Source organism: Schistocerca americana, chromosome 6 (assembly GCF_021461395.2).
Source record: "Schistocerca americana isolate TAMUIC-IGC-003095 chromosome 6, iqSchAmer2.1, whole genome shotgun sequence".
Lineage (NCBI taxonomy): Eukaryota > Metazoa > Arthropoda > Insecta > Orthoptera > Acrididae > Schistocerca > Schistocerca americana.
The window spans coordinates 437799593-437871681 of NC_060124.1; positions in this window are offsets into that span (position 1 = coordinate 437799593).

Sequence of the window (72089 nt, forward strand, 5' to 3'; positions counted from 1 at the left end):
CTGATCACTGAGATAGCACCGACTTACTATCGATATAAATCGTCCAGGCAACAGCAGCGCCATCTGGCGAGCAATGAGCGCCAGTCAGATATAAACACGGCGCATGTAGTATTAGGGAACGTGCTCTACCTGTGTAAAATGGGAAAGGAGCGCGATCTTTTTGAGTCTGACCGAGAGCAGATTATGGTGACCCGGAGGCGCGGTACGAGCGTATCGGCAACTGCACAACTTGTCGGGTGCTGTGGTGAGTATCTTCAATACCTGGTGAAACCACATCCATAGGTCGTGCAGTCGGGTGGCCACCACTCATTACACATGTCGGACATCGTAGGCTGGGCAGACTGGTAAAACAGGGCAAGCGGCTAACTGTGGCAGAACGAACATCAGACTTTAATGCTGGGCAGAGCACACTGCACCGAACACTTCCAACGGTGTGTCTCCGCAGCCAAAGATCCATGCATTTTCTAATGTTAACACCACGACTACGACTGAAATGGACATATAACCATAACCGCTGGACGTTTTCACAGTAGCAGAGCGTTGCGTAGTCTGATAAATCCCGATATCTTCTTCATCACACGGGTGGGAGTGCGCGAATCCGTCGTCTTAATGGCCAGAAGTGTGATTGAGTGGTTCGAGGAAGACAGTGTCGAGTTCCAGTTGATATGCTGGCCCTCAAACTCTCCAGATCTGGACTCGATCGATCACATCTGGAAGGTGATTGAATGGGGCGTCGGAGTTCATTGCCCCCTTCCCGGAGTTTCCTGGAATTAGGTGACCATTGTGTGCAGATGATCTTCCAGCTCCCTTCAGCGAATTACAAAGGCCTCATTGCTTCCATACGACGATGCGTCACCACTGTTATCTGTGCCAAAGGTGGGCTTACTGGCTGTTGGGTAGGTGGTCATAATGTTCTGGCTCATCAGTGTACATCTTAGGTTATGGTCTGATATTTGGCTCTACACAAGCGCTTATTAATGCATCAGCATCTCACGTTTGTAATCGCTAATGTCACGTTTACATTAACCCACGATGTTGCAAAGAAGCTTCTAAACATATCACTTGGACAAATGAATTCCCGAAATTTACTCTACATTACTTGTTTCTTGGTGTTGTAATTTTTTTGTCTGTGTGTTTCTGCTTTTTCACCTTCCTAACAAGTTAGGTTAGATTAAAATCGAAAAAATAGGGAACTAATAGAAGAACTGAAAACCGGTTGACCTTTGAAATTGCTTCCGAAACCTTTACTTGCTAAAACCTTTCAAATTCCAAGATTGCATATATATTTCTTTGTATAAAAAAACCGGCTTCGACAGACTATACCGCCACCTTCAGATCTTGAAAAAATAGTTTTGTTGTGAAACACGTTCATTTTAAGTTGAACACACTTCATATCAAAAAGATGTTTCAGGATCTGAAGATGACTGTGAAGATTGTCGAAACCGATTGTTTTAAATAAATGAATGTATATGTTATCTTCGCTTTTGAATGATTTTAGAAAGTTAAACTGATAGATCCTCAGAATAAGGAAATTTCGACCTTACTTGCCTTTACTTAGGTTTTACCTTCCACGAATAAGAGTGTCCACACGTGTCAGCACTGCAGGAGTCAGCTGCGTGCGGCCGGCCAGCACCCGGGAAGTCGGACAGGTTTGCGTAACATCGTTGCAGTAATGACCGATGCCTCTCCCAGCGAGTCACCGTGCTATTGTTCACTGCCAGATCTCCGGAGTATTCTCCAAGCATATATGAATATGTGCGATGCTCTGGTTTTCTGCCAAAAGAAACTCAATGACAGCTATATGATTGGAATGCCATTTTGAAGGATACGTATAGCACCCTTACTTAACGTAACTTCATGAAACTATAGAGGATGAAGCGGGAATATTCAACGATGTTCCACAACACATTCGCTTTTTTTCATTCACAATTGGCCGAGATCACGGAGAAAGAAGTGTTGCATACCCTTCGTAATTTAACTTTAGCTGGGACACGACACGCTCGTGTACAACCGGCTACTCTCGCTGACCTTCTCGAGTGAAGTGCCATTTACACGGTTTCCGTATTTGAAAACTTTGGGGAGTTGGTGATTTTCATCAATACTTGTTTAGTGTTAGTATTGATGTTGTTATTGCTGCTGATACTAATAATGATGATGCCTGTGGCAGCTATGGTGATGCTAGAAAGCGGAATGGAAAAGTGCTTGCTCCTAGCTTAAGGGGCTCCGGAAAGGCTCAAAATCATGAAAAGTTCAATTTTGCGTTTTCTGAATCTGCAGACTATTACCTTTTAATAGATATATAATTTATTCAATTCTGAAGACTACAACTATTTTTAAAACTTTTTTGAAATGTGTTCTACATGGGCGTGACCCACTGTGGCGCTGTTAAACTGCTGTCAAATGGTGTTATTATTAACGTCCGTGTTCATCAGGTACATTTTAGTGATGTGAGATAAAGTATGCGTTGTGGCTAACCTGTGATGGTTCAATATATATCGCTGGTGTGATTGTCGATTGTTTCATGTTTATTTACTCTGTCGTTATCTCGAAAATATTCGTAATTAATTCTGTTTCTTGAGTCTCTGTTTTGTTGAAGTATAATAATGAGTAAAAGTAAAGTTATTAGAAATCCTCTGAAGGCTTTTAAGAAAAGGAGAAATGTTGGAAAGCCAAAGGTATGTGTTATTACTGTAAACAATAAAGACGATAACCAAGTGAGTGAACCTAACCTCTCAAGTACACCTGCCCAAAGCAGTCAAAGTGGGAAAGAAAATACTTCACAGAAGAAGCTTGGTTCAATGAGTGAAAACTACGAATGTTTTATGGGCGAATCGGATGTGAATGAAATATTTGGTATGTCGGTTCTCAAAGGAATTATTTCAAACTGTGTAAGATGTATTCATTGTAGTGAAGTTGGTCTGGAACTCTCCATAATAAAGCACGTAGGACTTGCTAGTGAAATACAACTGAAATGTGATAAGTGTTCATACATGACCACCTTTTGGAACAGTGTTGCAGTAACTGCAACTGAAGAAAATGGTAGCAAAATCTACGAACACAACAACGAGCGATGCTTGCTTTAGACAAGGAACGCCTTCGGGCTGCAGACAGGGCTGTAAAGAGTCTAGAAATACAAGCAAGAGTAAACAGGAGGAGGAACAAGAGGAAGCTGGAGGAGGAGTTTGCAGAGGATGAAGATAATCCATCCTGTGGACCTGGAATGCACTAAAAAGTTAATCCAATCTTTGTCGCTCGATTCCCAACATTTTTATTTTCTCATACTAATTACATGTTTTCTAAGGATCTTCCAAACACATTTGTTTCAAACTTTCAGTAAATGTTACACAGTACCTTCTGCATAATTTAACACAGCCTTTTTCCAAAAAACTGTATATTTTTGAATATATAAATAAAAAATTGCAAAAAAATGTTGTGAATTTTCATTACAATTGAAAAAAATCATCTTTAATAACTGAACTAAAATTTTGTAAAATCCCTGTGTTAAGTTGTAGCCCATATTCCAATAAATAATCTGTAAAAAGTTCAACTTCGTAACTCAAATACTTTGTGAGGAAAGATGTAATTTATAAGCGTTATTTTAACATTGCAAGTATAGGGCGTTCCGGAGCCCCTTAATCTGCTCGATTGGGCGCCGCTGGGCTTCACGTCCCCACCGAATGCACGAGTAACTTTCAAAAATTTCACATTTCCTCTCTTCATGCGATGCTTCGGGTAGGTTTGGAATTTTTGCGAGGATATCGGCGAAAGGTTTCATAGTCAGGAATTCTACGCCACTACCTCTCTTCTCTTCGCCAATTAATTCTAGCGATGAAAATATTTTCACCAGCACTTCGAGATTATCCGTTCCGCAAGCCATGTAATTTCGTACAAGTTTGCATTAACAACGAATTCCGCGAATACGGGCTGCCGCATGTGGTGGAACCCAACTATGCGAATGACACGTGAGGAGCTTATTGAGATTGGTTCCATAACTACCAACACCAAACTCTCTTCCTGGATAAATGCTGTTCCTCTGTGACATTATAACCCAGTGAATGACTTAGGGTTATACTGTTATCAAATATTATTAGAACGTTCTATCGGAGACCGGTGCCCATATTCATCCAATGCCTGTATACAGAGAGAAGTGTGATCTCTAGCAGAGATGGGAAAAACGCTTTGGTAGCGCGTTATCATCGCGGCGTCAGCAGGCGGTGCCATTCATTAGCTCTCGCCTCAGTGCACTTGGCTGGCTCTTCCCGACTCCCTTACCGCCGCCAGCAGTGTAGAACATGGCGGATTACAGCGCAAGCCCCATTCGAATATAAGTTAAACTTCTCTTTTAGCATGTCTAAAGTTAAAAATCTGACGATGGCAATGAATCAGTAGGAGATGAGGGTGTGTTTACTTGTGCAACATCTGTCGTTTGGTATAGACGTAATCATCGAACGCTAATCACTTCTAAAAATCTTTCTCGCTGACGACTATTGAGCAGTCTCCGAAATGAATAGCTCTCTTCTGCAGTCACAATGTTGGGCATTAAAACTGAAAACCATGAAGAAGGCTGAAACATACCCTTAGAAAAATCTCTAAATGACAGTGCTGGAAAACCTCTTACGTTATTTGATTTTCAAACAGCTGAGCAAAACTGAAGGTACTCAGACATTTCTCTCTTTACTTATTCTGATCATCACTAAGCTGACATACAATATTTTTAGCGCAACGCAATCTGACTTTCAATAATCCCCGCAAACTAATGGCCCTGACTAACAATAATCTATACCTTTCATGAATCACTTACCTCACAAAAATCTTCGTTTCTCTAACTAATGCTATACAGTGAGCGCCAACACTGCCAGCTAAATAAAAGATTCCAACTACTGAAGGAACTAACTACTGATAGGCACAGTTAGCAAATGAAAGATTTTGACAGGGAACAAACAATGTATTTACCTCAATAGTGTTCAAAAAGGCATAATATATATAGCAGTTCGTGACATCCAGTCATAGAAATTTCCTTTTCCTGACGGATACACGTCCAGATCGTCCGCTCTCAAAATTCTGCCATCTCTCTCCCCACATCCACCACTGACGGCGGCTCACCTCCAACTGGACAAAGCAATGCGCTGTTCATATCCAACTGCCCAACGCTACAATAGCGAATGTTCTAACAATGCCAACCAGCCACAGATTGCACACAGCACAGTCACTGATTTTCATACAGAGCGCTACGTGGCGTTACCAACATAAAAACCTAAACAGCCCACTTACAAGGCGTACAACAAACTTCGTATTTGAAGGGTTGCCACTTCATGCTTGGTCGTGCAAATTTATAGCTTTTCAGCAAAGCCGCAAGTGGAACGTATGAGTAAAGTCACCTACTTTCTGTATACAGGCTGCCTATTTATCACCCTAAATAAAAAATTAACAAGCAATTTGTGTTTGCTTACCACAGAAACGTTAACCATCACGACTGCCTTTCTTCTATCTCCATTCGTTACTGAAGTATGAGCAGGAGCTGGACTTTCTGAAATAGCGTTCTACACTCATGCTCATAAATTGAGGATAATGTTGATACATGGTGTATTAACTCTCTGGTGGGCTGTTTTCAGGTTTAAATCACCTCGGGGTATGACCATGCGGTGCATTTGACACGCGGTCGTCGCACGGCGGCGCTGGCAGCAGTCCACATACCCTGAGGTTTGTTGGTGCATGTCAGAGTATGGTGCAACGAGTAAGTGTGCAGACGTTTTCAGACATGCTAATGGTGACTGTGTCTTGAAAATGAGGGATAGAATACTAGGGTGACTGGAGGCTGGTCAAACACATCAGGTCGTTGCACGTGCCCTCAGTTTGTCACAAAATGTGATCTCAAGATTATGGCAACGATTCCTGCAGACAGGAAACGTGCCCAGGCGCTACAGTACGGGACGTCCACAGTGAACATCACAAGAAGACCGATATCTCACCATCAGTGCCCGCAGACGGCCACGGAGTACTGCAGGTAGCCTTGCTCGGGACCTTACCGCAGCAACTGTAACTGTTGTCTCCAGTCTACAGACGACTGAACAGACATGATTTATTCGCGCGGAGACGTGCAAGATGCATTCCACTGACGCCTGGTCACAGGAGAGCCCGTAAAGCCTGGTGTCATGAACAAAGTACATGGTCATTGGAACAGTGGTCCCAGGTTATGTTGAAGGACGAGTCCGAATATAGTTTGAACAGTGATTCTCGCCGTGTTTTCATCTGGTGTAAACCAGGAACCAGATACCAACCTCTGAATGTCCTTGAAAGGGACCTGTATGGAGGTCGTGGTTTGATGGTATGGGGTGGGATTATGATTCGTGCACGTACACCCCCGCATATTTTCGACAGAGGAACTGTAACATGTCAGGTGTATCGGGACGTCATTTTTCACCAGTACGTCCGCCTTTTCATGGATGGAGCTGGTCCCACCTTCTTCCTGATGGATGATAGCGCACGGACCCACCGAGCTGCCATCGTGGAGGAGTATCTTGAAACAGAAGACATCAAGAGAATGGAGTGGCCTGCCTGTTCTCCAGATCTAAAACCCATCGAGCACGTCTGGAATACTCTCGGTCGACGTATCGTTGCACGTCTTCCAACCCCTATGGCACTGCAGGCACTCAGACAGGCAATGGTGCAAGAATGGGAAGCTATACCCCAACAGCTGCTCGACCACCTGATCCAGAGTATGCCATCCCGTTGTGCGGCTTGTGTACGTGTGCATGGTGATCATATCCCATATTGATGTCGGGGTATATGCGCAGGAAACAATGGAGTTTTGTAGCACATGTGTTTCTAGGACGGGTTTCTCAACTTTTCACCAATACCACGGAGTTACAGATCTGTTTCGTGTGTGTTCCATGTATGTTTATGCTATTACCGCCAGTTTTGTGTAGTGCCACGTTCTGTGGCACCATATTCTGCAATTATCCTTAATTTATGAGCATGAGTGTATCTCGTTAATTCAGCAATCCACTTCCTCACTCAAGACCTCTTCAAAAACGTATGACGTATTTATTTAACCATAACGTTCTAAATATTAAGACACAGTTACATGGATCTTTAGCATAATTTTGTAGTTATACTGTTACCCATCGGGACACAAGAAGTGGTAGACCATTCTAAAGTGCTCACGTTGGTACCATAGACACTGCTACGCCCGTAGAGATGTTGGATGAAATGATTCATCGCTGATACCAGACTTGTCTGCTAAAGTGAATTAAAAGAAATCAAGAAACAACGCTATGTGCAGTTAATTTCTCATATCTGGGGTTCACATTCATGCAAAATTTTGTACCGAATGTTCGGACATTCCCGTTACAAACTTCTAGCACTTGTAAATGGGAGTGAGTTCACAATATTTTGAATAGGAACGCATGTCGAAAAGTATACCACTCCTGTGCTATAGCCGCTCGAAAACATGTTTCCTATGTAGGTATGCTACAGGGTAATCATGGTGGAGGGTAGTTACGTCGGATCGGTTGGTGTCATTTGACGTCTGTCCTCTGTGATCTGGTTCGAACCTTATTCATGTGTTCTGAATGTTCGAGCAACACGGTGCAGCACTCGTTTGTAAAATACGCCGACATGACCCTTCTGGACGGCAAAGCTCACGGTAATGAAAAATCTGCTACTCGCCGTTATCAAGACCGTTCTCCACAACGTCCGACTCCATCGCATACTCTTTTCGCCACAGTTACGCAACGGTTTCGAGAAAGGGTGCCTTCACCCTCAGCAGGCGTGACTGTGGTGCTCCACGGAGACGCCACACACAAGAGTTTGGAGAGGCCGTACTGCATCACGTTGAAGAGAACCCGTCAATGAGTACATGAGCAATTTCTTTGGCTATTAATGAGTGGAATTGTAAAACAAATGATGTACTTGGTCATGCCCAGTCAATTACTTGTAAACCCGGTCAGGTTATCAACATGTTATGCAATGCTTATAGCATGGAAACGATAGATTACTGGACAAGAGACCACTCAAAATATTATCTATTCATTTCCCTCTATAAGTCCTAGACGATTGTAACTGGAATTTCCGAACACTCTGTATGTGACATCATGGACTGTTTGGCTGTAAAATTACTGGTTTATGAAATATAATATTTTCGACCGTGCTGTCACTATCAAAATCGTATTCCGTAACATGTAAAGCCTAAAAAAAGTACCTGATATACATAATTTTCGTCACAATATTGATTTTGGGTATTAGTGTTACAATTGTTATCATCTTTTACATAACTCACATCAAATCGCATCAAATCAGTATCGTCAGCGCAATATTACGTTGCGTCAAATCATAGTCGTGGACATCGTATGCAGTCGACTGATTTGCAACAAAAACCAGAACAGTCTGTGGGAGCTCTGCGACGTTTGCATTGTATTCCCGTTTCCTTAAGTGCCATCCAGTGAGAAGCTGGTTTTTAGCGATCCAAAAACTCTCTACCGACTGCGAGGCATGGGGTCTCTGATCTTGACCCATGAGCTGCGGGGCGAAGTTGAAAGCAACACGATGCATACCAAGATGCCATGTCATGATTTCACGATATGATCCAACTGAAATGTTACATTCTTCTTCAATCTCTCAGATACTCAGTCTTCTACTGGCACGCAGAGTTTCTTTGACGTTTCTGACAATAGTGTCGTCGGTAGACGTCGAAGGGTCACAATTAACTTTCGTCAGGCCATTCATAAACCGCAAGAACCATTTGCAACATCGTATACGGCTTAAGAACTCATTACCATAGGCTTCCTGCATCATTTGGTGTGTCTGTGTAAAGGTTTTCTTGAGTTTCACGCAACATTTTAATGCGGACGCGTTGGTCCTCTAACTCTGACATCTCGAAATTCGCAAACTGTGCGGCACAACGTTCTACTCAAGGCAGCACATACATCAATGAAACTTCCGGCAGTAACACATTGAAACGAAGCGTGTGCAGGGATGCATGCTACATTTTCCCACAACACAACACTGGCGCGAAATTACGAATGTCCTGGTATTTCTTGAACAGACCTCGTATTTAGCCTGTGTGACAGTCTCTCATTAGAAGTCTGAGGGTCACACAGCCTCTGAGTAGGATCAGTAGTTATGGAGACAAAGAACAGTGAGGAAGTAATTGTCATTGTACGTTTCCTCGAAAAGTATATGTTACTAGCATGCCTGTACATATTTAAAACGTATTTCCGATTATGCTGTGAAGCAAATAGCTGCTGTTTCGTTACAAATCCTGTTTTTAATCAGAAGAGGCTGGCCGGAGTGGCTGTGCGGTTCTAGGCGCTACAGTCTGGAGCCGAGTGACCGTTACGGTCGCAGGTTCGAATCCTGCCTCAGGCATGGATGTGTGTGATGTCCTTAGGTTAGTTAATTTTAATTAGTTCTAAGTTCTAGGCGCCTAATGACCTCAGAAGTTAAGTCGCATAGTGCTGAGAGCCATTTGAACCATTTAATCAGAAGCAATAGGGGCAGCTTCGTCAAATTTAAACATATCTAGGAATTTTTTTGAGGGTATGTGGGAGATCATTTTCTTAATGTGAGTACATGTCAACGTTTTCGATGACATTTTTGTATGTATGTGCTACCTGCTCTTCCGCACATGTCCGAAAGAAGCCATAACGTATACAGAGTGCTTCACTAAATGTGTTTGCCTCTGTGGGTTACGAAGTAATAGGCGACGAAAATAAATATTCCTGTAGTTCACCATTATAAACGTTACACTGTCTGCGGAGCTATGAACATAGTTTATTGTGTTATTATCCGAAGAGTTACAGCAAAAAGATACAATATTTAAATGGAACAATAGTTGTATCTATCATGCATTGGAATCAGTAACACCAACTGTGTATACATCAATTTAAATTACGTTCCTATCACTTTTAGTTTGGGAGCTACAACCGTTCAAAATTTCAGGGGCAGATACTACACGCTGTACATAATAAATGGCTGTGTGGTGGGTGATGGATGTTCTGGCGGTGGGAAGTTGATTTAAATGAGATGTTCAAATGTGTGTCCATGTTCCTGAATGCACAATGCAATGCGCCTTCTAAAGGATCTGCGGGCGAGCTGTAACATCGCCGATGTCAGGGAGCACCATGAGTCCTCGATGCGCCGTTTTATGTCATCTGGGGATGTGGGCTCAGTGACATAAACACGATCCCTTAGATAACCTCACAAAAAGAAATCTAATGGGGTTAAATCAGGCGACCTTGCGGGCCACGAATGAGGGCCATGGCGCACCAACCACCTTCCTGCAAACCTGTTGTTCAGTTCTTCCACAACAGCACGCGTAGATTGGGCTGGGTGTCCATCGTGCTGCATCCACATATGGACTCTCTTGTGTAGACACACATGTTCAAGGAGACCACCCAAACCGTCGACTATAAACGCGCGATATAGCTCACCTGTCAGTGTACCTGGGAAGTAGTGTGGACCGATGATTTCATACCCAAGGATTCCACACCATACATTAATAGAACACCTACGTTGACGGTCGACAGTTCGCACCCACCGATGATTGTCTGCGGCCCAGTGTGCACGTTATGGCGATTCACTGCGCCATAATTTGTGAACGTGGACTCTTCAGAGAACATAACATCTTTTAAAAGACTCCATTGTGAAATTACGCATGGCCCATTCACAGAATGTAATTCTCCCGCGAAAATCGTTCCCACGCAGCTCCTGGGTCAGTGACAGGCGGTACGGGAGAAACCTGTGATCGTGTACTATACGCCACACAGATGTGAGACTGACACCAGCGACTGCAGCAACGGGTCGTGAGCTGACATGAGGATCGTGGTGTACTGCAGCTAAAACAAACATCTCCGTCTCCTCACTTCTTGCAGTTCTTCGTCTGTTACTGCGGCGAATTACCAAGCTCCCAGTTTCCCGAAGTCGTTGTTCGGCACGTAAGAACGTAAAGGCTGCCGGAGCTATTCGCCTCACGGCGTACGCCATGGCAGCTTCAGTGGCATCGTGTTGGCACTCGCCGAGCATCAACAACTTGTCAACGAATGTGTATGTGATCTTCATCCGAGGTCAGTAACTGTGGTATATTGAGCTCCGTTTGTGTGGCTTCAACTGTTGGGTACATGGCCGTGGGCGACAGTCGGCAGCCTAACAGCGCATCGAGGAAGCTTCTCCCACCGTGTCACCGGCGACGTTACAACGCAGCCGCACCACATTTATAAGGCTCATTGCGTTATACGGAGCGTGTGTGGTATCTTCCCCTGAAACTCTGAAGGGTTGTAGCTCCCAAACTAAAAGTGACAGGAACGTAATTTAAATTGATGTATACACAGCTGTTATTATTGATTCCAGCGCTTGGTAGAAACAACTATTGTTCCATTTAAAAATTGTATCTTTTTGCTGTAACTCTTTGGAAAATAACACAGTAAACTATGTTCATAGCCACGCAGACAGTGTAAGGTTTCTTATGGTGACCTACTGCTATAAATATTTACATCGCCTACTACTTCGTAACTCACAGAGGCTAACACATTTAGTGGAACATCCTGTATATAAATCTGAACGCATATGCGCTTTAAAGACGAAATGATATCTTCCGTGTGGCTGCACTCACTCGTCCGAACTCTTCATCTACATCTACATCTACATCATACTCCGCAAGACAACTAATGGTGTGTGGCGGAGGGTACTTTTCGTACCACTAACTATGATCTGTAACATGTTATGCCGACTAAAATTGTCGTTAGTGACTGCAACTGTTCGCTGTCAGGAAAAACACTTTTCTGAACAAAGGAAACCGTAGTTTACCTTGCTCTGCCTACATGATCCATCCACCTAGTAACAAACAAAGCTACATTGAATTTTTTGTAAAGGCTCCCTCATACTGAACTATACGTCTCTTATACGAATTATTTCACATTTGTAGGTTTTGTAACTACTTCTCATTGGTTAGACAGAGTAGTAGTAGAAGTAAACCACAGCAGTAAAAGAGAGTCTCGTCAACCATGTGTCTTCAGTTGACCGCGCACTCTATGTTAGAATCAGAAGTTTAATTCAGAGGTGTAAAGTGTCAATAATTCCATAAATGCCGACTCAAGTGGCGTAATATGTGTGAAATGTGCACGGCTCTTTTCAGGTTAGACGGAACGACGTATCCCCGAATCGAAAGGCCATTGCAAGAGAAATGAACTGTTATAACAGGTCACATATGAAACATAGATAGAATGAGTATGTTAAAAACTGGTTATTAACTAATGAAGCGTCAGCATCAAAATTCTAGAAATCGTCTATATCCAAGAAAGTGGGTATAGAGAGTTGATTGAAATCAGAAAGCAATTAATTATTCAACCTCAAGTGGAACATAATCTGAAAAATACCCTAGAAATCGGAAATTGTAGCAAGAAGAACAAACATTACGTCTTTCAAGGTCCAGAACCAGTTACAGTGTGTGTCACTGGCGTCGGTGGATAACTGAATATATCTACGTGCTACCAGATTCGTAAACATTGCTTGTAGAGTTGCCCAAAGCTACTTTAAGGGTAACACCACAGGAATTTCCCGCTGAAACGGTATTCGTGGAGGATAGTTTAACCAACCCAGAACTGACTGAGAAACTACGAACGCGTTTTAAGGTGATGAGGGCAGATGGTAATGCGAACTATAAAAATGGTTCAAATGGCTCTGAGCACTATGGGACTTAACTTCTGAGGTCATCAGTCCCCTAGAACTTAGAACTACGTAAACCTAACTACGTACATCACACACACCCATGCCCGAGGCAGGATTCGAACCTGCGACCGTAGCGGTCGCGCATTTCCAGACTGTAGCGCCTAGAACCGCTCGGCCACTCCGGCCGGCGAACTAACTCTGAACTAATCAACAGACAACTATCTCGTACTCCGGGTGTCCACCCGCAACTATGATGGTATTTCAGTAACGGTGGTCACCAAAGGTAAAAGGATCGTTGAGAAAGCCAGAAGGGTAATTTGATTTGCTCGAACTGATTGACAGTGATTAACATCCCACTGAAGAGGCAACCTGAGAACACGTACATTGAGGCCGACAAACTTACAAGATTTACACATATTGTTGGGCCGATCTAACGTTGCAATTTGTAATATTAGAAACCAAGAACGATCGATGTGAAACAGTTCACCTAACGACCAGCTTGACAGCCACCAGCTATCCTCCTCAGAGTCTCTTGCAGGACTCAGCTGAATAGCTGAGAGAAAATATGTGATAATGGACGATGGACTCTACATCTCTAGTGTGCGACATGTGGGATTTTGGTTTAGACGGAAGGAGTGGTCGGATGGCCTTGGCGGCTAAAGCAACCGTTGAAGAGAAGTGTAGCATCTTGGTTCGGGTCCCGGTCTGGCAAAGACTTTCATATGGTCATATGTCACATGCAATTCCCACATGCAGCTGATACCCAAACTTCTAGATGTCAGAGACTTAGATCAGTTCCAAACTTTGTAGGTCGATAGAGTAACAGCGGAAACACCGATTTAGCTCGTGCAATGTGCCGTCCTCACGTAGAACATGCGTAAACGGTAATTACAAGTAACACCAGAACTACTGAGCCAAGGTAAAAGCTTATCTGTGAGTAATTGTTTCGTAGATTTTGCGTGGATGAATTGGTAGAGCGTGTGGTCATCGCACCAAAGGACTTTATGGAGTTCGTAGCAATGTTTCTTTGACAGTGTGCTTTTGGGTGCCAAAAGAATCTTGCTACAAACTCCAAAAAGTCGTTTTGCATGTAAGGAAAACGATCTTTTATATAACAGTTTCACAAGTAAACACCTAAAAATATTGTCTGCTTGTTGACTGCCTAAAGAACATTGCTATAACCTCTGAAAGACCTTTCACATGTCAGGAAAGAGTTCTCCCACTTAACAGTTTCACACGTAAACATTTAAAAATATTGTCATCAGTGGAATTTGATGAAAAGACCTTGGGTGCTACAACCTCACGTTCTACCAACTCACCTACGTGAGATGTTCAACATAGCGGTTCACAGATACGCTTTCACTGTGCTCCACAGTTCTGGTGTTATATTTAATTACTGTATACGCATGTTGATCATTCTCTATTGATGTAAAACGTCTGAGAGTCTGGAAGATTCCCACGTCAGTCTGCGAAAAATACCTGGAAACGCTAAATGTAGGGCTGAGACGATCTGGCTCAGCATAACTTGAACTATATGTACGTGGTCATGGATCTATGAACCTGTGTTATAGTATGCGCAAAATACCATGACCGCTACATGCGCAGCTGGCTGGCGAAGTGTGGGGAGAGCGGCCATGGTGGGTGATCGCTCAGAGCGCTGGGGGCAAATAACAAGCGCTGGAGGGGTAGTGCCGCCCTAAACTGAATCCTAAATATTCGTGTGTGTGTGGGGGGGGGGGGGGGTCTTCTCCACACCCACACTAGCATGGCGACCATTCAAACAGACTTATAATCACCTCTGCTTTTGTTAGTATCTAAAAAGAATTCCGCTGATTTATTTTCGTCTGGCTTGTTAATCATTTGTAACTTTTGAAGAAGCATCATGAGTGCCTAATTTTGAGTAAAAACTACACATTTCTCTGGTTGTCACGTTAAAATTTGCTTCTTCTGTGAAAATATGACAGACTTTACACCATCTCATCTCACTAACATGTTATGCAGACAATTGCGAGAAAAATCTTAAACGGTAATTTATTACGTTCATTAAGTGAGGAACTGAGGAAAAGTAAAGTAAGTAGCTTATGAAAAACCACATCCTTGCTACAAAAAAAAAAAGTGTAATATCTTCATATATGTTGTTCCAAAACCTGTAGCATTTCTTCTTCCGCCAGCTATCGACGGTCCTTAAAATTACATTCTTTCAACGTAAAAGTCTGTATGTATTGGAATAATGAAGTTTTCCGTAATAACGATATGCTAAAGTATTCTCCACTTTGCGTGCTATCATATGCCAAAACCTCATGTCGATACCTGAAACCGCTCATGAAATATGAGAAATGTTATCGATATTTAACACTGGCCTTATCGCCGACGCGGCGCTATCCCAAATGTGTGTGCTACTAGCTCGACAACTTTGGTTCCGCTGTTTTTTCTCGAAGTTCGGGGATTTATTGTGAAAAACGTACAAAAAAATTATGATTCATAGTATCGCCCAATGCTGACCATTACATTCTCCCATCTTTCGGATAGCGAAAGAACTGGGCGTCTTTTGTGGGGGTCCATGAATCGATTCTATTTTGCGCTTGTTCATATGATCGGAAGTGCTAGTCAGCGAGACTGTATGCCACTGATCGACGAAGGTGGTAGAGAGAGCAGCGAATGGAGAATACGGCGGGAGGGATAGGACTTCTCATTTCAACGTTTCCATGTATATTTTGACGGGTTTTGCGACATGGAGTCGACCACTGACCTGCTGCAAAATTACTTTTACGTGTCTATCGCTGTATTGTGGCCGTTTGTGTTCCAGTGCTGGGCTCGAACGCATCAACTGCTTTCGATGATGATGTCCTGTGAGCGTCTGTTTCAGTAGCTACGAAAACGTTCTGTCTTCACCGCCATGCCGGTCTCCGACATCAAAATCACCGTTCTGAAGGCGTTGAAAACATTCTCCGCACGTTCTTCCTCTAATGGTTCCCTCACCATTGATCTTACCCAGCATTTTAAGAGCCACAGGCGCAGATTTCTTCATGTTAAAGCAGAAAATTAAAACTTCCCGCAAACGACGAGTAATGGGTACGGAAGTTGACGTACTTAATCGAGAATAACCTTATGATGCAATCACAAGTCAACTAATGTTTTTATGACATTATGTTTACAGACGCCTAAGCTTATTGTATTACACCTTTGACCAACCACCTAAACCGCAATTGCCGCTACTGCCGTCTATTGCAAAACGGCGGAAGCAAAGCTGTAGACCTAATACACCAGGTCACTTTTCTCGAGATTGGTGACGACCTAATCCTAAATAAAAATTCAATATGTTAGCTAAATGCAACATATAATGTAATGTGCAGCAAATGCAAGATTATCACGACCTCTATTTTTCATTGCACATATTTCCGAATTTCAAGAAATGTCTTACTTACACGTAAATATTACAATTACTATGACAATTAACGAAATGACATATACGTCGTCATGAACCTGACATATAAAGCTACAGGGTGTTTCAAAAATGACCGGTATATTTGAAACGGCAATAAAAACTAAACGAGCAGCGATAGAATTACACCGTTTGTTGCAATATGCTTGGGACAACAGTACATTTTCAGGCGGACAAACTTTCGAAATTACAGTAGTTACAATTTTCAACAACAGATGGCGCTGCAAGTGATGTGAAAGATATAGAAGACAACGCAGTCTGTGGGTGCGTCATTCTGTACGTCGTCTTTCTGCTGTAAGCGTGTGCTGTTCACAACGTGCAAGTGTGCTGTAGACAACATGGTTTATTCCTTAGAACAGAGGATTTTTCTGGTGTTGCAATTCCACCGCCTGGAACACAGTGTTGTTGCAACAAGACGAAGTTTTCAACGGAGGTTTAATGTAACCAAAGGACCGAAAAGCGATACAATAAAGGATCTGTTTGAAAAATTTCAAAGGACTGGGAACGTGACGGATGAACGTGCTGGAAAGGTAGGGCGACCGCGTACGGCAACCACAGAGGGCAACGCGCAGCTAGTGCAGCAGGTGATCCAACAGCGGCCTCGGGTTTCCGTTCGCTGTGTTGCAGCTGCGGTCCAAATGACGCCAACGTCCACGTATCGTCTCATGCGCCAGAGTTTACACCTCTATCCATACAAAATTCAAACACGGCAACCCCTCAGCGCCGCTACCACTGCTGCACGAGAGACATTCGCTAACGATATAGTGCACAGGATTGATGACGGCGATATGCATGTGGGCAGCATTTGGTTTACTGACGAAGCTTATTTTTACCTGGACGGCTTCGTCAATAAACAAAACTGGCGCATATGGGGAACCGAAAAGCCCCATGTTGCAGTCCCATCGTCCCTGCATCCTCAAAAAGTACTGGTCTGGGCCGCCATTTCTTCCAAAGGAATCATTGGCCCATTTTTCAGATCCGAAACGATTACTGCATCACGCTATCTGGACATTCCTCGTGAATTTGTGGCGGTACAAACTGCCTTAGACGACACTGCGAACACCTCGTGGTTTATGCAAGATGGTGCCCGGCCACATCGCACGGATGACGTCTTTAATTTCCTGAATGAATATTTCGATGATCGTGTGATTGCTTTGGGCTACCCGAAACATACAGGAGGCGGCGTGGATTGGCCTCCCTATTCGCCAGACGTTAACCCCTGTGACTTCTTTCTGTGGGGACACTTGAAAGACCAGGTGTACCGCCAGAATCCAGAAACAATTGAACAGCTGTAGCAGTACATCTCATCTGCATGTGAAGCCATTCCGTCAGACACGTTGTCAAAGGTTTCGGGTAATTTCATTCAGAGACTACGCCATATTATTGCTACGCATGGTGGATATGTGGAAAATATCGTGCTATAGAGTTTCCCAGACCGCAGCGCCATCTGTTGTTGAAAATTGTAACTACTGTAATTTCGAAAGTTTGTCTGCCTGAAAATGTACTGTTGTCCCAAGCATATTGCAACAAACGGTGTATTTCTATCACTGCTCGTTTAGTTTTTATTGCCGTTTCAAATATACCGGTCATTTTTGAAACACCCTGTATGAGTAAAGCGAAAATGAAATTCTTTTACGGAATGGTTTCTGTAAAATCTTTGAGAAAGACTATAGGGTGCGCATCTTGATTATGTCATCGTTGACCCGCCGAAAGGTGGAAAACAGTTATCGTCCTCCCCTTCCGAACAAACGAATGAACTCGCCCAGGGCTTTGAACCAAAACTGCTCACCTTGCATCGGCTGCCGTATCCTGCGCGAGCTGTACGAGTCATTCCAAGAATATCACTGCTGTCCATGTCAGAAAAGGTTTGTTATAGGTGCTTCGCGGAAGATGGTATCTGTGGCGAAGGAGGAAGCTGATGAGCATCTTCTGATGCGTTATCACGGCAAGCGGTCTGACTGGGGACAAGGAAGTCAACACACTGGCTGCTGGAGTGAGTAGGCGACCAGCCAGTCGTTTTACCAGTCACAGATGCGCAGCGAGTGGGCGACGAGGGTAGTACCGAGCCACAAGCAACAAGTATAGGCTCTGTCTGTGTGTTTCCCTTCCGCACTGCGTTGTACACAGTACGGCGCCCTGGTGGACGTTATGCCTGTCGCGTTCCGATAAGGATGGACGCTGGTGGGATATGATGCTAGAATGGTTTTCAGTGATCACCGGAGTGGTAACTGTCGTTGCTTTGCCATGCTTCGGTACGCATTCTGTTCTGGCAGAGGCAATTTTGTCTACAGTGTTCTTGAAGAATCAAGGTTGTCAAGATAGTTAGCAACTCTTTTTTTATTATTAAAAATAATAATGGAACAAAAAGAATTGCTAGCGAACTTGGAAAACTTGGTACTTCAAGAACAATATCACTTTCAGATCGCCCCTAAACTGAAGCAATGTCAAACACAGTTGTTTTGTCTGTTTTCCTCTTCACTGCTGTGGAATTGTGAAGTAGTGAGACAGGTGAACATGAAGTGTGGTTCTTCAGCGCTTCAGAGACATAGATAGACATTGTCGCTGATCAGTATGTGAGTGACGCTGTTTGGAGACATTATGGTTGATCGGTGTATGATCGACGGTGTTTAAAGCTATCACTGTGGTTTCCTACGATGTTATCATTTGTAACTGACTTTCCAGTCATGTTTGTGTCATGGATTCAGTCGTCTAAAATTGCCTCCTGGCGTGAGCTCGTCTTTTGTTAAACTGTGTATCTTACTTTATTTGTCTATAGTACAAGTTAAAAGGGTTTCTTTTGGGTGTTACGATTCTTCCTCTTTTGTCCCCTGTTTCAAATTAATATTAAGTTTGGCTTTTCTTGTTGATTACATGCTTTGTAGCTGTGTGTCTTTTAAGAGATGAAAAGGAACATGACGTTTGATTCAATCTGGCCATCTATTGATTGCTTTTAAAATAGTTGCCATGCCGGTAGTGCCGAATTATGTAACAAAAGATGAAATGCATGTGTGAGCTAGTTCATATACATTGATCAGGGAGAACATTATGACCACTTACCTAATAGCTGGTATGTCCACCTTTGGAACAGATAACATCGGTGACGCATCATAGAATGGAATCTCGCTGGAGGGAGTTGGCACCACAGCTGCGCACACATTTCACATAATTTCCATAAATTCCGGGGAGGGAGACGATGATCTCTGAAGCCACGTTCAATCACATCCCAGATGTGTTTGATCGGGTTCAGATCTGGCGAGGTGTGGGGTCAGCATGCCAACTGGAACTCGCCACTGTGTTCCTCGAGCCGTTCCATCACACTTCTCACCTTGTGTCATGGTGCATTACCTTGTTCAAAAATACCACTGCTGTCGGGAAACATTATCGTCATGAAAGATTTACAAATAGTTTGCGATACTCCCTGGCCATCAGGGCCCCTTGCACGAGCTCTACTGGTCGTATGGATGCCCACGTGAATGTACCCGAAAGTATAATGGAGCCGCTGCCAGCTTGTCTCTGTCCCGCAGTGAAGGTGTCACGGAGCTGTTTCCATATAAGACTACGGATTCTCGCACTCCCTTGAGCATGATGATGAAAGTATAGGAATTCATCAGATCATGCAATGCTCTGCCACCGCACCAACGACATGAGTCGATGGTAATTTATCCATTTGAATAATAGTTGCCATTGTTGTGGTGTTAAAATAGGCGCATGCATGGGTAGTCGGTTGCGAAGGCCCATCGTTAGGCGTGTTCGGTGCACTGTGCGTTCAAACACACTTGTACTCTGTCCATCATTAAAGTCTGATGTTAGCTCCAATACAGGTCGCCGTCTGTCCTGTTTTACCTGTCTGCTGAGTCTTTGATGTACGATATCTGTAATGATGTGTGCTCGCCCAACCAGACGACTTTTGGACGTGATCTCAGCTTGGTTTCGCCACATGTTGAGGAACTTACCACAACACTCCTAGAACACCCTGCAAGTTGTGAAGTGTCAGAAATGCTCAAGTCGAGCGTCCGAGTCACCACAATGCGCCCTATGTCAATCTCAGAAGAATCCTACGCCATCCCCATTTTGCTCGTAGACGTCACGATCACAGATACTAATTGCACTGGTGTCTGTCTGACTAGCATCCATTTCTTGCCAGATGGCGTTGCTATCGCCTAGATCGCTTATGTAGAAAATCCGTGGTCATAATGTTCTGGCTGATCAGACATCAAAAGCAGACTCGCTATGGCAAAAAAGGCATTTCTGGCCAAGAGAAGTCTACTAATATCAAATACCGGCCTTAATTTGAGGAAGAAATTTCTGAGGATGTACGTCTGGAGTACAGCATTGTTGTTGTTGTTGTGGTCTTCAGTCCTGAGACTGGTTTGATGCAGCTCTCCATGCTACTCATACAGTAAAGCTGCATGCCCTCGGGAAAAATTACGGCTGTAGTTTCCCCTTGCTTTCAGCCGTTCGCAGTACCAGCACAGCAAGGCCGTTTTGGTTATTGTTACAAGGCCAGATCAGTCAATCATCCAGACTGTTGCCCTTGCAACTACTGAAAAGGCTGCTGCCCCTCTTCAGGAACCACACGTTTGTCTGGCCTCTCAACAGATACCCCTCCGTTGTGGTTGCATACAGCATTGTATGGTAGTGAAACATGGACTGTGGGAAAACCGGAACAGAAGAGAATCGAAGCATTTGAGATGTGGTGCTATAGACGAATGTTGAAAATTTGGTGGACTAATAAGGTAAGGAATGAGGAGGTTCTACGCAGAATCGGAGAGGAAAGGAATATGTGGAAAACACTGATAAGGAGAAGGGACAGGATGATAGGACATCTGCTAAGACATGAGGGAATGACTTCCATGGTTCTAGAGGGAGCTGTAGAGGGCAAAAACTTAGAGGAAGACAGAGATTGGAAAGATCTGAGTACGTTATTAGAGTGTCGAAGAGTGGCTTTAAAAGAAGTCGAGAACTTGTAAATGTCTCTCGTGATTTACAGGGAAAAAGATTTCTTTTCCCTATTTGCAGATGTATTGAAAAGCAGATGGCTACTAAACTGTTATTATTGACAATTGTGAAATTTCTCTTCTCATGAACTCTAAAACACACCCACAGTCCCTATTGGCACAGTCGTTTCACCGGATATCGGAGTTACGTCTACATCTGACGGGTATTCTTTTGTCAGTGTTCACTGCTAACAGTGAGAAGGTGCCGATACAGCTTTTTAAATGCTTCAGTGCTTGAAATTTGGCAGTTCATAATTTTATCGGCCTGAACCCTATAAAAATGCAAAATTAAATTGCAATACGCTTTCTAACTTAACGTATGCTTGTAGTAGCTATGAGGTTCATATGCTTATTAATATCATATAAATGTTCTTTTACAGTGCTACCTGTTTTTCCCATCTTGTTTTCTTTTAAGACGAAAAGTTAACGCATTAATCATGAAGTTTCGAACCTAGATAATACAGTACAGTATTTTGTAGAAATCTTTTACAATAACTGAATCAGTCAACAAAGGTCTCCATTTTTGACACAGTAATTATCAAAAACAAGTCAGTCATGAAGAAAATCTCAGTATTTGCATGGTAACGAACCTAATAAATTCCGTGGTGATTTTAACGTTGTCATAACATTTGATTTTCTTTTTTCCGTACTTCCAGAAATCTGTTGAACATACCATGAGACTATCTCACATCTTATAACAGTTAGTGGGACACAATATACTAAGACTGAAATTGTAATGGCGATCATAAGTTAGACAGCCACAAAAATAGCACAACATTTTCCTGATCATGTAGACACATCTGAAATTACGCATCGACGAGAATCTTGGCTCATGACGTTCATGTATACACAGTATTATTATAATATAGAGCCTTTTCTTGACCAAGTGAGAGATGTAGCACAATTGTCTGGGGACAAAAGACTACTCATACTTAGTTACGTCAATGGACGATCCTGGCTATGGCTTGCAGACAGAACAGACAATAGTGGACAAACCTAATTTAAGAGAATAAATGAATGCAGTCTCTTTGTCCCTGACAAAGCAGGACGAACACTTGTATACTGCAAAAATGCAGGAGCAACCAGCAACATAGATATCTCACTAGCAAATGCGAAATCTGTAAGGCTAGTCAACAGATGGGAAGTGCTAGGAAATGCCACGCACAGTGACCACAATGCTATACTCGTCCACACATAGAAATACGCAAACACGAACACACACATTCACATCAAATAAACAATGACTTCTTCTAATTAAGGCTGACTTTCAAAAATTAATTGACGTGCTTGAAAAAGCTTCTCTCCGTACAGTCAGTTGTAACGTAGATTAGAATGCACACATTCTGACGTACCTGCTATAAAAAGCACAACATGTGGCTATCTCGAAGTCTAATGGTGCTTTGAAACAGAAACTCCTCTAGTCCACTGAGTTAACAAAACTAAGGAATGAGGGTAGGAACAAAAGAAAACATCACCAAAAATCAAAAACGCCGCAAAGGAGACAAGTAAGTCTGGAACTATGCCGCGATTCAAAACAAAAATATGAAGTAAAACTATACAATACCGTAGAGGATCAGTAGAGCAGATTAGTCAAAACTCAGCTACAAAATAATATGCGGTAAGGCAAAGACGCCAACAGTACTGACAACTCCTAGGCGCTGAGACGGTACTCTTACAAGGATCTACAGATGTTAAGCAGAGTACCTGTTGAATAAGCTTCTCCCTTATGAAGAAACGACGAATGACAAGAAACGTCACACGGACTTACAAATTCGTTAGGACGTCCTACCATCCTGTCCCTTCATCTTGTCAGTGTTTCTCATATGTTCCTTCCCTCGACAATTCTCCGGAGAAGCTTTTCTTTCCTTACCGTACCAATCCAAGTAATTTTCAACAATCTCTCATAGAACCACTTCTCAATTGCTTCTTTTCCGGTTTTCCCACCGGCCATGTTTCACTACCTTACAATGCAGTGCTCCAAACGTACATTCTCATAAATTTCTTCCTAAAATTAAAACCGGCTTTGAATACTAGTTGGCTTCTCCAGAAATGCCATTTTTGCCTGACATGGTCTGCTTTTTATGACCTCCTTGCTCCGTCTGTCATGGGTAGCAGAATTCCTTAACTTACAGATAGTATTGTCATACCTCGGACACGAGCAACATAAAGTTAATCTCATCACATATATACATATAGTAATAACAACAGCAGAACAGAATATGCTAATTCAGGTGAAACTTGCTCGAAGTGTTCCCCGAAGGCTTCCAGTTAGTAACAGCCAGATAAAGGGATCTCTTTTATTTTTTAAATCTTTCATTTCGTCTGTTATATTTTCTTAATAATATAATATAATTTGTTTTCCTTTTCCAAAATATATTTTGCATGGATGACACTCTAAATTAGCAGTGTAATTACATAAAAATTAAGAAAAAGTGACAAAACTGAGAAATGCTGCAGAAAAAGTCGAAGAGTCTGTCTCTGGAGCCTGTTATTATTTTACAGTAGCAAACGGCACACCATAATTACCAAGGTGATGATGATAATAAACGTTAATAAATAAATACCACATAGACTGTTTTATTTTTGTAATTCTAGTCTTCGGTTGTGTTAATGTCTCTGATTCTGAGTTTAAATGACTATCATCAGGTCAGGAGACCAAACAATCACCACAAGCATATAATATATCTCAACTGAGCAGGTAAAATCAATATCTGTTTGCGGAGTTTTCTATTTCTCTCGTCGTTTCTGATATAAAATGCTCTTCTGACGAGTTGAGTTTAATTCGTTACTTCTGCGTGCTACTGTGCAGTGGTCACATTGTTTTCTAATGAAACGCGGCAAAAAATTTTACTTCTATTTAATTACCTCCCGAGAACTACTGAGACGTTGAACAAGTAAGACAATCCGTAAAAATAGTGTCATTTGCTTCTAACCCCATTAGTTGAAATCTATACAGCGTAATTAACGTTTATTTCAGTGTTAACAATGTATTGAGACCTTGTTAGAATCATCACGAATATTCACGTTGGATGATACATTTCGTATTAAATGATTAACTTATTACTTTTGTACAGCTATTGTGAAGGGCAAAGCGATCCACTAGAAAATGGGAAATTTGTGTGGTGCAGCAGGCACCATTTCTTCTTTTTCGAAATATCCACACCGTTTGACTACTAAAATAGCGTTTCCTCTTTCCCCGTCTTACAGCAAAGTACGCACGTGCAACGACGCCGCAGCTATAAGGACGGAGTCGTTTCGCTGGCTTTTACGGCGCCTTTAAGGGGTACTGTGTCCTCGTTGCGTAAACCGCGTGCAGTGGATGCTTTCTCCCCAGGAACATATGTACAGAAAGTAAGAGATTGTTTCAGACACAACTGCTGGAAGGAAATTAGAAAGGGGGAAGGACACGACGTAGTAATAGATAATTTCAAAAAGTACCGCAATTAGGGAAAAAAGGTTTGGTGCTTCTCAAAACCCATTTACGTTTGAGATAAAAGAATGGTGAAACAATGTTTCTATGAGTTAACAATATGTAGTGTGGTGTGGTAACAATTGTTATTATTATTGTTCTCGACAAACAAAGGTTTTAGAAGTTATCGATTATAACATTGATATTAATTATATACATGAACAGCAACCACATAATTAGTTTCTTACCAGATTTAGCGCATAATCATTCCTCGAGAACGCATAATTTAAGGAAATGAAATGAAATGTATTAATGCCTGATTAAAATTCCAGTGTTAGCCCTACTTGAACTTCTCAGAATCGGTTGGCTAAGGTACATTTGGTGCTTTCTTCCCCTGACATGTACATTCCGAATATAGCAGTCCAAATTATTAATATGTCAACGTGGTGTTATAAAGAGGCAGCACTGGCGACATTTTCTAACCTACGAGCAAATCGAGCAAGCAGTGACTTGAACTATCAAACGTCACTACCATGGGTCACGAACAAAGTCTCTCCATCGAACGTAACCAGAAGAGAATGTTGAACAAACGTGCTGAAGTGAATAATGAAAATTCTTGGCCACTTTCGCTAGGAAAAGGTATATACTAACTGGCAGTTTATGGATGGATAGATTCTGTCTTTCTGTGTTCTGCTCTAAGCGTTTGTAATAAAATATCTTTCTAAATTAATAGTTTTGCCATAATCTTCAAAAACGTCACTGCAACATCTATGTAGAATATATTCTACTTAATGACCTGGCTTCTTGCTTAAGACTTCATCCGCGTCTTCCTAATATTGTTCCATGTATTTACTTGATTTTTCTCTCGCAAGCTCGATATTGCGAAAGAATATCCATGTAACATACCATTGTAATTCGTTCACAAACCGTCACAGACAATTGTCTTCCTAAATTTCTCCAATCTGGAACTAGTTTTTCTCTTCTTTATGTGACTGCTATAACAAATTATCTTAAGCTAAACACAGTTCTTTGTTACAGTAACCATAAACATACAGATATTTTATACCCGGGTGTGTTTTCGCTCCACGTTGCATTCTGCATTAAAATGACGGAAAAAATATGACAAAATTAGAAAATAATTAATGTAGAGGAATGAAATTTTTGTGAATACATGTATGTAGGTAACATACGTAAGTGATTAACACTGGAAGATCAGGGATTATGTAAGCGCTAGATAAGTGTCAATGTGAAGGGCTGGTAAATTAATAACCAGTGAAACCACCAGACTGTCGAATGCAAGCATGCAAACTTGGATGCATTGTGATGTACAGGTGCTGGATGTCACTTTCTAGGGTGGAGTTCCATGCCTGTTGCACTAGGACGGTTAATGCTGGTTGTGGATGACGCTGCTGTTGTCCTCTGATGATGTCTAATGTGTGTTGGATTGCAAACGAATCTAGTGGTCGAACAGACCAAGGCAGCGTATCGACAGCCTATCGGGCATGTTAAGTACAGCAGTGGTATGTGGCCGGGCGTAATCCTGTTGGAAAACACCCCTTGGAATGTTGTTCATCAAAGGCAACACAGTAGACTAAATCAACAGACTGACGAAGACATTTGCAGAGTGTATAGGATAACCACGAGAGTGCTCCAACTGCCATACGAAATCACATCCAAACAATAACTCCAAGTGTAGGTCAAGTGTGTCTACACATAGACCGGTTGGCTGTAGGCTCTCATCTGGGCTCTTTCTAAACAACACACGTGTTACTGGCGACGGGGCAGAATTAGGTTTGATCAGAAAAAAATGTCCACTCTGCCCACCAAAGAGCTCTCGCTAGACACCACTGAAATCACGAATGACGGCAATTTGGGGACAGTGGAATGTACGCCACGGGGTGTCTGGCACGGAGCTGTCCTTCAGGTAACCGATTCGTAACAGTTCAGAGACTGTCTTTAACTGGGAAGAATCAGCAATTATCAATGCCATGAGGATGCTGAAGGCAGTGGAAACCTCTCCTTTAAAGACACATCACATGTATCCACAGGACATGTGGCCTGTAATTGGGAAAGTAGTATGATGATCTCTCCAATGGCGAAGATTCCGGAATAGTCTCCATTCGGATCTCCGGGAGGGGACCGCCAAGGGTGAGTTGACCGTGACAAATAGATTGAATAATCAACGAAAAGATAACGTTCTGCGAGTCGGGGCGTGGAATGTGAGAAGCTTGAATGTGGTAGGGAAGCTAGAAAATGTGAAAAGCAAAATGCAGTCGTTCAATCTAAATATAGTGGGGGTCAGTGAACTTACATGGAATGAAGACAAGGATTTCTGGTTAGATGAGTAAAGCGTAATATCAACAGCAGCAGAAAAATGGCATAACGGGAGTAGGGTTCATTATGAATAGGAAGGTAGGACAGAGAGTGTGTTACAGTGAACAGTTCAGTGATAGGGTTGTTCTTATCAGAATCGACACCTTCAACGATAGTTCAGGCATACATGCCGACTTCGCAAGCTGGAGATGAAGAGATAGAGAATATATATGAACATATTGAAAGGGTAAAACAGTACATGAAGGGAGGTGAAAATCTAATAGTCATAGGGGACTGGATTGCAGTTGTAGAGGAAGGAGGGGAAGAAAACGTTACAGGGTAATATGGGTTTTGGGCAATGAATGACAGAGGAGAAAGACTAATTGGGTTTTGTAATAAATTTCAGCTAGTAATAGCAAATAGTCTTTTCAAGAATCACAAGATGAGAAGGTATACTTGTAAAAGACCGTGAGATACGTGAAGATTTCAGTTAGATTACATCCTGGTCAGACAGGGATTCCAAAATGATGTACAGGATGGTAAGGCGTACCCAGCAGCGGATACAGACTCATATCACAATGTAGTAGTGATGAAGAGTAGGTTGAAGTTCAACAGATTAGTCAGGAGGGATTAATACGTAAAGAAGTGGGATGCAGAAGTACTAAGGGATGACGAGACATTCTTGAAGTTCACAGAGGCTATGATACAGCAGTAAGGACTAGCTCAACAGCCAGTAACTCTTTGCCGATTTAAAGGCATTCTTTACTACCATGAAGTCACCATGTCCAATCTCAAAGCCAACTAACGCTCACGACCCTTACAGCGTGTATTGTAAGTAAATTGTTTTTCATCCTCATAGTGGCACTACTAGTGCCACTATTATGCGACTGTCACGAAATTTGAATAGACATCATCTTTCAGTTTTAGAGACACGCCTGCCAGCTTCCGTTTATGTCGCACAGTTCTTTACTAGTGTTATGATCTGTTTTTCGTCAGTGTATTTCTTCACACTATGGTTCAGCATTTCCAGCTTCATTTGTGTTATTACCATTGAGTTAATGTATGTTTCACTCAGAATGTGCCAGAGACATAGTAAGTATTGTACTTTGTGCGAAATACTGCCGCTGTGTAAAGAGTAGGCAGGTACACGCTGTTATGAGTACATTTTCGAAGAATATGGCAGACTTTACGTGTGACGACCAAACTTCTCATCATGACGTCAAGTCGTCATATGGTAAGCTGGGATCGTGGCTGTGGAGAAATTTTAGTTAATTCATACACGAAAGTGAAAAAGGCTTAAACATTTTGTTATTAAGAGTAGATTTCGGCATTAGGTTTAGAGCCGACATGTCCGCCTTTGAAGCTACATTCGACTTACGTGGAACCTGCGATGTTGGCTGCCCTACGTAATCTCGCAAGTTCCTTTTTGGAGATCCGCTTTTAACACACAAACTTTCTGGAACGATTTTGGCTTGATATATCTCCATGAACCCATTGATGTTGCCGTTGGTGGGGAGGCTTGCGTGCCTCAGCGACACAGATAGCCGTACCGTAGATGCAACCAGAACGGAGGGGTATCTGTTGAGAGGCCAGACAAACGTATGGTTCCTGAAGAGAGGCAGCAGCCTTCAATAGTTGCAGTGGAAACAGTCTGGATGATGGACTGATGTGACCTTGTAACATTATCCAGAACTGTCTTGTCGTGCTGGTACTGCGAACGGCTGAAAGCAAGGGGATACTTACAGCCGTAATTTTTCCCTAGAGCATGCAGCTTTAATGTATGGTTAAATGATGATGATGTACTATTGGGTAAAATTTTCCGGAGGTAAAATTCGGATCTCCGGGCGGGGACTACTCAGGAGCACATCGTTGTCAGGAGAAACAAAACTGGCGTTCTACGGATTGGAGTGTGAAATATCACATCCCTCAATCGGGCAGGTAGGTTAGAAAATTTAAAAAGAGAAATCGATTGAATAAAGTTAGATGTAGTGGGAATTAGTGAATTTCGGTAACAGGAGAAACAAGACATCTGGTCAGCTGAATACGGAGCTATAACCACAAAATCAAATACGGGTAATGCAGGAGTAGTTTTAATAGTGAATAAAAAAAGTAGGCACGCGGGTAAGCAATTACGAGCAGCTCAGTGAACGCATTATTGTATCCAAGCTTGACACGAAGCCCACACCTACCACAGCAGTAGAAGCGTATATGTCAACTAGGCCCGCAAATGACGAAGAGATTGAAGAGATGTATTATGAGATGAAAGAAATTATTCAGACAGTGAAGGGAGCCGAAAATTTAGTAGTCATCACGGACTGGAATTCGATAGTAGGAAAAGGAAGAGAAGGAAAAGTAGTAGGTGAATATGGAAAGGGGGTATGAAACGAAAGAGGTGCCGCCTGGTAGAATTTTGTACAGAGCATAACTTAATAATAGCTAATACCTAGTTTAAGAATCATGAAAGAAGATTGTATACGTGGAAGAGGTCTCGAGATACTGGATGGTATCAGATAGATTATATAATGGTGAGACAGAGATTTAGGAACCTGGTTTTAAATTGTAAGACTTTTTCAGGGGCAGATGTGGACTCTGACTACAATCTACTGGTTATTAACTGCAGATTAAAACTGAATAAACTGCAAAAAGGTGGGAATTTAAGGAGATAGGACCTGAATAAACTGAAAGAACTAGAGGTTGTAGAGAGTTTCGAGCAGAGCATTAGTAAGCAATTAACAAGAACGGGGCTTAGAAATACAGTAGAGGAAGGATGGGTAGCATTGAGAGATGAAATAGTGAAGCCAACAGAGGATGAAGTAGGTAAAAAGACGAGGACAAGTTGAAATCCTTGGGTAACTGAATAGATATTGAATGAAAATGATTAAAGAAGAAAATTTAAAAATGCAGTGAATGCAGCCGACGAAAAGAAATGCAAATGTCTCAAAAATGAGACCGACAGGAAGTGCAAAATGGCTAAACTGGGATGGCTAGAGGACAAATGTAAGAATATAGAAGTATATATAACTAGGAGTAAGATAGATACTGCCTACAGGGAAACTATAGAGACCTTTGGAGAAAAGAGAACCACTTGTATGAATACCAAGAGCTGGGACGGAAAACCAGTTCTAAGCAAAGAGGTGAAAGCAGAAACGTAGAGGGAGAATATAGAGGGTCTATACTAGGGTGCTGTACTTGAGGGCAATATTATGGAAGTGGAAGAGGTCGTGGATGAAAATGAAATGGGGGATATGATACTGCGTGAAGCATGTGACAGAGACCTAAGACGAAACAACGCCCCCGGAGTGGACAACATCCCATTATAACTACTAATAGCCTTGAGAAAGCCAGCCCTGGCAAAACTCTACCATCTGGTGGATAAGATGTATGAGACAGGCGAAATACCATCAGACTTGAAGGAGAATATAATAATTCCAAGCACAATGAAAACAACTGTTGACAGGTGTGAAAATTACCGAACTATCATTTTAATAAGTCATGGCTGCAAAATATTTCCACGAATTCTTTACAGAAGAATGGAAAAACTGGTAGAAGCCGACCTCGGGGAGGATCAGTTAGGATTCTGTAGAAATGTTGGAATACGTGAGGCAATACTGATCCTACGACCTATCTTCGAAGACAGATTAAGGAATGGCAAACCTCCGTTTCTTATATATGTAGACTTAGGGAAAGCTCTTGGCAATGTTGATTGGAATACTTTCTTTCAAATTCTGAAGGTGGCAGTGGTAAAATACAGGGAGCGAAAAGCTATTCACAGTTTTTACAGAAACCAGATGGCACTCATAAGACTCGAGGGGCATGAACGGGGAGCAGTGGTTGGAAAGGGAGTGAGGCATAGTTGTAACCTATCCTCGATATTATTCAATCTGCATATTGAACATACGGAAAAGGAAACAAAAGAAAAATTTATAACATATAAAAACTTTGAGGTTTGCCAATGACAGAGACAGCGAAGGTCCTGGAAGAGCTACTGGACGGAATGGAGAGTGCCTTGGAAGAAGAATATAAGATGGACATCAGCAAAAGCAAAACGAGGTTAATGGAATGCAGCCGAATTATATAAGAGGAATGCTGAAGGAATAAGATTAGGAAATAAGGCACTTAAAGTAGTAGATGAGGTTTGCTATTAGGGGAACAAAATTACTGATGATGGTCGGAGAGGATATTAAATATGGACTAGCAATGGCAAGAAAAGTGTTTCTGAAAAAGAGAAATTTCTTAACACCGAGTATACATTTAAGTCTCAGGATGTCTTGTCTGAAAAAACGTGTGTGGAGTGTACCCTTATATGGAAGTGAAACATGGACAATAAAAAGTTTAGACAAGAAGCTTTCGAAATTTGGTGCTACAGAAGAATGCTGAAGATTCGATGAGTAGATCATGTAACTAATGAGGTACTGAATGGAATTTGGGAGAAGAGGAATTTGTGGCACAATTGGACTACAGGAAGGGATCGGTTGGTAGGACATGTTATGAGGCATCTAGGGATCACCATTTTAGCTTTGGAGGGCAGCGTGAAGGGTATAAATCATAGAGGAAGATCAAGAGATGAATACACTAAGCAGATTCAGAAGGATGTAGGTTGCAGTAGTTACTTTGAGATGAAGAAGCTTGCACATGATAGATTAGCATGGAGAGCTACATCAAACAAGTCTTTGGACTGAAGACAACAACAACAGCATCTCCATCTTTGTATACAGACCTTCGTGCTCCAGAATTATGTACGGCTGTGTATCGTTCTCTGCATTTTCATGTCTTAAAACTTCAGAAAAATGAATAATGTTATTTGGACTTCCACGAAAATACGTATTTCAAAAACACACTATACTGTCATAAAGGAATGCAAAACTTCGATGATACCCTAATCAAAGGCAACTTTTGCCACATCAAAGACAACTGACATTGTATGTACATCGTAAAGTAATGTAACGTCGTCAGGCGTCTGCTGACTAACCTGTCAGTTCGAAACTAGTAAATGCGTAATTTTTTCTTCATGAACAGCATTATCATTAGCTGGTTGCTGTTTTAACTTTCATGTAACTTGTAACCTGTATATTTATCATTGCTTAACAACCTAGTTTATGGAGAACAGATCGTCACTTCAGAAATATCTAAATGCAAGAGAGATAAAGCTCATATGTGACTAATTGTTGACTGATGCGCAACATGTACCACACGTTTGCGACTACATTTATGATTATGGGGTAGTAACTGCCTTGGATGCTACGGTTAGGATTTTGTTTGAATAGGTAATACTGTAATAGTTGAGCCCTGCACGGCTCGCGTTTATCCCATTTACCGTTCGTCATCTTCTATTGCGTTACTGCCGCCTCGTTCTCTTATTCCATTTACTGGCATCACTAACTTCCTGCATTAATTGCCCGTGAGTGGCAGCAGCAGCGCGTATCGATAAGTGCACTGTCGTACCATCTCTGGAGCAAGTGATACTGTTTCCGGGTCGTCGTGTGTCTGGCAGTCAGTTCGAAATGGACCAGCAGTGCAGTCGGGACGCAGCAGCAGTGAAGTTCAAACTTCCCCTTTGTATGTAAAGAAAGACAATGCTGCAAAAACTCTTCAGTTATTTCATTTTAAAATTGCCATTACTTATTTCTTAAAATTTTCTTATATTAACAATAAGAAATATATCAGATGCACACACTTATTGACACACTGTTGGTCAAAAGCAAAAATTGTTCTCACAGTCCATAAACACAGTCCTGATCATCCATCACAGTAAAATTGCAGTGTTTTTTTTCTCAAAGTCTGAGCAGAAATAGAAAATGCACATGGAAGAGAATTTCCATGCAGTCTTGGAGAAGTAGTGTGTCCTGCCAACGGAAAGACAGTGCTGACTCTTGACATGCACACATGTAAGGGGCCACAACTGAGCAAACCCACAGCAGAGTCAATCGAACTTCTGAAGAATGTTGGTAGGTAGATCATCACAGAGCAGACCCACAGTATTTCTTGTAGAGATAATGATATCAGTGGGCCACCACAGGTCCAGACCCATTGTAGTCCTGGTAAGAAATATGGTACTGGTGTGCCATCAAAGTTGCAGACCCACTGTAGTCCTTGTAGAGAAGGCCAGCATCCATCCGTTGCGACTGTATGGGTGCACAGTCACCATCGAAGGGTTTTGCCGATCATATAGCAAGTTCATGAACCACTACTGGTTCATTCACAAACTTTTTAGAATGTCCTTAGAACCAGCAATGCTGTTAACCAGTCCCTTGCTGAATTATCAACACACATCTAAACACTAAGAGAGTCATTTAGCATCTGAGATTTTACACATACAATATGACTACAAATGTGTGAAGTAAAATGAATCCCTACTATTCACTTAATTTGAAGAACTGGTGTCTATACAATTATAAATTTATGCTATAAGAGTACAATTATAAAGGTACAGGAAACATCATTAAAGAACATAATAATACATAAAACTTTTGTTGTAATAAAGGTTTTACAAAAGAATAGAAATAAGCATATACATGAGTATTATAGGAATTCTGACATAAGTAAATAAATGAGAAATAAGAATATTAAAACATTAATATGACATATGATCATTAATGGAAAACATAACAGAATAAATAATATTTAAACATTTTTCCAAAGAATTTGATGATAACAGTACTCCTCATCATAGGGAATGTAGCTTAGTATTAGAAGATTCTACAACATAAATCCTATGAGATAAACACATAAAGACAGAAAGAACATAAATACACAAGGTTGCACAAATACACATAGCAGAATAACACGAAAGGAAAGGACGGGTTTTGTTTTCAGTTTCACATTTGTGACTGCAGTTCAACCCTAAACTCCATTCAATAGATTTTTCCACTTATATCAACTTTTTTTCGCAAAAAGGTCCTATTTAGGCATGCTTTCTGTATTTTCCATTGCCTTACCTCATCATTTATTTTTCATTATCTTACCTCATCATTTGTTTCTAGAAAATCGTATCTAAACTTGTTATCCCTAAACTCTACTTTTTTTTGTTCATCTCTTCTTTCAAGATAATTATTCATCATTGTAAACTACTTTTTAGCCAAATATTTTTCTTATAACTTCTCAATGCAGTCTTTCCCCTTTTATAGTATCCCCCTATCTTACGCTAACTTAAGTCTACTGAGCTCAGCTACATAAGCTAAGGGACGAAGCAATGCAGGAGCACAAACTTTAACACAAACAAAAACAAGAAAAAAATTCAAAGGGGCAAAGCAAGCAGCAATAAATATAAATTAGCATTGCAAATGCAACATTACAACTATTATGACCCAATGTGCAGCAACAAGAAAAATAAATCAAAAACTGGCTTAGCAGAGTAATACAAAGCGAAACTCAGTAGGACAATGCCTGACAAACAGCAGCAGCAAATGCAATAACTTATACCTAAACATGACAAAGCTCAAGCAGAAATAATATTACACTTAAGATAGCCATGTCTAATTCCTATGTCACATCTTAATACTAGAGTTACACATCACAATAACTTACTCTACCAAACAAGTTACCAAGTCGCAAAAAAAAAAAAAAAAAAAAAGAAAAAAAGAAAAAGATATGTGTGCTGTTCCTGTGAGGGGAAATGTCTATTTGTGTTCCCTTTTTTTTTTTTTTAAGAAAGTACATTATAAAATAATTCTTTAATGGATCTCTAAACAGAAAATATTTACATTAGTACATCTATTAAATTTTACTTTAACCAATGCTGCAGCTCAGCTAGAAACTAGATATTAAACAAAATAGGCTAATACTTATATAAAGCAAAGCAGGAAACATTCACTACCCATACGGCATTTCATAAGTAGTAAAAAAAATCTCTCAGCTAGAAAGATAGTTGTCATAATCAGGTGTGCAGACGTAAAATACTTCTCATGATTTCAAACGCATTTCGATAAATATTAGAGATCACGAGCTACAAAGTGTTATCATATGTTTTCATGTATGAATGTGTCATATTTGCGATGCTTTATACAACGAAATGTCAATTAGCGAGATTAATGACCTGTTTATCCTACACCTGTGCCACTGAAAGGGACACACTAATGCTTTTTGTCCAGATGACTGTGGCACATCTGGGAGTCCACAGTGCATTACGTCAAGGTCACTTACTTTCTTTACTGAAACATTTACAACAGTGGTTTCCGTTACAGTGACAGTCCCATACAAAAATTTTCACAGTTTGAAAACATATTTTAGAAGGGTGCAGAAACAAAATCTCATATTTAACAGTGTCCAAATAGTTTTGTTAGCATTGTTGTATTCACATTCACGTATGTACACACATTTCATAACTCTTAAAGTATGATTCTTGGTTTACACGTAACCACATTCTTCATATAGCATCATCTTAGAGATCATAAACATCATAATACACATTGTCATCATAATAACATCATCATAACACGTTAATCATTTCTCAAAATCGTCGTAGCTTATTTCAATAATTTCAGTACCTAAACAAAATTCCCTGTTCGTTACAATAGTGTCATCTACCTTAAACGTGATCCCATACAAAATACATCATTCAAAGCTCTCATTGTATCACAATGGTTCCGAAAAAGTATGAACAGTTCACAAAGTAGAGACTAAATACAATTTCATAAATGTGAAGTTATCCAACTGTGTAATTGTGTAAACTTGTGACACTGACATAGTAAAAAAGATGTTTCTATCTCTGTTAAATAATCAGATAGCTGTGTAATTCTGCATTAGAGAAATGAGGTGATGATGTTTAAAGTTATATAAGCAAATACCATATTAGCTAGGGGTCCTAGCGCTTGCCACACGCTAGGTACACTAGGTAACGTGTACCCCCTGAGGGTTAATGTAATTATACCATCAGGTGTTACAGATTGTAGCAACGGAATGAAATGTCTCACTGACAACATTATTTGTATCTTTGTAATTCAAGAATCTTTCTAAAAATGTTCCAAGTACTTAATCACTCAAATACGTTTCCTGTAGCGGTAAACTGTGCATCTTGCTGTAAGATAATTTCTGTCATTACTTGATGGTAAAAATGTGCCAAGTGTCGTAGTTATCGTCGTCCATATGCAAAGTTCTGCAGAAGTCAATTTACGTACCTCGTCAAAACAAAATTGGAATGCTATGCGTTAGCTGTCGTAATTATTACACTCAATGCCGTGATCAAGAAAATACTGTACTTCAACATATTGTTGTGTGATGGAAATGGCTGTCTCACTATAGATATACCACAAAAGTTACTACTAAAACATGTTTTACTTTCCAGAAGAATACAGAACAACTGTGCAGATATAAAACAGATACAGCACAAAAGTAATAATGTAAATTGTGTCACTCATTAGTGGTATAACCGTGTAGCTGTAAAAAATACCAAATACTAAGTCATCAGTAATCTCTCAGAAAGTACTTTAAATAAAGAATGTCTTTTCAACTAAGCTGAAATGTGGCATTAAAGTCTCATTAGCAGTATATATTCCAAATATGTACGCCTTATAGTCGTTACATAATCGTGCAACTAACAAACAAAACGTACACAGATTAACACTGTTTTGTCTGTCCACTATAACAATACATTCGTAATTACTGTTTAAATAAGTTCCCTAGGTCCTTGCCTGGATAGTTAACTTCAAAACATTGTTGCATATTAATAGTTTGTAAGTGTGACAAAGTGCATTAGTAACATGAAGTAGAAATTTTATAGCAACGACTAATTCAGAAAAATAAATAAATTGTTTTACATGTGGAACGTGGTGTAATCCTATACTCTTCCTAGTACACAAGTTTCAACTTTAATGCAATTATCATGTGGTATATGTCGGTAAAGGTTACTGGAATTTTCTCAAGGTTAGCTTATGTCATTTTTCTCAAGCCCAGCTGTCACACATGGCTGCCTGCAGTGCGAACCATTGTCTATTGTCTCTTTGTTGTCGTGCGTCATTACTGGGATTTGGAGATCTAACTTCTATAAATTCAACTTGTCGAGAGGACCCAGCCCTCTCTGAATCAGGCCATTCTTGGTGAAATTCTGGTCTGTCGTAATGATTATATCGTCTGTTGTCATGTCGGTAGTTTCTGTAGTTCCTTTCCTGTCGGTCATGTGGTGGAGAATTTCTCCTGGAGTCGTAACTGTGCTGTGGGCTGTTGCAACTGAAGTTATTCTGTCTCCCTTGATAATAATTATTTTGGTTCCCATATTGTCTGTTTCTATGATTGTCTCTACCACAGTCATTACAGCAGAGAGGTGATCTATCCCTGTAATTATTATTATTCTGACAATGGTTGTCATACAGTGGTGTCTGTTTTGGTTACGATTTGCGTTGTAAGAATGGCCTTGTCGTATCCAGTTATTATTGTCATCATGAAATTGCGATGGATGTGACCTGTAATTGTTGTTTTCCTATTTTTGCATCCCACAACAGTCTGTGTCGATTTCTAATTCTTGTAAAAGTCCCCAAAAATCTTCTCTTTCGTCTTTGCAACGTCCAGCCAAAATAATATGTTTTAAATCTTCAGACAATTTGATTAAGCAAATGCGGATGTGTCCTGAGGGGCTGAATGGGTTTGACAGGTACTGATTCTTGTGCAACATGTTTTCAAAATATTTGACAAGACTGGAGAATTCAGATAGTTCGAAGTGTTTAATCATTATGATGGTATGATTTGCTCAGTCTTGAGTAACTTGAGACCAATATGCCGAGAGGATGGCATGATAAATTTTTCCTTCACTGGGACCATCTCGAATGACCGAACACATTTTTACAGCAGGTTCATTTTCCAAATAGCCACACTAAAATTCCATTGTGTGCTCTAATGATCAGTTGGGAGGAAAACAATGAGAGAATTGATGAAGCCATGCTTGTGGATGAATAACTTTGCCGGAATTCTTAAATGTCTTGAAATTACGTGTAGTAATGAACAGCTTAGAGTCAAAATCATCATGTCGGCGAGTAATGAACAGCTTATAGTCAAAATCGTCGTGTCAGCGGGTCTCATATCGGTCATTGTTACTTCGTGTCGTGGGCAATTTCTTACATAATTTCCAAAATGCTCTGTGTTATTACTTTGTGGCATTTCCGTATTTCTAAGTCTCTCTTCCCGTGTCGGAGCGCAAGTGCCCCTGAAATATGTAATTCTTGCATTACGTATGTCAACTGATCTTGTACCTTCCCCATTTCACTTTTGTACCGTGTCTTAATTTGTTTCTGATTTTATTTAAATTTCTTAAGTTGTTCATACTCTTCTGTGTCAGCGAAAGCTACCTGTCTTGTGTCGTTCAGATCATCATCCACATTTGTAAATAAATTAGTGAACTGATCCGAAAGTTCGACTACTTTCTGCGATAATGAACTGATTTCGTCCGTGTGTATTTCTGAACCAAGCTTCAGAGCATCCATTTGTGTCGAAAGCGTATCTACTGTGTTCTTTAAGTTACCCTCAGATTTTTGCAAGTTGCGAAACCGCATCGGTAGATGCAACTGAGTCAATTTTAGCCTGCAAGGTGTAGTGATTTTCATGGACTATAATTTACAGTTCTTTTGTGGCTGCTTCGAGATTTTGTAATGCATTTTCCAGACGCGAAGAAATAGGATGAAAATGCTCAAAAATTTGTATTTTTACGTGTTTACAAACTTTTTGACATTTCGATTCGATGTTATGTAACTCAGTAGTTAAATCTTCACACGTTTGTTCAAACATTTGTTCCATTGAGTATAAATATTGAAGCTTTTGCCGTGTTTGTCTCCGATTTTCTTCCATTATGTCTAACGTTTGACGCTGTTGCCCCATTTGTTTCTGATTTTCTTCCATTCATTGCACGAATTGCAATAACAAAGTATTAGTGCCTTCAACATGTTCCTTATGTGCTTTTCGGTAGTGCATTTGCACCGGCAACATTCGCATTTTGAAAAGCAGAGTGTGAGTCTTGACTTAATTGAGAAAAAGTTTAGGACGCAAAACCTGAATCTAAGGTATTTGCAAGATTTTGTCCTGTCTTTTAAGAATACTGAGGCGAGCTATTGCCGACCAATCGATCGTCAATTCTTCCCTGTTGACAATTTGTTTCACTGTCTACAACGTTATTTACTGCCTGTTCCATTTCCCTGTGCACAATTAGCCAATTACTATTCTGAATATTTGTTCATTCATTATGCGGTAGTGCTGATAAGCTACGCTCTTGGCCACTATCACTCCTCAGTTCACTTAGGAGCCTAGTGTTACAGTTTTCACACGCCATAACTGTCAAAACATCTCACATGATAACACAGAAAAGCACAATTTGAATAGCAAATTAGAAAACACATTAACATAGCACGAAAAATAATATCCAATTATTTGTAAGCACGGCTGCGAAATACTTGGTTCAAACCTACATGCATGTCACAATTGTTTTACAGCACAACAATGAAAAACTACAACTACAGATGAAATTCTCTCTACAATTACGAGCTAGCAATAAACAATAACTACACTAATTACTCAAACCACAAGAAAAATATCAAAAGATTCCAGTGAGGTATCCTCTACTAAAGGACGATATATGAGACTTCCCCTTTCTATTTAAAGAATGGCAGTGCTGGAAAATATCTTAAGTTATTTGATTTTCAAGCAGCTAAGCAGAACTCAACATACTCAGACAGTATGCTCTTTACTTACTCTGATCATCACAAAACTGACACACAATATTTTAGCGCAACGCAATCTGACTTTCAATCACCCCTACAAAAGGATAACCCTGCCTAACAATAATTTATACCTTTCCTCCGAATCACTTAGCTCACTAAAATCTTCGATAGTCGAACTAGTGGAATACAGAGAGCATCAATACTGCCAGCAAAATAAAAGATTCTAACTACTGAAGGCACTAACTATTGATAGGCATAGTTAGCAAACGAGAGATTTTGATAGAGAACAAACAACGTATTTACCTTAATAGTTTTCAAGCGTCATAATATATGAGTTCATGACATCCAGTCTTACAAAGTTCCTATTTCTGACGGACACACGTCCAGGTCATCTGCTCATAGTAAGCTCTCCAAACCCTGGCATCTCTCTCCCAACATACACCTCTGCTGGTGGCTCATCTCCAACTGCCCAACGCTATGCGCTGTTCACATCCAACTGCCCAGCACTACACTAGCGAATATTCCAACAATGAGTCCAACCAGCAGCAGACTGCACACAGCGCAGTCAGCGGTTTTCATACAGAGTACTACACGGCGCTACCAACATCAAAACCTAAACAGCCTACTTACAAAGTCAGGGATGGAGCGCCGGTGAGGCACAGACTGCCAGCTCTTGCCGACCGCTAGCGGCACACATGAACTGTCCAACGGAGGGAGATTGGATCAGGACGACTGTTCGTTGGTCGTTCGGTTGGTCCTCTCATTGGCCGACGTATATTTGGTCCTTTCACGGTTTCCGGGCCTGGGAAGTTGGTCGGTTGGCTTGGAGCAGCGAGGAAATCTCCGTGGCGGATTGTTTGGCCGGGGCCCGCTAATGGCATCTACGTGGTGTCGGAGTGTGTGGTGCTGTTCCCATTCCTAAGAGGTTCGTGGCTCACCAATCCTGGACATGAAAGTTGAGTTTTGACTTAATCTACCAGCAAGTCACGACTTTTGTCATTGTGTCCTTTGGAGTTCGTTGTCGGCTGTTGCGATATTCTCGCGAGCAACAATGTGTGTTTTCAAGTTGGCAAATTTTAGCCACCCTCTGGTGGAGTTTAATTGTACTTGGTGATTTGAACTGAAGTGCACCAGTGGAATCTTCTGCCTTGTGGCCATTAACGTTCCGGTTACCTAACCTGGCCGTTAACGTAAATTCAGGCGGTGTAATTTCCTCATCATGTTGTCGCTGTCCAGCATGGTGTGTAATTTGGCAGCTCAATCTATAAATGGTTGTGGGCCCCAATACCTTCTACATTGTTCCATTGAACTCCCTGTTGTGTGCTGGTCAGATGAAGTGGAGTTATCTTGTCGGTGGGTCCATTGACTCTTTGTCGGTTGGGTTGTCGTTGGATAGACAATGGTTGGGCTGACTACCTGTCTCACCAAAGCGAGCTTTAGTGTTTTTATTCCAGGCTGACCCACAGAACTTCTAAGCGTCCTTGGGTGCTCTTGTATGGCTTCTATTCGATTTTTAGATTAAAGTTGTTTTGCTCTTAAAGTGTCAGATGGTTTGGGCTTTCAGCCGTTTTTGAACTGAAGTTTTTCTGCTCTTAAGCTGTCAGAGGGTTTGGGGCTTTGGCCTATTTTAAGAACTGTTTGACATAAAGCCTTTGGTATTTTTAAAATCAATGTTATTGAGTCTTAAGTGTTGGGCCTGCAGCTGATTTTGAATTTAAGTTGTTTTGTTCTTAAAGTGTCAGATTCTTTAGGCCTTCAGCCTATTGCCGGAACTGTTTTAACACAGGGCTTTGCCTTTTAAATTTCTGATTTTGGTTGAGCTATAAGTTATTGGCTGTCAGCCTTTTTAAATTAAAGTGATCTTGCCCCTAAGGCATGAGATTGAACGGATCATTCAGCCGCTAATTATGTTCCAAATCCGAAGCTGTGTTCCTTTTTTTTTAAATTTTCTTCGCTGTTCTAATGTTTGATCAAATAAACGGTTGTATGTTCGAGTGTAATTGACAGCCGCTTATTTTAGCCCCTTTCCACAACATAAACTACCTGTCCTGTCCTGCGGCTTTAGCAGGGCGTCTCAGTATGGAAGTGGAAACGTGAATGAACACGTACAGCAGAAAAGCGTACAGACTGACCTTGTCTGTTGACTGACAGAGACCGCCGACAGACGAAGAGGGTCGTAATGTGTAATAGGCAGATATCACACATACCATCACAGACCATCACACAGGATTTCCAGACTGCTTGAGGATCCACTGCAAGTATTATGACAGTTGGGCGTGAGGTGAGAATACTTGGATTTCACGGTCGAGCGGCGGCACTTGTGCCACACATCACGCCGATAAATGCCAAATGGCGCCTTGCTTGGTGCAAGGAGCGCAAACATTGGACGATTGAACAGTGGAAAAACATTGTTTGGGGTCACTAATCACGGTACACAATGTGGTGATCCCATGGCAGGGTGTCGTTATGGCGAATGCCTGGTGAATGTCATCTGTCAGCGTGTGTAGTGCCAACAGTAAAATTCGTAGACGGTGGTGTTATGGTGTGGTCGTGTTTTTCACAGAGGAGGCTTGCACCCCTTGTTGTTTTGCGTGGCACTATCACAGCACAGTTCTGCATTGATGTTTTAAGCTCCTTCTTGCTTCCCACTGTTGAAGAGTAATTCGGGGATGGTGATTGCAGCTTTCAACATTATCGAGCACCTGTTCATAATGCACTGTGGCGGAATGGTTATACGACAATAACGTCCCTGTAATGGACTGGCCTGCACAAAGTCCTGAGAACACCTTTGGAATGTTTTGGAAAGCCAACTTCCTGCGAGGCCTCACCCACCGACGTCGATACCTCTCCTCGGTGCAGCACTCCGCTAAGAATGAGCTGCTATTGTTATTGAGCAAGAAATATTCCGGCATCTTTGAAGGTAGAGTGGAATTTGTCATTAAGGCTAAGCGTGGGCCTACACGGCACTGAATTCCAGCATTACCGATGGAGGGCGTCACAAACCTGTGTCTGTGGCTTGTTGCAGCACAGACTTTTTACTTGTTTATCTTCGCCAGATACGGGATTCAGCCACTAGTTTCTAATTAAGTTCTGTGAATAACTGGAAAACGCTACTAAAATTAATTAATACACAAATGAAGCGTTTTCTTGATAACTTGCAGTGTAATTGGATTCCTTATTTTAATAGTTACAGCCGGCAGCGGTGGTCTAGCGGTTCTAGGCGCTCAGTCCGGAGCCGCGCGACTGCTACGGTCGCATGTTCGAATCCTGCCTCGGGCATGGATGTGTGTGATATCCTTAGGTTAGTTAGGTTTAAGTAGTTCTAAGTTCTAGGGGACTGATGACCATAGATGTTAAGTCCCATAGTGCTCAGAGCCATTTGAACCATTTACTAGTTACAACAGGATTTCCGGTTGGATACTATTTCTATATTGAATTTCTGTTTCGGCAGATTCACAAGAATAACTAATTAATTCTTTACATTTAAGAAACTTATACCTAAAATTTTCATCTTGTGCGATCGTTCTGTATTTCTCTGAGTACTTCCATCGTTATCCGATCTATTGTGTATATTTTACATGTGCAACCAGAGGTCTGCATTGATGTTTTCGGTTGCGATTGCATTGCCATGAGTGAGTTCTGTGTACAGTAATTACAGTACAGTTCTTTCTCACTTTTTTAAAGTGATAAGAGAATTTGTTTCTTTAATGCGAAAGTTAGCTTTTGTCACAGACAAAGGAAATTGGTAACTTCATGCGCACGTTAATTACAAGCAGCGGTAACATTTGCGCATCCACATTATAAATGATTCATTGTCATAATGAGCATATATATCAGAAAATACCATGATATAAAATTATATGCTTTGTTTTAGGAAATTATCATTTGCGAACAGTCGAAATCTTCATCACTTTTGTAATGATCTGCACTATTATTTGATTTCTAAAATTTTATATTATTATTATTATTTATTTTATGGTCTTCATTGTACCACTGTAGTGAAAAATACAAAGTTCTAAACAAGTTGTTACACATGGATACAATTTGGTTCGACAATAACTTAATATATTTAGGTAATATAATTATTAGAGGCTATTCTTATATGAAAGGTGTTTGGTCTTCTGTCTGCCCAATATTTCTTCATTCTTTCAGATATTTTCTTTCTTTCTTCATCTGAGACAACTCTTCCTGTACTCCTTTTATTGATTTTCATTTGTAGTCTGGTTTGCGGGGCTTGCAGTATTTTGGTTTTCTCTGTCTTGTTTTTTAGGTCATCTACTGTAATTTGAAGTTCTTTTATATCTCCCTTAATTTCTGTGATCCATTTCATGTCGCTCTTGCTATTCCACAATTTTTGTATTATTTTTTTACTAATTCTGTTTTCTGGAGTTCTCATCAGATGTCCAAAGAATGAGATGCGTTTCTTCCTCATTGTGCTCATGACTGGTTCTATTTTCTTATATATTGTTTCATTTGATGCTATTCTCCAATGTCCATTTATTTTATACTGTTTATTTATACATGTCCTAATTATTCTTCTTTCTATTTTTAGTATTCTGTCAATTTCTGCTGTATTAGTTGTTTTCAAGATAGTTTCAGCTGCATACGTTATTTATGGTTGTGTAACTGTTTTATAGTGTTTTAATTTTGCATCTATAGGTAGGCTTTTTTTTGTTGTATGTAGTTTTGGTAATGTAATTTGCATAGTAATTAAAACTTCCGGGCTAAGAGGCCGTGGTCCAATAGTAGAATTACTTCTCCCTGACGTTTCGTTGCCAGCTGCGGGCAACATCATCTGAGGTGAGTCTACGACTGGCTGCTAGGCCGTGGAGGTCCTGTTTATATAGAGCGCGTAGAGGGCGCCACCACTCGTCACGTGTTGTCAACAGTAAAACTATCTCTGGCTGGCGTCATTACTCTCGATCGAAGGTAATCGATTGTCACATCTTTGGTACAGAGTCGATCGCCATATCTTATCTAGCTTCAAGCCTTCTTCTTTCCTGTTGAAATTATTGTGGTGTTTAAAAATCTCTACAGCCTCTCTATACATACGTGCATAATAATGCGGTGTCTTAGCTAGCACGCTCGTCTCACTAAATTTAATTTCATGGTCACCCGTTTCAAAAACATGTTCCGCTACAGCCGATTTGTCCGTGTGTCCCAGTCGACAGTTCCTTTTGTGTTCAGTTAGGCGAGTATTGATACTTCTTTTCGTGGTTCCAATGTAAACCTTCCCACAACTACAGGGAATCTTATAGACACCAGGAGTAGCTAAAGGGTGTCGTGCATCTTTCGCCGATCTTAAGCATTCACTAATTTTCTTGGTGGGTCTGAAGATTGTATCAACTCTGAACTTGGCCAGCACTTTCCCGATACGGTCCGTAATATTGTGGATGAATGGAAGAAAAACTTTCCCCACCGATGGTTGTTGTTGTTGCACGTTTTCGGACATTTTTCTTCTGGGATGGAGTGCTCTATCTATCTCCTTGTCAGCGTACCCATTTTTCTGGAAAGCGGTTCGCAAGTGGTTTAGTTCCTCTTGCAAATAAGCTGGCTCACAGATTTTATTAGCCCTGTCCACCAATGTCTTGATGATGCCTCTCTTCTGCCTGGGATGATGGTTTGAATGTTTATGAAGATAACGATCGGTATGCGTATCTTTTCTGTAGACTTTGTGACCCAGAGTCCCATCTGCTCGTTTAATTACTGAGACGTCCAAAAAATTTATCTGTCCATTACTTTCTGTCTCCATAGTAAATTGTATTTTTGAATTGATGCTATTCAAATGCTTCAAAAAACGGTTTAGTTCTTCTTCACCGTGATTCCATACGACAAAAGTGTCGTCCACATACCGATACCACTTCAAAGGCCTTTTTCTGGCTGACTGCAGTGCTTGCTGTTCAAAAAATTCCATAAAAATATTAGCAACGGCTGGACTTAGAGGGCTACCCATTGCCACTCCATTAATTTGTTCATAGAACTCATTATTATACTGAAAATAAGTCGTGGAAAGGCAATGTCTAAACAAAGCTACTATATCAGTCGGAAATATGTCAGATATGCAAGCAAGAGCTTCGTTGACAGGAACCATGGTGAACAGAGACACCACATCAAAGCTGACAAGAATATCACTGGGGCTGACGGTAATCTCCTTCAATTTTTCGATAAAGTGCATAGAGTTTTTAATATGATGATCAGTTTTTCCAATGAACGGTTGTAACAAGGTGGCAAGATGTCTAGCCAGCTCTTGAGTAGGGGATCCAATAGCACTTACTATCGGTCTAAGTGGGACATTAGGTTTATGCACCTTAGGTAGCCCATATAATCTAGGAGGATAAGCTTCCGTTTTACAAAGATCTTTTTTATCCTCTGAAGGAATAGAAGACTTTTTTATTAATTGATTGGTAACTGTCAACACTTTCGTTGTAGGATCCTTTTTCAACTTTTTATAAGTGGTAAGATCCAAAAGGTCACTGATCTTCTTGTGGTAGTCTTCACTCTTCATCACCACGGTAGCATTTCCCTTGTCAGCAGAAAGTACAATAATACTCTTGTCCGCATTAATCTCCCGTAATGCTTTCTTTTCTCCTTGAGACAGATTACTGCTAGGTGGCTTAGCTTTACGCAGTATCCTGGCTGTTTCCATCCTAACTTCATCAGCAGTGTGTGATGGTAACAGCCGAATCCCCGCCTCTATATTAGCTACAATATCCTCCGTTGGAATCTTCAGTGGAGTAATTGCAAAATTACCTCCTTTCGAGAGAACAGAAGTTTCTTCCCTGGATAACTCTTTTCCGGACAAATTTATAACCGTTCGAGAATTGTCTATAACCGGTGTTTCCTGTCTGCTCTTATGTAGATAGTGAAACTTCTTCTTCTGTCTGTTAGAAGACACTTCTGCACTACGTTCCATGGATCTAAATGTTAGCCCATCCACCTTATTCCAATCGCAAACCTGCATTGTATTGCTAATAAATAGATGGAGATTTAATAGTTGACTGCATGTTACCGCCAGTCCTCGCCGTGTTTGATGGATCCGTTCTCGTAGCATTGCCAGTTCCATGCGTGAATAGATACGGCTAGCTTGCGCTGAATGAAACAATCTTCTCACCTTCAAAAACTTCGGAACTGCACCGGTGTCACGACAACGTAGCAAGAAAGTGAGCGAACAAAGCTGCTGGGCCTTCTTCTTGCGTAGGCTCTCCAATCGTCGTACCATAACCGACATATCCTCCCCGTAGAGGCGTCTAATCATAGCGTGTAGGCTTTCACGGCCGGCGTCTTCAGTAATTAAAACTTCCGGGCTAAGAGGCCGTGGTCCAATAGTAGAATTACTTCTCCCTGACGTTTCGTTGCCAGCTGCGGGCAACATCATCTGAGGTGAGTCTACGACTGGCTGCTAGGCCGTGGAGGTCCTGTTTATATAGAGCGCGTAGAGGGCGCCACCACTCGTCACGTGTTGTCAACAGTAAAACTATCTCTGGCTGGCGTCATTACTCTCGATCGAAGGTAATCGATTGTCACATCTTTGGTACAGAGTCGATCGCCATATCTTATCTAGCTTCAAGCCTTCTTCTTTCCTGTTGAAATTATTGTGGTGTTTAAACACCACAATAATTTCAACAGGAAAGAAGAAGGCTTGAAGCTAGATAAGATATGGCGATCGACTCTGTACCAAAGATGTGACAATCGATTACCTTCGATCGAGAGTAATGACGCCAGCCAGAGATAGTTTTACTGTTGACAACACGTGACGAGTGGTGGCGCCCTCTACGCGCTCTATATAAACAGGACCTCCACGGCCTAGCAGCCAGTCGTAGACTCACCTCAGATGATGTTGCCCGCAGCTGGCAACGAAACGTCAGGGAGAAGTAATTCTACTATTGGACCACGGCCTCTTAGCCCGGAAGTTTTAATTACTGAAGACGCCGGCCGTGAAAGCCTACACGCTATGATTAGACGCCTCTACGGGGAGGATATGTCGGTTATGGTACGACGATTGGAGAGCCTACGCAAGAAGAAGGCCCAGCAGCTTTGTTCGCTCACTTTCTTGCTACGTTGTCGTGACACCGGTGCAGTTCCGAAGTTTTTGAAGGTGAGAAGATTGTTTCATTCAGCGCAAGCTAGCCGTATCTATTCACGCATGGAACTGGCAATGCTACGAGAACGGATCCATCAAACACGGCGAGGACTGGCGGTAACATGCAGTCAACTATTAAATCTCCATCTATTTATTAGCAATACAATGCAGGTTTGCGATTGGAATAAGGTGGATGGGCTAACATTTAGATCCATGGAACGTAGTGCAGAAGTGTCTTCTAACAGACAGAAGAAGAAGTTTCACTATCTACATAAGAGCAGACAGGAAACACCGGTTATAGACAATTCTCGAACGGTTATAAATTTGTCCGGAAAAGAGTTATCCAGGGAAGAAACTTCTGTTCTCTCGAAAGGAGGTAATTTTGCAATTACTCCACTGAAGATTCCAACGGAGGATATTGTAGCTAATATAGAGGCGGGGATTCGGCTGTTACCATCACACACTGCTGATGAAGTTAGGATGGAAACAGCCAGGATACTGCGTAAAGCTAAGCCACCTAGCAGTAATCTGTCTCAAGGAGAAAAGAAAGCATTACGGGAGATTAATGCGGACAAGAGTATTATTGTACTTTCTGCTGACAAGGGAAATGCTACCGTGGTGATGAAGAGTGAAGACTACCACAAGAAGATCAGTGACCTTTTGGATCTTACCACTTATAAAAAGTTGAAAAAGGATCCTACAACGAAAGTGTTGACAGTTACCAATCAATTAATAAAAAAGTCTTCTATTCCTTCAGAGGATAAAAAAGATCTTTGTAAAACGGAAGCTTATCCTCCTAGATTATATGGGCTACCTAAGGTGCATAAACCTAATGTCCCACTTAGACCGATAGTAAGTGCTATTGGATCCCCTACTCAAGAGCTGGCTAGACATCTTGCCACCTTGTTACAACCGTTCATTGGAAAAACTGATCATCATATTAAAAACTCTATGCACTTTATCGAAAAATTGAAGGAGATTACCGTCAGCCCCAGTGATATTCTTGTCAGCTTTGATGTGGTGTCTCTGTTCACCATGGTTCCTGTCAACGAAGCTCTTGCTTGCATATCTGACATATTTCCGACTGATATAGTAGCTTTGTTTAGACATTGCCTTTCCACGACTTATTTTCAGTATAATAATGAGTTCTATGAACAAATTAATGGAGTGGCAATGGGTAGCCCTCTAAGTCCAGCCGTTGCTAATATTTTTATGGAATTTTTTGAACAGCAAGCACTGCAGTCAGCCAGAAAAAGGCCTTTGAAGTGGTATCGGTATGTGGACGACACTTTTGTCGTATGGAATCACGGTGAAGAAGAACTAAACCGTTTTTTGAAGCATTTGAATAGCATCAATTCAAAAATACAATTTACTATGGAGACAGAAAGTAATGGACAGATAAATTTTTTGGACGTCTCAGTAATTAAACGAGCAGATGGGACTCTGGGTCACAAAGTCTACAGAAAAGATACGCATACCGATCGTTATCTTCATAAACATTCAAACCATCATCCCAGGCAGAAGAGAGGCATCATCAAGACATTGGTGGACAGGGCTAATAAAATCTGTGAGCCAGCTTATTTGCAAGAGGAACTAAACCACTTGCGAACCGCTTTCCAGAAAAATGGGTACGCTGACAAGGAGATAGATAGAGCACTCCATCCCAGAAGAAAAATGTCCGAAAACGTGCAACAACAACAACCATCGGTGGGGAAAGTTTTTCTTCCATTCATCCACAATATTACGGACCGTATCGGGAAAGTGCTGGCCAAGTTCAGAGTTGATACAATCTTCAGACCCACCAAGAAAATTAGTGAATGCTTAAGATCGGCGAAAGATGCACGACACCCTTTAGCTACTCCTGGTGTCTATAAGATTCCCTGTAGTTGTGGGAAGGTTTACATTGGAACCACGAAAAGAAGTATCAATACTCGCCTAACTGAACACAAAAGGAACTGTCGACTGGGACACACGGACAAATCGGCTGTAGCGGAACATGTTTTTGAAACGGGTGACCATGAAATTAAATTTAGTGAGACGAGCGTGCTAGCTAAGACACCGCATTATTATGCACGTATGTATAGAGAGGCTGTAGAGATTTTTAAACACCACAATAATTTCAACAGGAAAGAAGAAGGCTTGAAGCTAGATAAGATATGGCGATCGACTCTGTACCAAAGATGTGACAATCGATTACCTTCGATCGAGAGTAATGACGCCAGCCAGAGATAGTTTTACTGTTGACAACACGTGACGAGTGGTGGCGCCCTCTACGCGCTCTATATAAACAGGACCTCCACGGCCTAGCAGCCAGTCGTAGACTCACCTCAGATGATGTTGCCCGCAGCTGGCAACGAAACGTCAGGGAGAAGTAATTCTACTATTGGACCACGGCCTCTTAGCCCGGAAGTTTTAATTACTGAAGACGCCGGCCGTGAAAGCCTACACGCTATGAGTAATTTGCATAGTTCAGTTTTTTTATTCTATTTTTCCATGATGGCTTCTCATTTAGATTATGTTATTATTTCGCCTAAATATTTAAATTTATCAAGAATTTTGATTTCCTGTTCTCCTATTGTAATTTTATTTGCAAGTGGTGGATCAGTTAGCATAATCTCCGTTTTTTCAAATGATATTCTATTCTTGTAATGATTTCACTTGTTGCCTGGCTTCTTGAACGGTGCTGGCTAGGAGAGCAAGATCATCAGCGAATCCCAATCAGTTTAAGCTAATATCATCTTTTGCACTTCCAGTTCTTATCCTCTTTGGATTGTCCTTGTACCATTCTCTCATTATGTATTCCAGTGCACAGTTGAAAAGTAATGGTGATAGGCAGTCACCTTGTCTTAAGCCTGTTTTTATGAGGAATGGTTCCGAAATTTCTCCTCTAAACTTCACTTTTGATTAGGTGTTGGTTAGAGTGAGTTGTATTATTTTAATTAGTTTTGGATGGAGTCCTAGATTTCTTAAAATTTTTAATACTGAAGGTTTGTGGAGACAGTCATATGCCTTCTTAAAATCTACAAATGTTATTGCCAGAGGTTTGTTCCGTTTCTTGTAGTATACCATAATCAATTTTAAGCTAATTCTCTGCTCTGCACAGCTTCTCCATGGTCTGAAACCTCCCTGATATTCCCCTAACTCCTGTTCCAATTGCTCCTTGATTCTTTCATATATGATCTTGGATAGAATTTTATATGTGCAACCTAGGAGAGAGATTCCGCTGTAGTTGTCTGGGTTGCACTTATCTCCCTTTTTGTGTAGTGGGTGGATGATAGCTGTGGTCCAATGTTTGGGAAATTGTTCTGTTACCCAATTTTTGTTAGAGTCATGTGTAAGGAGGTCTTGACTGTGTCACTTGCATATTTCCACATTTCAACAAAAACCTGATCTTCTCCACATGCCTTATAATTTTTTTGTTCTGTAAGAATTTCTTCTACTTCTTGGAAAGTTGAAGGGTCTAGTTTGTTAGGTTTGGATTTTACTGGGGTATTTATGTTGATTTGTAAGGGTTCTTTGGGTTCCTCGCAATACAGAAGTTTTTAAAATGCTTTTGCCATGATTTCTGCATTTTCCTTGTTACTGTGTGTCATTCTTCTATCTTCATCTTTCAGTATTAGTGTAGGGGCCTCATATTGTTGTAGTTGTTTCCCAAAGATTTTGTAGTAGTTCCTGGAGTTGGTTTTATGATAATTACCTTCTATAGACTTTATAATATCTTTATGAAATCCTCTCTTGATTCTTCTAATATTTTGAGTGAATTTTTTTCTTTCATTTTTTAGGTTGATGGCATTTTCTTCAGTTTTATGTGTTTGAAACTTTAAACATGCTTGGTGTCTATCTTCATGGAATTTGTCACATTCTGATGTCCACCATGCATGTTTCCTTCGTGGGTTCACGGGAGCTAGATTCTCTGCTTCTTTTTTAAGATTAGGCACTGGTTGTTCTAGATCATCTGTTAATTTGATGGTTTGTGTTATTTGTTGGTACTTATTATTTTTAATTAGCTGATGTGGGTCAAACCTCTTTTTTATTTTATTAGTTTTTCCAGTCCTCTTCTTTAACGGTGTGAATTTGATTTTAATTTTAACCATATAATGGTCTGATCCTATGTCTACTCCTCTCAGTACTTTAACATTGTGGATCTCCTTATGAAAATTTTTGTCCATACAGACATGGTCTAGCTGCCACTCGCCCTTCCTCCAGTCTGGATGTTTCCATGTTTTACATTTACTTGGCTTCCTCTTAAAGTATGTTGATTTAGATATAAGGTTGTGTTCTCTGCAGAGTTCTACAAGTCTTTGACCGTTTTTGTTTGTAAATTTATGTGGACTCGATTATCCAATTATATCTTTATATTTCCTTTCTTTTCCCAACTGAGCATTGAAATCTCCCAATAAGATTTTTACATTCTTTTTATTTACTCTATTCACAGTTTCTACTAGAAAGTCCCAAAATTTATCTACCTCTTCCTTTGTTTTCGTTAGACAATTTTATTCATTTGTTGGGGCATTAGCATTTATTATTGTACAGGTTTAATTCATTGTTTTAAAGCTTAGAGTCGCAATTCTTGGTGATACTGCTTGGAAATCCGTTACTGAATCTATTATTTTTATGTTTACTAAAAACCCTGTTCCAAACTGGGGACATTGTTTCATTGCCCTCGGTCCTGGTTTCCCATTATAAATTCTGTACCCTTGTGATTCGAATGGGTCCTCTGTTGTGTTTCTCATTTCTTGGATCCCTGTTATTAAAATTTTTTGTTTATTTAGTTCATCTGTGAGCTCCTAGAGTTTTCCGGTCTGAAGTAGTGAGTTTATGTTGTGTGTTGCTATATAATTTCTTTGCTCATGTTTAATCTTCTTTTTGTGTTTTAGTGTGCATTTGGATGGTTGCAAACGCTCCGATTCGTTGCTGTCTTCTAGTTGACTACCCACCGAATCCGATGTAGCCTTTTCCTGCCTTTTTGAGCAGGACGGTGGATTTTTTTTCCTGAAAGACCTTTCCATTTTTGACTGTTGAAGGTTATCAACCTTAGTTGGTGCAAGCTCCGATTTACAACTCTGGTTGTTAACCGTAGAGGGTGTGTTTGGTCCGCGAGAGCTATTTTATTTCACCCAAGTCCTCCAGTAAGCCGGTGAGGACTTCCCTATCCGCCACCTGGGACGCGCCACGTAGGAGTATCACCCTTCCTCCTAATATGACAGCATAGTGGGTTCGTGGCTAAAATTTTATAATTATCATTAGGTTGTATCCCACGACGGTTATATGCTATGGTAAGCCGTTTAAGGACTTTAGAACAATCTCTGTTCCCATATCCAGAGACAGTTCTGTATTCACTAGTTTCCAGTTTTCGTAATCATGTGGAACTATCTTCCTTAAACGACCTTCGTAAATTGTCTACACAGGTGTGAAACTTTCGTAATTAATACATAGATCTATTATGTTGAGTAACTTTATATATTTCAGCTTTTAGAGGCCTTGAATTATCTGCAACAATCGTTATTTAGTGTTGGTATCTTGGATAACTATAAAGTGGTTTGAGCTGCTTACAGGTTTTGTCTTCCAATAGTCATTAAGTTTCCATAGCGCAGTGCTGCTGGAAAATCTGTGGATTGTATTTGTACAGCTAAAATTGACTTCTGTCTAGAATCATCCTGTCTACAATCGATTACTATCAGAAAATCTTTATATTACAGTTATTTAACCAAACTGAATGTCCGTCTGTTTTCTTGATATCTATTCTGCAAAATATTGCTACCATAATTCTTTTTTGGAAAGCCCACTATTTCTGAGCTGTTTATAAGTTTTTATTTACTGTTTAGTCTCACACATAGTAAACCTGATTCGAAGACTAATTACCTCTCTTAATTTTTCTATGCTAATGTTGGTTGAGCTGCTTCTCTAAGGTCTCAATTATGTGACAAAATGTAGCAACCAGCAACATTTTGTATAGCTTCATGTTGAGATTCGTTTCTTTCCTCCACAGATCTTAAATATACCTAGGCAACTGTGTGTGGATGGCTGTGGTATTCGCACAACGTCAACTCTTCTGAACTGGAGGATCTGAAGAAGTCCATTTCCTATGGTACTTCCCTCGAACATTTCAACTCTCCTGCCCAACATTCGAATACAAAGTTTTTACAGTGTTTCTAATACATCACCTCCTTTGAATAAAGTATTACATTTGGTGTGGATGGCAACTTCTTCCTCCTACAACAAAATCCTAGGATAGAAATCAGGTAAGATGTTCTCCTGCAAGAGAAGCATTAAGCATTTATTCGTTATATTAATCACGCTCTGACATACTAATACTATCAGTATGTATATCAATTAGCAATATAACTATTTTACTGAGATACTCTTAATATTGTCACTCAATAATCCTTCTGGTCTGCTTCCTCATTTATTGAACTAACTACCCGCAATGAAGTAACCTTCCTGAAGAGGAAGGTATCTGATACCCGACTTCATAGTTCACATTTTCTATTCCTTACAGACATTAGCACGGGAATTTATCCTCGAATGTGCCCAAATCCTTGAAATATACTGTCACCTATAAGCTTAACGAACCCAGTCCCCAATTCAGAGCAAGTGTGGACGGTGTCTTGTGCAGCTCAACCTGTGGATACTCTTTACTGGCTGCATCGAAATATGTGCTTTATCAGCAAACATCAGCGCCTAAGGTATTATGTACACTACTGGCCATTACAATTGCTACACACAGAAGAAATGCAGACGATAAACGGGTATTCATGGAAAATATATATTGTACTAGAACTGACATGTGATTACATTTTCACGCAATTTGGGTGAATAGATCCTGAGAAATCAGTACCCATAACAACCACCTCTGGCGGTAATAACAGCCCTGATACGCCTGGGCATTGAGTCAAACAGAGCTTGGACGGCGTATATAGCTACAGCTGCCCATGCAGCTTCAACACGATACCACAGTTCATCAAGAGTAGTGACGAGTATTGTGACGAGCTAGTTGCTCGGCCACCATTGACCAAATGTTTTCATTGGTGAGAGATCTGGAGAATGTGCTGGCCAGGGAAGCAGTCGAATATTTTCTGTATCCAGGAAGGCTGTACAGAACCTGCAACATGCGGTCGTGCATTATCCTGCTGAAATGTAGAGTTTCGCAGGGATCGAATGAAGGGTAGAGCCACGGGTCGTAACACATCTGAAATGTAACGTCCACTGTTCAAAGTGCCGTCAATGCGAACAAGAGGTGACCAAGACTTGTAACCATACCATCACGCAGGGTGATATGCCAGTATGGTGATGACGAATACACGCCTCCAATGTGACCGAGATGACACCAAACACCGATGAGACCATCATGATTCTGTAAACAGTACCTGGATTCATCCGAAAAAATGACGTTTTGCCATTCGTGCACCCAGGTCCGTCGTTGAGTACACCATGGCAGGCGCTCCTGTCTGTGATGCAGCGTCAAGAGTAACCGCAGCGCCGCGCGGGATTAGCCGAGCGGACTCGGGCGCTGCAGTCATGGACTCTGCGGTTGGTCCCGGCGGAGTTTCGAGTCCTCCCCCGGGCACGGGTGTGTATGTTTGTCCTTTGGATAATTTAAGTTAAGTAGTGTGTAAGCTTAGGGACTGATGACGTTAGCAGTTGAGTCCCATAAGATTTCACACACATTTGAACATTTTTTTGGTAAACGCAGCCATGGTCTCTGAACTGATAGTCCGTGCTGCTGCAAATGTCGTCGAACCGTTCGTGCAGATGGCTGTTGTCTAGCAAACGTCCCCACCTGTTGATTCAGGGATGGAGATATGGCTGCACGATCCGTTACAGCCATGCGGATAAGATGCCTGTCATCTCGACTGCTAGTGATACGAGGCCGTTGGGATCCAATTCAGCGTTCCGTATTACCCTCCTGAACCCACCGAATCCATATTCTGATAACAGTCATTGGATCTCGACCAACGCGACCAGCAATGTCGCGATACGATAAACTGCGATCGCGATAGGCAAAACTCCGAACTCTATTAAAATCGGAAACATGATGGTACGCATTTTTCCTCCTTACACGAGGCATCGCAACAACCTTTCACCGGGAAACGCCGGTCAACCGCTGTTTGTGTATGAGAAATGGGTTGGAAACTTTCCTCATGTCAGCACGTTGTAGGTGTCGCCACCGGCGCCAACCTTGTGTGAATACTCTGAAAAGCTATTCATTTGCATATCACAGCATCTTCTTCTTGTCGGTTAAATTTCGCATCTGTAGCACGCAATCTTCGTGGCGTAGCAATTTTAATGGCCAATAATGTAAATTGCTGTACGTGTCAAGGCCTAATTACCTTTAATGAAATTTGCAAAGTGTGGCATCCTGTGACATCACTCTTGGATTCGGTGACGCTGCTTACAGCAAAGTGCGGACACATTCGAAAAACAGGCCAATGCCCAGAAGTTTATGTGAGGTGTCAGTTGGGTTAATGATGTCACACTGGCACCAAAATTCACCACAGCTCTGTCCAACGCCACTGTGGGAAGACATCACGCCGGCCGAAGTGGCCGCGCGGTTCTGGCGCTGCAGTCAGGAACCGCGAGACCGCTACGGTCGCAGGTTCGAATCCTACCTCGGGCATGGATGTGTGTGATGTCCTTAGGTTAGAAAGAGCAGCAGCGTAGCGCCACTCAGCTGTAGGGTCGCGCTGCCCACTGTGCTTAGTAATCAGTACAGGCATATTTTTAAAATAGTCAACAAATGTGCGCTTGTGGTTTCGAGTGTCTTGCCAAACTGGGGACTTTTAGAGGGACTGTTTGCCATTTTACTGATGCACGTGTTAATGTCGCACCCCTCAAGATCACGTCACAGTAAGGTGCCAAAGAGGAGGACTGGAAAAGCATAACACCCCTTGTTGTTTCTGATCACGTTCAGATTTCGTCGATTGGTTCTGCAGAGTTCCTAGTGGTTCCACCCTGCATACTAGAGCAAAAGCTGCGGTCAAAGTACAGTCAGATCACACTCATTGGGGTGCAGGCTCCAGTGTCCTTAGAGAATGGGCGCAGCGTCGATTGGGTGCCGGCAGTGACAAAGGTTGTGAAGGACGTCGTTTTGTGGCACATCGCACTGCAAACTGCCATTTCCCACCACGAAATGTGGGTAAATCAGATCCCTAAAGGTGCCGTTTTATATATAAGTATCACCTAAAAGTACACGAATCTAACAGCAAAAATGACACAGTGTCATTATACCACTGCAAGCTTGAAACCACGTAATTCTTAACAATATATTCCAGATCTTCGTACACATTGTACAGTAACATTGTATCAGTTAGGATCCACGTATGAAGTGTACGTACCACAATCTAGCGGACAGTTTCACCTCTGTCACGTAGCACCAGTGAATGACAAACTGATATACTCCAGTCAGAGCAGACAGAACACTGCCTGATGTTACACGAAGGGACATAAAGGACAACTACGTGCCACCAGGTGGCATTGCAGTATAAGTACATTTTAACTGAAGAAGAAGAATAACTGTAAAATTACTCGATGTATGCAGAATGTAACAATAACAACTGTAACTAACCAAGAAGATAAATCCCATATGACAATTAACAGCGTCATTTTATGTTGTATATTGAACTGGGGACCTACAAACGACGGAGGAGCTTCGTCCCGTTGTAGCCCTCAGTGGTTCACAACCCCATAACACGCCACAGCAGTCCACCCACTCCACCGCCGTCCAATATGGAACCCAGGGTTGTTGTTGTTGTTGTTGTTGTTGTTGCGGTCTTCAGTCCTGAGACTGGTTTGATGCAGCACTCCATACTAATCTATCCTGTGCAAGCTCCTTCATCTCCCAGTACCTACTGCAACCTACATTCTTCTGAATCTGCTTAGTGTATTCATCTCTTGGTCTCCCTCTACGATTTTTACTGTCCACGCTGCCCTCCAATGCTAAATTTGTGATCCCTTGATGCCTCAGTACATCTCCTGCCAACCGATCAAGTCAAGTTGTGCCACAAACTTCTCTTCTCCCCAATCCTATTCAATACCTCCTCATTAGTTACGTAATCTACCCACCTAATCACAACTTTTTTTCTGTAGCACCACATTTCGAAAGCTTCTATTCTCTTCTTGTCCAAACTATTTATTGTCCATGTTTCACTTCCATACATGGCTACACTCCATACAAATACTTTCAGAAACGACTTCCTGACACTTAAATCTATACTCGATGTTAACAAACTTCTCTTCTTCAGGGTTATAACAGCGTAATGGTAACGTACATTCATATTTCAAAATGACGTAGTGCTAGTAATGGCATATAATGTTTAGAAAGTGTCGGATGTCTCTGAAGAAATAGACACAACCACTTCCATCCAGCTGCTTTTTTCCCGACTGAAAATAGGTGAGCAACTTTATTGCGTATAGCAAGCTGAAAGACCATTCGCCTAAGATAATTCAGAGAAAAGCCATAGAAATTTTTCTCCGCGTCCTTACAGTAAGACACTAAGGCAGCCTCTAACTCACGTGAAAAAAAATGGTTTTCTACGAATAGCTTTTTCAATTAATTATTCAGCAGTTTTACCTTTTCCTTTCTCTATGTAATCCGTGACAGTTGCCGTGGGCACACTAAATGTCTTAATCTCAGCTTCATATCCCACTTCCTTGTTTCTCACCGTAGTAGTTGCCGCTTTCTCTATCCGCCCCCCGCTAAGGAACGGGTGTTATGTTGTCCTAATCATCATCATATAATCTCCATCGTCCCCTGGACGAATTTAGGAACAGATGGAGTTACGAAAATGGGAACTTCCTACTCGAATATGACGGTTTCCTACACTACGTGAAGTAAACCAAATACTGCCAAACGCTCAGATTATTCACTTTGTAGCTTACCCTAAACAGATATGTTAAAGACGACTAAATAAACACATTATAATAATTCAAAAAGAGCATTTATAAATAGTATTTCGACAACTCACCTTTTGACAAATTGGAATACGTTTTCTCAAACGGCCACGCAGAGGACTGGACGCGTCAAAATTTCACAACTAACTGGTGGCCATGAGCACAAAAATATCGCGATGGCGCCCCTACCGGCACAACAGAGAACCTTAGGGGGACGAAATTAGGCACAGACACGAAATTTGGCGCCTTTACCTTAATAATATCAGGCAGTTTTTTTGCGATCTGTGATTTTATCTCCTCGTTTCAGTATAATAATAATTATTGATTTTCTATACGTCTTATAGTAGTTGGTACAATTATTCTTCATCTTCAACTAATATATAGTTGTTGCAATGCCACCGGGTGGTACAAAGTTTTCCAATAGGACACAGCACGTAACTTCAGTCAGAGTTTTGTCTGCTCTGACTCGGGTATATTACTCTGTTATTCGATTTTCCAATGTGACAGGGGTAAATTTATCCGCTAAACACTCCACATATGTGGATACTGATACAATGTTATCGTACGAGTTGTACAACGATCTCACATATTGATTAAGAATTATGTGTTTTCAACCTTGATATTGTATAATGACCAACAGAGGCTTATTTTCGATGTGATTTGTGTAATTATAGGCGATATTTACGTTACTGTTGATCTAGCTGTACATATACAAAAAGATGGGATATGAAAGCTCTTTTGTGCAAGTATGTATTTAGTTGACAAACTGTCTGCTACCGGCCTGGTGAATAGACACAGCAATGTTAGTCGTAATTTGGTATTATTTTTGCGCAACCTTTGCCATAATGACAGTTTATGTTGCACTACTCTCTTTCATGTCCAATTTTCTACAAAATTTCAGATCTGAAAATGGATAGCTGTTTATAGCCGAAATTAGTTAACATGAGTATAGAGTTTTTTTGCCATCTTGACTAGTAAACGATTATTTATAGGAATCCATAACGTTTAACGTTTATAATAAGATTATCTCCAGCATACTATGTAAGAAAACAACATCTCTCTCTTGTATGCTGCCCCCCCCCCCTCCCCTCTCCTACCACGATCTCTGTTTGATGTTTACTTTTTCTTTTGTTTTTAATACTCATGAGGGTACATCGTGGACTCCTTGCGTATGTATTCCACTTGCCTCTAAAAACACTCAAAATTGCGTCGGAATTGCAATGAAGGATACTAATGCCGAATAGGCGCAGTGTTATAAGACGGGAAAATAAACTTCTTTTGACATGGGAATAAGATATTTATAATTTTACTTCCTAGCAACCATGACGTGATTAGATGCGGAGCTGCTGTAGAAATTAGACAGAGGTGTGCGAACAATATTTATGTAGAACTCGTAACTTCCTGGCCTGTTCAAGCTGTGGATCGACCCGAGGTTCGAAAGATGGACTTTTGCTTTACCGTGGAAGAGCTGTGCTAGCTGAGCTATCCAAGCACGACTCACTGCTTCCCCTCTACAGCTTTGCTTCCACCGGTACCTCACTTCCTACATTCCAGACTACACGGGAGTTCTCCTGCGCGCCTGGCCCCAGCGGAGGTTCGAGTCCTCCCTCGGGCATGGGTGTGTGTGTTTGTCCTTAGGATAATTTAGGTTAAGTTGTGTGTAAGCTTAGGGACTGATGATCTTAGCAGTTACGTCCCGTAAGATTTCACACAGTTCTCCTGCATACTTAGCAGGACTGACGGAGGGTTGTGGTACTGGGGGAAGTAAACCTGTGAGCGTAGCTGGCGGGTGTGCTTGGACAGCTCAGTCGGTCGGGAACTGCTCGTGGAAGATAAACGTCACAAGTTCGAGTTCCGATCTCGTATACAGTGTTAATCTGCCAGGAAGTATCATATCTGTGTGCTCTCCACAGCAGCGTAAAAATTTGTTCTACATACAGAACTATTTAAGCAACTAACCGGATAATGAAAACCCTATTCCGAATGGCAATTCAAATCCCTTTATTTTTTCAAGGTTACAGTGCAAGGCGGGGCATTAATAAGACACCAGCACGGCTTTTTTTAATGCAACCAAACGTTTTTCAGCACGTTTGTGACATCACCAGTGCGTCCGTTCATTCAGTTCGATAAAATTGAAAACGTCAAACGCAAAAGTGATTCTGACGAAATTAGGCCGGAAACAGTATGTATGTTCTGATTACGTTCTAGCGGGTTGCGACTCTCTTTGTATTATCTTATTTTAACAGCTTGCATTCTGAAACTAGGTTGCCGAGCCAGCAGATCACCAAATTCGTATCGTATTTATGCTGTGCGATGATAATTCGCTACCAGTTTTCACAAAGGTTGGCGCAAAAAATGGTATAACATGTTCAGGCATTTAAACTGAACAGTTTTCTGCGTAACACGCTTATCTGAATTCACAAAATTTAATCTAGAAACACGACTGCCGCCAAAGTCAGAAATCGGAACTCATTTATTTAAGTCCTCTTGAATGTATTGTCACGTTATATTAAAGGATGTAATACTAAGGTAATCGATATTTGCGCCGGGTTTCAGGGGTCTTCCTCAGGTCAATTTCAGTGTTTTATAAGATGCTGCGTGTAGTGTCATGGAATAGTAGGAGACGCTCGGTACCCGTTACCACCTACCTAATGTAAGTACAATCCGCTTGACAACTTATGTTGCTTCGTACAATATGTGTTTGGTATGAGACTAAAGAAAAAATATATATATATATCTCTTCAAGTAACGGCTGACCTCGGTGAAAATGTCTGACGCTTTTCACCAGTTGACTACCTTTTTTGTTTCAAAGGCATTAGTACAAGCTTATTTTAATTAATACCTTAATCATAGTAACAACATGAAAAGAATATATCACCTAGTTTCGTTCTCCAAGGGGGCTGGGTGTGGGGACAGAACATGCAGCATTATTTTTAAGCACCTCCAAGGTTTCAGAAGGCGACTGCGCAGTTACTACATGACATACTGAAAACTAAGATCCCTGAACACGGGATCTCTGCACGTTTGTAACTCATATTACAGCTGCCGCTCTGACGAATATCTGGTCACAACCTGAGACGTCACGAACACCACCGTCACTGAGGAACAGTCACATATTATCCCCATAATTTTTCCTTGAGACCTTTCTGTTAATTTTGGTACCTATGTGTTAATGGAATTGGCTTTGAGTGAAGTGTAGTTTTACCAGACTTACTTGTTCATTCAATTGTACCACTATTACATCACAAATAAATACTTATTGAAGATTGTAACGTAATGAAATAGTTGCACTGAAAATGCATGTACTAATTTCGAGGAGAAGATGGAAATTAATTTTCTCTGAAGAAATCAGTTCAGTTTCGACTACGCGCCGATGCCTGGTGGGGACTTCATGGGACGTACAACGAAACGTCGGCAGGTTATGTAGGCAAAACAATTTTAAGAGAGAATTGTTTGATCTACCAGTCGTAGGCCCACCTTTGTACAAATACTATTCTTGTTTCAAATGGCTAGTGATCCACCTATTGGCATTATTTTGTTCTAACAGCAACAGTTTTATTGCTTCTGTTTGCTTCAGCATATAATAATGCTGGTAGGTGGAACACCCGACCTTTGTAAGAACAATAACATGAAGCCCAAAGATATTCTGAGTGGTAAAAGTTGCCTTGATACGCTGTATTGTTTTGGAAAAACATATAGATATTCAGTGCCGTGCATCGACGATTAAATGAATGCTGTTGACGACAGATATATACGAAGTTCATCACAGTCCTCATCCTTGGCCAACATAGAGTATTATCTTTGCCTTCTCACGCTGTAGAAATTTGCTCCAGCAATCTAAAACTGGAAAACAATGTTATTAGACAAGAAGAATTTAGGGTGCACCGGAGAGAACACAGAACTCTGAGTGAAATTCTTTACTATGTAAAAATTTGTGCGGTATTTGACAAACTTGGAGGATATAAAAGTATAATAAGGAAAATCTAAGACACGACGTCACAGCCCACATGGCCATACATCCAGAAGAAACTTATTGAGTTGAAACACCAGTCGCGGAAGTCCACGTATATGTGTCAAATGGTTATTCCACAGCTTCTCTAAGTGTATGTGTATGAGAGGGAGAGAGAGAGACAATCCTGAAGTTTTTTGCCATACATAATATCACTTGGGTAATTTGAACTTTTGTTGTTGTCGTGGTCTTCAGTCCTGAGACTGGTTTGATGCAGCTCTCCATGTTACTCTATCCTGTACAAGCTTCTTCATCTCCCAGTACCTACCGCAACCTACATCCTTCTGAATCTGCTTAGTGTATTGATCTCTTGGTCTCCCTCTACGATTTTTACCCTCCACGCTGCCCTCCAATGCTAAATTTGTGATCCCTTGATGCCTCAAAACATGGCCTACCAACCGATCCCTTCTTTTAGTCAAGTTGTGCCACAAACTTCTCTTCTCCCCAATCCTATTCAATACCTCCTCATTAGTTACGTGATCTACCCACCTTATTTTCAGCATTCTTCTGTAGCACCACAATTCGAAAGCTTCTATTCTCTTCTTGTCCAAACTGGTTATCGCCCATGTTTCACTTCCATACATGGCTACACTCCATACAACTACTTTCAGAAACTGACACTTAAATCTATAGTCGATGTTAACAAATTTCTCTTCTTCAGAAATGATTTCCTTGCCATTGCCGGTCTACATTTTATATCCTCTCTACTTCGACCATCATCAGTTATTTTACTCCCTAAATAGCAAAACTCCTTTACTACTTTAAGTGTCTCATTTCCTAATCTAATCCCCTCAGCATCACCCGATTTAATTTGATTACATTCCATTATCCTCGTTTTGCTTTTGTTGATGTTCATTTTATATCCTCCTTTCAAGACACTGTCCATTCCGTTCAACTGCTCTTCCAAGTCCTTTGCTGTCTCTGACAGAATTACAATGTCATCGGCAAACCTGAAAGTTTTTACTTCTTCTCCATGAATTTTAATATCTACTCCGAATTTTTCTTTTGTTTCCTTTACTGCTCAATATACAGATTGAATAACATCGAGGAGAGGCTACAACCCTGTCTCACTCCTTTCCCAACCACTGCTTCCCTTTCATGCCCCTCGACTCTTACAACTGCCATCTGGTTTCTGTACAAATTGTAAATAGCCTTTCGCTCCCTGTATTTTACCCCTTCTATTTAGATAATTTGAACTATCTAAATAGAATGAGATACATTCATTTGGTAGTCCTGGAGTCGTCTCAATCGTTAGTAGAAAGGCTAAGGGGCTACACTATCAACTTGAGATGAGCTATTAGCTTATATTTTGCAGTGTTTATCAAATCTAAAAGTTCAAACAATTGAATTACCCAAGATTACACAGGCTAGGTACTTTCATAAGGGTATAACAGATATCATTATTACTTTTAGATTAAAGGATTACTGACTGCATATTATCATCTCACAAGTAGAATCCTGAAAAGAAACGAATAAGGGAAGGAAATGAAAGGCACCACCTTTAATTAATGGAGTCAAAAGGATTGTACGCTCTGGCAGTTCCAGAAAACAACTGCTTCGAACTTCTTCGTATTAACATTAACATTTCAGTCTGGGTTGCAAATTACTGGCTATTTGAAGAATCAAGCAGGATGTCAAACTTTCCTTCAGCGATCAAAATCAACACGCAAATCATCTCCATCTTTCTGCTACCAGTAACTGAAATAATCAAGAATCTTTATATTTCCTCTCCGAGCTCAGCTCCGGCTCGCTGCATTAGAAAACGCGTATGTTTACTTGCTACCCAGTGACCTACCAAGAACAACTGTTCCGCCAGCTACTTTTTCGTGGTTAGCCAGTCAGTTCAGGATAAGTCCTTTCGGAACTCACCTCCCAGCAAACTCGAGTGGAGAATTACCACGTAAGACTACGCAGCGAAGAGAGATAAGGCACAACAGACGCCGTACGTTCTTGTGTGGCCAACTGCCTGATGTGTCGTCATCAGAGACTCACGTCCTGTAGAAAATTCTCTCTTGTTAGGCTTGCATCGGAACCCACAAAGAAACTCATCCTCTTTCCACTTATTTAGCTGAAGTTATGTCCAAGTGTCTACTGAAGAGACATATCTGATCGACTCTGCCTTGCTCAGTAGTCGCAATGAGCATGCGGAAGCCATTATTAGTAAAGTATACACACATTCTGCCGCTGTGGCCACGCCCCTGTGGTGCCAGAGGGTCAAATGTATGAAGATAGTAATATCACGTATGCGGTGTTCATCACTCCCTGTGCGCCTTCCCGTAATGCATACTCAGCCATTGCCTCATTCATGTATGTGGAAAATACTCTCGAGTGGGCGGAAAATACCATTACTTGACATACTGTGGACTCCTTCCGCGGGGACTCAACACACCCATGACTAGCTGTGTCCATTAGGCTAAAAGCGCTTCAGAAATGCTTGTTCTCCTACACTGAGTCGTCAGAACTGCCCAAGATTTGCGTGTACTATAACATGCATGTAAAACAGCAATCTGGGATAAACGACGTATTATTTATAAACCTTCTGCAGCTGATCTTGCTAACTGTTACCAATATGCTCACTCACTTCCCACTACAGAGCACAGAAACTAAATATTATTTTGTTGTAAATCTAGTCACAGACTACAAATTTTTACCAATTTCACTCAATGATGACCATCTTCAGACCTGAGTGACATTTAGTCTCTATGATTATTAAGCAGAGGTGGTCACTGATATTAATGAGACGTCTCAGCTGGCAAATGTCTGGCCCATTTCACTTCCCTGAATTGATTGAATTTTCTCATTTGGAGAACTTAGAAGGAGTGATCTGTTATACTTGATAAAAACTTTCTAAAGACGAGATCGCGTAAAATTTTCTTTATTTACAAACAACAGATTTGGACAGACTTCGCTGTCATCTTGAGGTTTTCAAAAATTTGTATTATAAAATGCGTTCATTTCGAGATGGACCACACTCCGTGTTGTTATGTAGACAAAATGTAGCAAACTGTATAGAGGTTTATTATAAATAAAACATTTAAAATAAAGGAACACATGTGTGCATTGGCGTGTCCATATACTCAACGCTTAGAGGTGATTGTTACCTCATAACCCACCACAGTATACAATAAAATACGCATTTGCACATCTACACATTAATTTTAACGTCCCGTCAACATTGAGGTCACTAGATACGGTGCGCAAATTCGGGTTTCTTGCACAAACACGGGTTTCTTCAAGCATGGGGATGGAAATTGACCGTGCCCTTTGATAAGAACCGAAGCGCAACTTCCGTGGAGCGATTTGAGGAAATCACGGGAGAACAAAATCAGGATGGTGTGATGTGGATTTTAACCGTCGTCCTTCCAAATCGAGTCGAGAGCGCTGCGCCACCTCACCCGGTCGCTATAATTAATCGAATTTTTCTTACAGCAAAACTGAGCGTGAAAGTATTGGAATAGATATCCGTTCTGCATCAGCATCCAGTTATGTGAGTGATCGGGTGCCACACGATTAGTTAGGTAGTGCTGCTAGGCACTGTGCCAACGGAATTACTACAGTTTTTAGGCTCTGCGACCCTCTAAAAGCCTGACAATTTAGCGTCTCCTTGAATCAGCACTCATGGATAGTCCTGTTGTTCCGTCCTCGTTACTACAAGCTGTGATTACTTTAAAATAAGCTTAATAATATGGGGGATTCTGGGAAGTGTATGGTTCACCACTAACTAGTAAAGTGGAGCCTCTAATGAACCAGCAATTTAATTTAACTGCTCTTTGTCCTCTGTGAACCTAAAGTACATACAGTATTAGGAAGGGATTAATACTTACAATAGCCCCCATCTCGTGGTCGTGCGGTAGCGTTCTCGCTTCCCACGCCCGGGTTCCCGGGTTCGATTCCCGGCGGGGTCAGGGATTTTCTCTGCCTCGTGATGGCTGGGTGTTGTGTGCTGTCCTTAGGTTAGTTAGGTTTAATTAGTTCTAAGTTCTAGGGGACTGATGACCATAGATGTTAAGTCCCATAGTGCTCAGAGCCATTTGAACCAATACTTACAATAGTGTTCGGCACAATAGTTTTGTGTGGGTACACTAAAGACAAAAGAAAACCAAAAAACGAAAAATCTGCTCTTCCATGTATTTAACCTAAGATTCTGAAACAAACTCTTGCTCGTCAGAGTATTATAACGCTGAAGAAAGCATCAGGACCATATTGATGTAACATCACTTGCCCTTACAACGCGAATCCAACTACGCTCTAGGACACTCTCAGAATAAGAAATAATACTTTCACACGCAGAGAAATGCTACTTCCTACACGACACGTTACTTTCATGTAATTTGTGCAAAATAACAGCCTGTCTTAATTTTGGTAGTTCGGAAACAACAGTCCTCCAAAGAGTGTTTATACTTTAGAAAGTACGATATTCTCTCCGAAATTAACATTTTAATGAAGTGTTGAAGTATCCGACTTGTCTCTGAAAGAAGTCAAGTTACGACTCGCAGTCGAGGGCGCGCTAATGTCTGAGCAGGCACCCCTCACCTTTCTTTGTACGCTTTCGCAGGTTACGTAACCGCAGGTTAGGTCAGACATTTTGAGTTCTGCGAATGAATGAACGTATAGAATAATACATATAAGAGACGAAATCTCCTGATTAGGTTTGTTCTCCTTTACCTGTTTTAGTTCGTCACTAAAATAAATAGTTACAACCTGAACGGTTAATAAACTGCTGGGAGTAGTTTGTGACGTCAGCGATATGTTTATTTGTTGCACAGATTACCTATTACGGGAATTCCCCTTTGACATAATCATCCCGCGAGCTTTTCATGTCACAGAAGTTCTACGTACGCCAAGAAACTACAGGAACAATCTCATTCGTCTGCACAAAGGACAAAATCGTACCACTTCGGGCCACGTCAGCCACCAAGGCCCTGCCGCGCATAGCGAATTACTGCCTTCGGTGCGTAGCGTATCCTTAAGCCTGTTCAACATCAGTTCTGCTGCTTGAATGCGAAAATCTAAGGCATAAAATGAATTATGAAGATAAACAATTTCATCGTGGAGTGAGGTCCTTTATTATGTTCGCGTAAAGCCTTTCAGATTATTTTTATACGGGAAATTATTGACAACTGCCTCAAAATAAGAAGACCTATAGGAGGAGACATTTATGAAGTACTATTAGGTTTGTGGAAAACTTGGTTCAAAAAATGGTTCAAATGGCTCTGAGCACTATGCGACTCAACTGCTGAGGTCATCAGTCGCCTAGAACTTAGAACTAATTAAACCTAACTAACCTAAGGACAGCACACAACACCCAGCCATCACGAGGCAGAGAAAATCCCTGACCCCGCCGGGAATCGAACCCGGGAACCCGGGCGTGGGAAGCGAGAACGCTACCGCACGGAAAACTTGGTACCATTTTTCCAAAAGTTTAATAAACGCAACAAATACTCATGACAGAGACATTAGTCATAAATAATTTATTGTCCTTCACCATTTACAATAGTCGCCCAACGGCGGGGTAGCTTCCCGATTACGCGACTGTTAAATTCAGGTGCTTTTGAAGTGAAGAACTTGTCGAGCTATGTCCGGAGTGCGTTTTCATCTGGAACGGAATTTCCATGAAGGCTGTTCGTCAGATAGCGTAAAAGGTGAAAACCTGACGACGCAAGATGAGGTGAATAAGGTGTGTGCGGAATGACTTCCTTACTCAGCTCCTGTATGGTGTTTTTTTGTAAGTCTAGTAGAATGCGGGCGGTCGTCGCTGTGGAGTAGCATCCCTCCACTCAGTCTTTCTGGTCGTTGTTCTTGGAATACGTCTGCAAGACGTCTCAGCTGTTGACAATAAATGTCAGCAGTGAGCTACACCACGGGGAAACAAGCTGTGGTACACCGCATCGTCTCTGTTCCACGGGTGTATTACATTATCTTTTGAGGATGCGTGCAGCTCTTTGTAGGGAGAGTTGCTGCTTTTTGGGCTCAGCTACTTCTTTCTTTTCCTTGTATTAATATAATGATACCATTTCTCGCTACCGGTACCAGTAGAGAATAGGAATTGTCGTTGTTTTTCACGAGCGAATTGGTCTCGAGCAAGCAAAGATGCACGTATGACACACCGCTACTATCAGTTTCGGCTTAGAGCACCCGGTACCCAATAGCCGATATTTGACCCTTTCCCGTTGCCTGCAAATGACCCCCGATGGTGGAACGATCACAGTCCACCAAATTTATCGTTTCATAAATACAGTGACGAGGATCATTGTTTAAACGACGGTCATCAAATGCCGTTGGTCTTCCTAAACGTGGAGGGTTACTAATTTCAAAACCATCTTTCTTAAAACGAGAAAACCGTTTTGTTGCAGTTCTCTGTCCCACACAAGGCTCAAATGTTCCTGGCTGCCTCCGCTGCTTTCACTCTTCTACAGAACTTCAAAATGGTTCAAATAGCTCTGAGCAATATGGGACTTAACATCTCTGGTCACCAGTCCTCTAGAACTTAGAACTACTTAAACCTAACTAACCTAAGGACATCACACACATCCATGCCCGAGGCAGGATTCGAACCTGCGACCGTAGCGGTCACGCGGTTCCAGACTGAAGCGCCTGGAACCGCACGGCCACACCGGCCGGCCCCTACAGAACTCAAACAATAGACTACGTCTGGAATGTACCTATTTCTGCACTTGGCACTCCACTTTCTAGCGTGGGCAGATCCACTCACTATCCCCACATCACAAAACAACAGTATTCAAACGCAAGTAGCAAGAGAGAAATACAAATGAAAAATGATAATTGGTAAATAAACCCATAACAGCCGGAATGCCAACACTCGAAATAAAAGCGTTACTAACGTATGCACGAACCTAATTCGTTACGTCAAATGCAAATTTCCTATCCCGACCGCACTTCGTCGCTAATAGCCTCGTCTTCGCCTGAACACCGTACCCCAAGCCATCCTTCGATCCTGCCGCAGCTGTTCGTGAGATGCAGATGTTCTCCAGACGCTCTTTGACGCAGCAGGTGTAGGTACGGCCAGGGCGAAGCTGACTTGGCGAAGCTTCAGAGGCGGATGGCAGCTGCCGCTCCCATCGATTGTCCGTCCGCCGCTGCGGCGGCGATATAATTTATTGGCAGATTATGTATGGAGTCGGCACGGGGAACCCTCGGCTGTCGCCAGCACGTCCAGCCGATCCATTGACGACACGTCCGCACCAGACGGTCTAGGATGGCTCTCCCGCCGTGCCGACAGCCACGTCTCTAAGGGATGGGTACTTGAGCCCTCTGGGAGTTCCACGCCGATTTTTGTTCTAGAAGTTTCATACAAAAGTCGAAATACATCCAACATGTAGGCCCACAAGCGAATTGAAGATTTAGGTCAGTCTCGGAACAGTAGCGTAATTTGACTTCCGAAAGAAAATCTATACTATCTAGGCAAGAACGGACACGAAAATTCTTTACGCACAAGACCAGGTAAATACCTAGTCATATAGTATCTCTTTGTTATCTGCGTTTATTCTGAAAGAAAATGCGTTCCTAATAACTTCCGCAGAACGTCTTTTATAAATATTTATTCTGATATTTAGTTTAGCTATTCTTCTACGAATATTACGTGTTGATTGTTACATTAGCCCAATTGTTGAACTCAAATTAAAAATAAAACAGTCGAAAGAGATTCCATGTAAACCTTGTAGTTCACTTGTCAATATGTCTGAACTAGTCAACAGTTCTCTCAGATTTTAATATACACATTTTTTACGAAGACAGCTGTAGGCTGCTGTAAAGGTAATAATAAACACACTTCCCCGGGGGAACATTGTTGCGTATGAAGTATATGTAGGTCTAGAAATATACGAAAGAGAAGTTTTCAATTTTCTGGTCCCATATAAGAATATCTAAAAGCTCCTTTTCCGTATAACAATGTTGATGCAGAGAAGAAAGGATAATATCTAAACATGAGTTCATTAATTTGAGAGATAAAGAGCTGTGAAACTTTATGTGCGAGTAACTCCTAAGGTAAGACGAGGTTATAAGTATACTATGTGACCAAAATTATCATTACTCACAAGTTCGTGGCGCCCTCCATCGGTAATTCTCGAATTCAATATAGTGTTGGCCCATCTTTATCCTTGATGACAGCTTCCACTCTTGCAGGCATACCTTCAATCAGGTTGGTTCTGAGCACTATGGGACTTAACATCTGAGGTCATCAGCCCCCTAAAACTTAGAACTACTTAAACATAACTAACCAAAGGATATAACACACATCCATGCCCCCAGCAGGATTCGAACCAGCGACCGTAGCGGTCGCGCGGTTCCAGACTGAACCGTCTAGAAGCGCTCGGCCACATCGGCCAGTTTCAATCAGGTGCTGGAAGGTTTCTTGGGGAATGGCAGCCATTTCTTCATGGAGTACTGCCCTGAGGAAAGGTATCGATGTCGGACGCAGAGGCCTGCCACGAACTCGGCGTTCCAAAATATCCAAAAAGTGTTGTATAGAATTTAGGTCAGGACTCTGTGCAGGCTAGTCCATTACAGGGATGTTATTGTTGTGTAACCACTCCACCACAGGCCGTGCATTATGAGCAAGTGCTCGATATTATTGAAAGATGCAATCGACATCACCGAATTGCTCTTCAACGCTGGGAAGCAAGCAGGTGCTTAAAACATCAATGCAGACCTGTGCTGTGATAGTGCCACGCAAAACAATAAGGGGTACAAGCCCCCTCCATGAAAAACACGACCACACCACAACATCAGCGCCTCCGAATTTTACTGTTGGCACTACACACACTCACAGATGATGTTCATCGGGCATTTGCCATACCCACACCCTTCCAATCGGATCGCCACATTGTGTACCATGATTCGTCACGCCAGACAACGTTTTCCCACTGTTCAATCGTCCAATGTTTACGCTCCTTACACCAAACGAGGCGTCGTTTGGCATTTACCGTCGTGATGTGTGGCTTATGAGCGGCCGCTCGACCGTGATATCAAAATTATTACCTCCCACCTAACTGTTATAGTAATTGCAGTGGATCCTGACACAGTTTGGAATTCCTGTGTGATGGTCTGGACACGTATCAGCCTATTACATATTACAATCCTCTTCAACTGTCGACGGTCTCTGTCAGACAACAGACGAGGTCGGCCCGTACGCTTTTGTGCTGTACCTTTCCCTTCACACCTCCTATGCACTACCACATCGGAAACAGTGGACCTTCGGATGTTTGGGTGTGTGGAAATCTCTCGTACAGACGTATGATACAAGTGACACCCAATCACCTGACCACATTCGAAGTCCGTGAGTTCTGCGGAGTGTCCCGTTCTGCTCTCTCACGATGTCTAATGACTACTGAGGTCCCTGATGTCGAGTACCTGGCAGTAGGTGGCAGCACAATACTTTTGATCAAATAGTGTACATAGAAGTCTTCACATTCTGCGAGAAGAAATTAGAGGCTACAAATTGCCTTATTAAATCTGGAATAATCTTCTGCCTTTTCTCATATTTTTGGAAACTACTCTCAACAGGTCATTACGTTTTGAGATAAGGTGCATGTAGATACATGATGGTACAAAGATTTAAAATTTCTGTATCATATAAAAAGTCAAAGCTACACAGAGGATGTTGCAATGCTAAGAATAATTAAATCGGGAGAG